We start from the raw sequence: 72,089 nt of genomic DNA, 5'->3' as shown, positions 1-72,089 counted from the left end.
ACATCTACACCAAGCGAGAAAAAATAAAATTATCAATAGAGCCATTATCAAACAAAACTGCAACCTCTTGGTCATTTATAGCCCAGTGACCTTTAAAAGGTCATACGAGCTACAAACTATTTTATTAGTGAAACTTTTGTTGTTATTATTAGCATTAGCAAAACAAGCTTCCATAAAATTCCAAACAATATACCTAGAGCTTCTAGAGTATTTATTAAAGTTTTAGAAGTAGACTTCGTCTTTTTTGTTCTAGGAATACTCTCGAAGCAAAGCAACGACTCTTTGAGTTCCTTACTGCAAGTCATCTTATGCTTACTATCCTTCTTTTTATGCAACAAGCTGCTATTGGGATAGCTGATTTCTTTGACTTAAAGGCAAAGACAACTCAATAGGAATCATAGTAACCATGAAACACAAAACATGTTTCACTAATGAAACGTTTTAGTGTACAACGTTTCACATATCTATTTTATTCAAGGAAAAAAAGTAATTTCTATCAAAAACTTGCTAAATATATGTACTTTCAATGTGTTATTTTGTTGTTTCATGGTGCATTTCACTTAGCATCTACCCAAGGGTGAAATGTTTCATGCTGAAATGCAACGTTTCGGACATGAAACATTTCAAGGGTGAAACCTTTCATGGTTACCTTGATAAAAACCCCCCATTGATTGGTCATACAACAATCTCTTACTAGTAGTGTCCCATGTCAATCTTAACAAGATAAATGCGTGTCTATCAAGTGTGAACCATCACAGTTCCATGACCAAAAGAGGTTCTACGCACATCATCAAATCTCCCATCCAATTGCAAGTTGACACTCTCATACCAATGACACATCTCGCTAAGACCCAACCAGCACATGAGACAACACACAAGCCAAGCTCACAATAAAAGGGACTAGGCACTAGAGTCATTTCACAACCATATAGAGCCAAACACGCTCACCTCCAAGCCTATGAACTAGCAACATTGTGATTCACAACCACATCCCAAGGGTTAGTGTCCCATATCACCATCCAAGTGTACAGAGACCAAGAGTCCAAGAGTGGTGATCACACAATGAATGTGCACAATAAAGCCATGAGTCTTATAAAAAACTCAATTGCCCTAAACCTAAAGTACTCTTAGTGCATACGCACTTAGTCACTTCATGACTATTGTGATCAATGCTACTAGTGCCCATCTGGTATCTAGGGACATAACACCAAAAGCTATTAGATCAAGGCACCAACAAACATGCACCTGCTCTTCACAACAAAAGTTTGCATTTTCTCTCTCCTCAACATTCTCTCATCGCCCAACCTATTCTCATACTTCCTTAGCAGTTTCCGATAAATTCAGTGATTAAAGGTGGAGCATCTGACGAACCGCTGCTGCAAACCCTAATTTATGGGGTTTGACAACTACATTGAGAAGTATGCTCAAATTTTAGGGCCTAGAGACTTAAATTTCAACTGAAATGGGGGATTTCAAGAGATTCAAGTGATCATTAAAAGCAAATCTCTGAGTAAACCAAGGGCAAATTGGTTTGAAGACTTGGTCCTTTATGAGAGCAAGAGGAAGTTGAATCAATGGAAAAGATTAAAGAATCTCAATGTATTCCATCCATTTGCAATAAAAGATACAGCAATACCACAAGGGGTACCAATTTTGGGACCAACAACCTACAACAAGCTATCCATTGTCCAAGATTAGTCTGATCTTGGAACAAGCTTACAACATGGACAGCAAGAAGAAAATATGGTTGTTAACCACAAGCAAGTCCTTCCAAGCCACATGATGTGGATGACCAGCAAGGAGGTGAAGCATATGATGACCAGTTTAGTAGCTGACATCTTTGCTCAATTGGCCAAAGATCCACAATTTGAGAGATTTTTGAACTATCCTAAAACGAACAACAAGAGTAAGAAGATGTCATCTTCAGAGGTATTGGGACAGCAAGAAGCTCCCAAAGGACAGCCATCGCAACCTAAAGATGCACCAAAGATTGATGATAAGCAAAGCAATTGGTACTAGTGAAATTGGATACACAAATGCAAGGCCATCTTGGTAGTGCCAATCCAATGGCTTTTGAATAGCTAGACATGCATGCCAATCCAATGGCTTTTGGATGGCCAAACATGCATGCAAGTACAAGGTAACTAGGATATGGTCATGGAACCATTTTTCATGCTATGGTGGGCCTAGGACGATGGTAGTATGCATAACCCCATGTATAGCAACCATAGTTTTAGAACAAGAATGAAAACGGGAATGGAGAAAAGAATGAGAATGGAATTTTTCAAACAAAGTGAAACAGGAACAATAATGCCACGTCATCAAGGGAAAATGAGGATTACATGATATCCTAGTTAATAAGGTTTAAAGACTTATACTTAAAAAAGTTTAATTTATCATATTCAATAACTTATAGTTATAAGTTGGAATATGTAAATGAAGCTGTAAGATGGAAGGAGTTAGAAGTTTGGGTTTTTTTTTGGGGAGAGAGAGAGAGAGAGAGAGAGAGAGAGAGAGAGATCAAATTCTCTGTTGATTATAATTAATGGTCATAAGTATTGGTCTTGATTGATGGATTATAGTTAGAACTAGATCGTGGCCTCGATTCTTATTTTAGTCGTTTGTGTATAATATTTGAATGTGGAAGAATCACAATTTTGCTTTTATGAAAAATCATGATTGAAAGGGTGGATCCCTTTTCGCTTGTAAAAGGTTGTGATTGAAAGGGCTGATCCGATTTTATGTGATTGACTCTAAACAACACATTTGTGGCCAAAAATAGATTATGTTTTCTTAAAAGGACACTAACCTACCATTTTTAACCATAAACATTGCATCATATTTCCTACAGCCGTTTTATATTGTGGAACATTTTTTGAAGCGTTTCAAGTTCAACCTCGAATGCCACATGGCACCATTTTGGGATAATGTAATGTTTTGGTTCAAGACGCGCATTTCAAGAGATTTTGACCGTATTTCAACGTTTCCCCCTTCTCAAGTGCTATTTTAGGTAGTTTCACATAACTATGACAACAACATTGGCATGATACCTAGGACATAAGTGGCATGTATGCTAATGCTTCTACACCCCCTAATCGGTATACAGCTCAAGGAATGAGTGTCAATCATGCAAATGCTTCTTATGGTGCTAGTCATGATACAAATACAGCAAATGCACCCTTTTTACAACAGCCATTGTATAAACTTAACTTCCAAACGGGTAACAAAGGACTATGATGAGGGTGGAAAAGGGGTGAAGTTTGAGGCCTTCAATGGGGCACAAGATAGCCTGAAAGCTTTCACTTTTATTCAACGATTTGAAGAGCCTATTCGGGAGGCAACAACTTCACCAAGTTCTCAAAGATTTAAAAGGCAAACACTTTCTTAAAGGGAAATGCATCACAGTGGTGGTCCACACTCAAAATGCAACAATTTTGGAGCCAAAAAGCTATCCATTCTCTAAGATTAAGTGATTAATTGTGCATTTCAATTTATGGGTTTTACTTGCTATAATTATTTGATTAATCAAGTTGTTACCACCCTCTCCAAGGAGGAAGGCTGGTTTCATTCATATGTATCTTCAATTTCCAAACTATGACTGCTGCGTGTTCTATAGACTTTACAAGATCAAGTATGGTAAATCATACATGTTCGCACATTTGATGCTATTTGTAGTACATTACTCATACCAACTATTGTCTGGTATTCTATAAGATAAAGCAATCTCAAATGGCAATGAAGCATAGGAAACAAGTTGCAAAATTTTCCTTGGAATGAACAATCGAGAAAGTTTATTACCATGTTCAAGACTACTCAATGTTACATACTTGGATATCTTGGGTGAACACACACAGCATTGGCCATTGACAACTAAGCAGTTGGTCACTAAGTGAGCATATCCTAAAAGTTAGAATAGTTCAAGGATCTTGTAGTCATAATTGCTACAGGTTTCAACATCAGCAATTTACATACACCATGTTCCACCACCCATCATTCATATATAGTTAGCCTTAAATATAAAAGAAGCATAATTCACATCCATCTCCTTACTTGCACACTCAATGCCATCAACCTCATCCTCACAACTAGTGCACTCCTAAAAGACTCACCAACCAAAGTTTTTTGGATGGACCTTTTCTTGAAGCAACCTAATCAAGTTATTTTGAATATTTAATTGAAGTGTTTCATACCTTTATGGAATGTTTGCAATCGCTTCAAATATTTCTTATAAGTAACAAACACATTTCTTCACAACAATGCCTATGGTGTAAAACACCCTAGCTTACTAGAGTGGTTTAGGAGTTCTATAAATAAGACTTCAACAAATGACTTTCTTAGATCTGGCAACACAAGCACAAAATATGAAGCCATCTTTTCCTTTAACTTCTCAAATGCTAAAATTTCCACTGCTGTCCACTTAAAAGACACACCCTTTTTTTGCAAAGCATACAATGGAGATGCAATTTCCACAAAACTGAGTACATACTTCCTATAATAGGAGAATAGACCCAAAAAGTTGTGAATCTCATATACATTCCTCAAAGGTCTCCATGGAAGTATTACCTCAACCTTTGCAAGGTCCATACGAATACCATCAACCAACACACTGTGCCCTAAAAAGTGGATCGCATGCCTAATAATTTCACTTCTCTTGTCATTGGTGACCAACCTATGCTTACGCAACTCATTGAACACAATGTCCAAATGCTTAATATGCTCTGCCTCATTCTTCGAATAGACAATCATGTCATCAAAGAAGGTGCCCTCAAATCCCCTATACGGCCTAAAAATGCAATCCATCATCTCATTAAAAGTTGCAAGGGCATTCATAAGTCTAAAGGCATGACAAGAAACTCACATCCCAAAAGATGACCTAAGAGCTATCTTAGATACAACCTCCGATCTAATGCAAAACTAATGATACCCACTTTTTAAAATTCAAATCTATACAACTGAATATGATTACCCCTTGCAATTTATCCATAACATCGTCAATTCAAGGAATTGGAAACCGATCCTTTATCGTGATTTTATCAAAGCACGATGGTCAATGCATATATGCCATGAACCATCCTTATTCTACACGAAAAGCACTAGAGAACGAAAGGCAGATAAGTTAGATCAAATCAACCCTTTATTTAAGAGCTCATTCACATGAATCATTCTCTCCTGTTAGGTTGCACTTACCTTGTAGAGTATTGGGGGACTCAACTAAGAGTAACAAAAGTTCGAGGAGTGAGCGTAAGAGTGTGACAGTTGGAGAGAGAGAGAGAGTAGAGTCAAGTACGATTCGATAAGAGTGTACCAACCATGTGTTGGTACACAAAGAATAAGATGAATTTATACTTAGGGCATGTAAGGCTACATTCACATGTACAATGTGCGTGTACTATACACGGGGGGTTAAACCAAGCCTTTATCCCAATAACCTCCCACTTAAAGGTCTGATGTGAACCTCTAACTAACCAACTCCCACTAGTCATATGCAATGCTCGTGCTAAGCTTTGCTTTAGACTTTTATTAAGAACATCTGCAAGGTTGTCTTGTGTTTTGATCTTGGTCAATGTAAGTTGACCATCTTCCAGAATCTGTCTAATGAAGCGATATCCCGCATCTATATGCTTTGTGCGTGAATGATACATGGCATTCTTAGCCAAATACACAACACTCTGGCTATTACATCCCAAAACTGCATAGCCCATAGGCATGCCGAGATCTTCTGCAAGTCTGCTCAACCATATAGCTTCCTTAGAAGCTTCAATAGCTGATATGTATTCAGCTTCAGTGGTACTCAGTGCAACGATGTTTTGCAACCTGGAACACCAAGAAACAACTCCACCAGCAACTGTGAAGACATACCCGCTGATGGACCTACAAGAGTCCAAGTCACCTGCCATGTCTGCATCACAATAACCCTCCAAACTAAGTGCACCCTGCCATAGCAAATACACTTTCTTTGTGTACCCTTAAGATATCAAAAAATACACTTGACAAATTCCCAATGTGTTTTGCTAGGATTTGACATAAATTTGCTAACAACTTCCACTGCATGAGCAATGTCTGGACGAGTAGCAACCATAGCATACATAAGAGAGCTACAAGCTAATGCATAAGGGACTCCCTTCATAGCATTTGCTTCCACGTCATCTTTTGGGCTATTGGCTTTACTAAGCTTAAGATAAGGAGGTAAGAATATCCCAAAAGGCTTATGGTAAATCTATCCAATACCTTTTCAATGTACTTTTCTTGAGATAAAAACAGCAATTTCTGCATTCTATCTCTACAAATCCTCATGCCCAAAATATGCTCTGCATTCCCCAAATCTTTCATGGAGAAGACTGATTTTAGCTGATTTTTGAGAGCATCCAAGCTAGTCTTTCTTTTCCCAGCTAGCAACATATCATCCACATACAAAACAAGTATGATGGGACTGCCATCTGTATCCTTTTTCTTATACAAGTAATGATCTGCATGGTTGCGTGTAAACTCATGAGATAGCGTAAAGGTGTCAAACTTTTTGTACCACTGCCGTGGTGCTTGCTTCAGCCCATACAGGCTGCGTTTTAGTTTACACACCATTTGCTCTTTTCCAGGAACTACAAAGCCCTCGGGCTGTTTCATGTAGATTTCCTCATCAATGTCACCATGCAAGAAAGCAGTTTTTACATCCATTTGATACAGCTATAAGTCCAATACGACAGTGAGCAAAAAGCACACGTAGAGTGGTCATCTTCACAACAAGTGAGAAGACTTATTGGAAGTCAATCCCTTCCTTTTGTGCATACCCTTTGGCAACTAGTCTTGCCTTGTACTTGGGTTTCCCATCAACTGTCTTTACTTTATACACCCATTTGTTTGGAAGTAGCTTCCTTCCCTTGGGTAGTGGCACAAGATCCCAAGTACCATTTGCATATAGAGATTTAATTTCTTCTTGCATAGCAAGCTCCCACTTAGCTGAATTCACATGACTTGGCCTCTTTGTATATAAGAGGCTCACCCTCATCAGTATGCATCACATAATGCAAGAAAGGATAAAACCTATGTGGTTGCCTTCTTACACATGTAGACCTGCGCGTACCCAATGATCAACATTTTCAAGAATTGGGTCTACATCTGGAGGTATATTATTTTCAGCATTTATTGGATGTTGTAAGCCATTTTCAGCATGTTGTTCATGTTGTACAACACCTTCATTTTCATTACCAGCACCTACATTTTCATAATCAACAAGCCTATCTTGTTGTCCATGACCTCCTTGTGCTCCTATTTGCTGTCCATCATCATCTGACTCATATATAACCGGTTGATCATCAGTTTCAACCTGTGATACATCACCATGAGGCTCATTTTCTGAAGTGATAGGTGGCTGCAAGCTCTGAAATTTCACCTTTTTCATATCTTCATTAGAGGCTAAAGTACCTTTTTGCAATTTTGCCTCATTAAACACAACATTACGGCTGCGAAATAATTTTCCTAGACCGAGGTAACCACACTCTGTAGCCAAATTCGCCCTCGTCACCATAACCCATGAAAATGCCTTTGGTGGATTTTGGGTCAAGTTTGTTCCTCAACTCATCCCTAACATGCACAAAAGCATCACAGCCAAATATGCGTAAATGGTCATATGAGGCCAATTTACCAGACCAAACTCCTCAAGGATGCCATTATTTAAGGACCTGTTTGGAGAGTGGGTGCAAATGTGAACTGTGGTTTTGAGTGCCTCTCCCCAAAATTCATGAGGGAGATTAGCAGTGGACAGCATGCATCGCACTCTTTCACATAAAGTCATGTTATATCTTTCAGCCACCCCATTTGAAGAAGGGCTATAAGGAGTTGTAAGAAGTAAGATAAATATAATATCCACTTCAAAATTCAACAAATGTTTTTTTCACTCCAAATATTGTTACTTGTATAAGCTTTATTGAAAAAGTTTAATCATCTACGATGTAATGTTATTCCCTTTCATTTGATAATAGCATTCTTAATGTTGGATGCTAATAAATATATCTAAATTCATTATTATACGAATTCGTTAATCTTTCCATCCAAATTACCTAGCAAAATTTTATTGTCTCGTAGTACATTAGATCATAGCATAGAAAATTTGCATATAGCCATCATGTCTCTCGACAATCTCATAGGTCCAAACCAAGAGAGAAAAACAAGCTAGCTAGACAGTTGCATAACTATCTTGCAAAGGGATTTATTGAACCTAGAAAGTCTCCGTAGGACACAGAATTGTCCTTTTCACTAAAAAGGAAGTGGCACAATGTGCTTCTATGTTCACCATAAAGGTGTCAATAAGGTATCCATCACAAACAAATATCCATTGCCTCAAATGGATGACCTTATTTGTTGCCTTTGTGGTGCAAGGTATTTCACCCGATGACAAACTCGCCTATATTGGCAAACCATTCGTATATAGAAAACAGCAAGCAATCTAACTACTCATGTGCACCAACCTTAAACAATCTTTGAAAATACCAAAATGATTTTAACTATTCATCATACTATTGATGATCCATGTTACAAACAATCCTTCTTTGCAGCATTTGTAAGCAACGTGCTTCTTACTTGTGATATTCTATGTAGCGTGTGAAACAATGCCTTGCTTGATTGGTTGTAGGAAAGCGGAAGTCCGTGGGTGCAGTCCTTATATCAGCCTCCTGGGAAAAACAAAATTCCAATCAATAATGAGAAAATAACATTTTGGGGGACTATAACAATCATATATTTGCAAACATACCAAGCAGGAAATGCCATTCATTCCTGCTGTACCACAAATAAACAAGCTTGTGTACTTGATATATAAGAAACATGAGAGTAATCGAACTGCCACCCAATTACTTCAAAGAGTAACATCCATGTCTACATTTAGAGAAACCAATGTTCTGATTTTCAAAAATCGGCAATGTAATGGAGAAGAGTGAGTATACTTGAATATCTGTTCATAAACTTCACTGATAATAATGGGCTGGTAAATAGATGATACATGAGACAAACAACATCAGTAAGGTCAGACATATCCATAGCACCATTGAATGAGCCGGTTTTTCAGGAAAACCTAATGAGAATGTGTATCAAATGTACTAGCTGTAAACGTTGAAATGTGTCACTTCATGTACAACTTAGGTATTACCTTTAACAGTACCTCCTTTATATCAGTTCCATTTATTCTCCAGAGCCAAACATAATCAGTTCAATTCTCTCTCCAGAACCAAACTTAAGCATAACATGTAACAGTTCCTCCTTTATCTCAGTTCCCTTCTCACCCAGAACAAAACAGAGCCACTTTGCTTTCTGAGTTCCCTCATTTTCCCAGAAGAAATAACTTAACAATGTCAAATCTTAAGAACTCAATGACAAGTGTCCCTTTATTAAAGGAACATCCTTCAACACCAAAAGGTCTGAGAGGATTTTCCATCCCTTTGAAGTATATTTTTCAGTACCTTTTCATTATCTTGTTGCATCCAACCAACCGTTTCATCTCTGAGTTTACTGGCACTCGAGCCTTACCGTAAACCTGCGGGGCTTTTCTTCTTCTTCCTCCTCCTTTTCCTCCTCTACATCACCGCCAGCAGACACCTCTTCCTCCCCCTCATCTTTAACGTCTTCCTCTGCTTGCTCTTGTGTGTCCTGCAAAGTACAAGCACCGATAGCTGCACTCTGATTGTCTGCACTGTATGCATTCTAATTGCAATTGCAAAATCCACAGAAATGAACATCACACAGACAATCTGACATGCACATTACAACAAGCATATGAGCATCAGCATGTACATTCGCAACATTGCACGCAGCTGTCAACCTGACATGTAATATGTACTATGTTTCGATACATGTGCCTGTTCCTCTTTGAGCTAAAGACCAATGCGCATTTTATGTACCTGCCTGACTAACCACAAATGCAAGCCATCAGCCCAACATGGTGACCAACATGTTGCTGCACCCGATGCAAGTTAGGGTTTATTCACAACTGTTCCTGTTTGCCTTTAAGCTAAAGGCCATTGAGCATTCATGCCTGCCTGACTAACCACAAATGCAAGCCATCAGCAACCGACATGCTGTATTCCAATGCAAGTTAGGATTTAATCAGAACTGCTAAATTACTAGATGTTGAAACAAGATGCAGTACCTCGTGCACGGTTTGAGCCTCTAAAACTTTGGACACCTCCTCACCTTCTTCCACAGCTCCTTCCTGGGATTCATTTTTCTGCTCGTTCTCAACCACAGGGCTGCTCTCGTCTGAAGCCTGCAAATCCAATGAGATCCAGACAAAAAATGTCAAAATTCGGTAGATGAAACAGGCGCAGATCAGGAAACTTTCTGCTAGAAACACAGCCTATGCTTCAGTTTTCCGATGAATGACGAACAGAGTGAAAGGGGAAAAACCCAAAATGTGAGAAGAGGAAGGAGATGGTGTGATATACCATGCCGGGTTAAGGTTCTTCTGTGCTCGATGTTTACCACGTTCTTCTATCTTGCAAGGCTTACACACTACAGGGAGTCCTGTTCCGCTTCCCCCACGCTGCTTTGGTTCCCTTTGTTTCGTCAGGTTTTAGGTCTGATTCATACCAGTATCACTGCATTTTGCCACGAGGGCTGCAGCCAGTGCCCACCTCATTCAAACCAAGAGCACGTCCTACTCCCTTAGAGGGCTTTAGAGGCCCCTCACACCTTAAGTTTGTGAACTTGTAGATGCTACCCTAGCAAGATCAAGAGCTGCAAACACGTGTCAGTAATGGCTTCATGTGGAGTTGAAGGTTAGAGAGGAGAGAGAAACGGCAATGTGCATTCTGAGAAGCCAAAGAGTATGCACCACCTCACCTCCACTCTCATAAGTTGATGGAGTTCCTCTAAATATGGAGGTACTCCGAGATGTGATGGTGGTGGGCCTTCCAAGTTCTCCAAGTCATTGACATCACGATCATGCTCAAAAAACTAGCTACTCTATATACTTGCAGAAGCCAGTATACTTAAGCATGGCATAGCTCTTACCACAAGGAGTTTCGAAACTCCCCCCAAATGACAAAACTAAGGCTAATTACCTTCACATGCGAGAAGACCTTCACACGAATTGTTCCTCCATTAATGCTCAAGTGTCTTGACCATTCTTGCAATGCATTAAGGCAGAGTTAGTAAACTTTTCCTCCATAGGCAAGGTTGGTTTTTCCAAAGCACCATTTTGAATAAGGCCACTAACTACCAACTTTTGCCCCATGTGTGAACCCCCTCCAACTGAATCTACCTGCTTTAACTTGCAATTGCACATCATCCTACATGCAAAGCATGATGTATGCAAGGTTTAAATAATATTTGACCTAGAGCAAGGACTCACAATCTATGAAACTTGGGACAAGCTTTGTTTGAAAGCAAAAGTTTCTAAAAAGGAACATCTCCTCCTATTTTTGCAACTAACTACTACTAGTATAACTGTGAATTTTGCCACATGGACTAGTGGTTGCAAATTGCAACCCACCTCACTTACACCAAAGAAAAGTCCTTCTCCCTTAAGACATCAAAATGATGTTTGATGTGTTTTATTATGGTTATCATTGGCTCGTAGCAATTGTGGTGGAACATTTGAACCCATCAAAGCAAAATTATTCAAGGTGCCAAGGGGATTAGCTTAACATTCAAGTCTTATATCATGATAAAACTTGTTAGGCTAGACCTAATACCAATTCCCTTACCTATTGAACATATATTTATGTAAATTGAATACAAATAAATGTTCTCAAAACAATATACTAGAAATCATTTTTAACAACTTGGAGAGGGAGGTGTATGTATGGATACACATATATACACATACATAAGCGTGTATGTATCGATATGCATAGATACACACACATGCATTTGACTTATCTTGCATACATGTAGGCAAAAAGTCGTCCAATAATGAGATAGAACTTGTCGAGCAACAAAAGCCACATTAGAGGATGGAATACTAAAAGTGGAGATAAACACCAATCAATCTAAGATCATTGAAGCTAAAGGAAAGGAACTTCTTAAAAATGGTCACAATAAAAGGGTGCTTCTTGTGCATGTTGCTTTCCCATTAATGTGTGGCAAAGAGTTCCTTTGAATTCTTATTAATGTGTGTGGCCAAGAGTTCCTTTGAGTTCTCAACTTCAAGTGTTTTATGGTGAGACAGTTTTTTAGAAATTGCAAACTAAAAGTTAATCATTAGAATAAAGATTGATTATAAGAGGCTTCTTCCATATTTTGGTGGCTTTATTGTTTGAGACAAACGAAATTACATATCTACTTTGCCATGGAGTGTAAGCTTTGAACCTAAAAAAGTGTAAAAGTGCATTAAAATAAATTTTGTAATGTGACATCACCAATGCCACTTATTACATGTAAACACTATTGGCGATAGGGAAAGTATACATTTAAAGTGCGTGTACATTTGACAAAGGCAAGAGTCCCCTTAGTTAATAGTCTTTTCATTGCTTGCATGTACTAGCAAATTGCACAGTGCAAGAACCATACGTTCTAAAGATGCCAAGAACAATGATTCATTGCAAGTGAAGTGAAGCTACCGTGCTAGTAACAAATAATAGCTTCACTTCATTCATAGTGATCCCTTGTTAAAGTTCTACACATAAATAGACCCCCAAGTCAATGGAGTTCGATTAGTGCCCTAAAACTGCAGTATTATAAGCACCAATCAAATGGTCATGCATACATCAAATAAATGGCAATTTGCGCCTCTTCTTGAACTTGGCATCGATGCTCAGTAGTGCACCAATGCATCAACTTATACCAAATAGAGAATCCAAACACCAATACAAACAACCATGACCTCAACAAAGATTATGCACATGCTTAATTAATAGTCAATATTACAACAAAGAAATTGCAACACTAAGATTTCCAAGAAATCTAGAGAATACAATGACTATCATCCTTCGTGCATCATAAGCTAAATGCCAAAATGCTAAGTTTCAAGAGATACAAAAGTGGTTGCATGTCTCGTGACATTTGAAGACACTTCACACCTACTGAGTTACTAGGTAATCCAAGCCTTATCAACCAAATCTCTACAAAAATATATCAACATACTTCATTTCACACTAAGCAACGTACTCATCACATAATGCATAAACAAAAGGCAAAAATAATGATGAGATGGGCCTAAATCTCACGTGTCAAAATCCAAATTCAAATTAACCTTAAATTTAGCATTATATATCCCATTAGGACCAATGACATCATGTCATTGTAGAAACCACAATGGTCAAAGGCACATCACTCCCATGTCTAATAAACAAGGTACTCTTGATTGGACTTTTTTGAAACCCACATGCAATCTAGTATATATAAGGTGCTTACTTTAGGCCATACAATGCCTTTTTCAATTAGCATACTTTGTTTTTCTACCCTTTTTGAACAAAACCACAAGATTAAAATACATATACTTTCTTATGCAGACTCATTTAACATTACATTTTACCAAAATACACTTGATTTGTGAATAATACATCTAGTAACCTTTGCTCTCAGAAGTGTAATTAACAAATATACATTTCATAACCTTATCAACATAAATAATAGCATACAAGCTAGGCAACCAAAAATATGCAATGTAGTAACACGTGGCTTTTTGTCATACCAAGCCTTGTGTGGAGTGACAAACTACAATGCTTTGGCAAACACATGTTTAATAGACAAACTACACACATAACAATCTCAAGGTAGAAACCATGTGACAAAGTTTGACATTTAATCATACATCATTATCTTTATGAGAAAACTATTCTTTCTCTCAGCTACACCATTTTGTCGAGGTATGTATGATCCAAGTTCATCCTAAAATGCAATAAACTTTTTAGATATATACATGTTGCCCCCTAAAAGGTGGAGCAGGAGTGAGGGCACAAGCAAAAGCAAGAGGAAGAAATAGCTCTAGAGGTTCAAGCAAGAGAGAGCAAGATGGTATGTGGGAACTCCAACAATCACAATGTGTGACTTGTCTTCCCTTATTTTATTTTCGTAGAAATAATAAAGAATAAAGCTAGGCATATGCAGCCTTTAACCCCCAACAACTCCCACTTAAAGGCAAATGTGTCCAAGTGTGGAACAAGAAAAACGTGACAAAGTACAATCTGTACATATAAGTACAACAAGACGAGGAATAGATGTCATCTCATCCTATGCCTATCAACTTCTTAAGGAAGGCATAATGTTCCATAAGGAGACTTTTAGTAAGCAAATTTATAGGATTCTCATCAGTCCAGATATTAACAAGCTCTATCCATTTGTCCTTGATCACCTCTCTAATGAAGTAATAATAGACCTCAATGTGCTTGGTCTTCGCATGGAAGACCAAATTATGTGCCAACTGGATAGAACTCACAAAGTTTAAATGTAACGTAGGAGTTGTATTCATACCAAGGTCTACATTTAGATGGCATAACCATAGATTTGCAAACCTCTGTGGTGGTTGCAATGTATTCAGCCTTGGTAGTGGACAAGGTCATGTTTTTTTGCACCTTGGACATCCAAGCAACAACACCTCTAGCAAAGGTGAAGATGTAGCCAGAGGTGGACTTCTTATTGTTTACATATCCTGCACAATCTCAGCATGTGTAGACCACAACTCCATTTTTATGGCTACCATAACAGATACACATATTTGCAGTGCCCTTAAGGTATTGCATGATACTCTTCACAACGTCCTAGTGCCACTAGCTAGGTGTCACTATGTACGATGACACAACTCCAACTATAAATGCTATGTCAGGTCTAGTGGCTATTATAGCATACATCAAGCTACCCACTATGGATGCAAATGGGATCTTGGCCATCTCGGCCTTCTCATCATCTAGCTAGGGTCAAACTGGTTGACTGGCCTTCATATGAGAAGGTAACATGGATATTTAATAGGCTTACCATTGTGCATATAGAATCACTCAACTACTTTATGAATGTACTCCTTCTGGGATTGTAGTTAAAACCAGGAACTTGAAGATAAGAGGATAATGTGCACAATAAGAGATAGAGATAGAGACAATATAGAAAAGATAGTGAACTGCAGTTGAGCATTTCATTGCTAGTGGTTGTATATATACAAGGTACATTAAATGAGGTAGGTGAGCCTTATCTCTAAATATCTAAGATATTGACAAAGTAGATATTTATGAGATCCTTTTGTCCACATACTGACTTGTCCTTATCTTATCCAAATTTTATCCTTATCCACAACTTTATCTTAACATCCCCCCTCAAAAGGATTCCATAGGTATCTGTAGAGAAATAAAAAAATATTACATTCAATTCATCAATTCAGCTAAATGTTTTCCCCTCCCGATCAGATCATGCAAAGGATTTGCATAGCAATTTTGTGCTTCAAGTGAGGAACTAATTTGGTGAGGAAATCAGTAGCATTGTCACATGATGGAACATATTGAAGGATGATATGGAAACTTTCAACTAATTCTCGTACAAAATGATATCTCATATCAATATGGCGGAGTTTGATGCTCAATTTTGGTCCTTGAATGACAGAGATTGATGCTTTATTGTCGGTGAAGATTCAAATTTCCTGAGGCCGATACCCAAAACTGATGTCTTCCAAGAGTTTCTTCATATAAATTATTTCCTGGGCGGCCATGCTACATGCCACATATTTGGCTTCAATAGTAGAAAGTGCAACGGAGTGTTGCTGTTTGGTACTCCAAGAGATGGGACCTCCTGCTAAAGTAATGATAAAACTAGTGAGAGATTTTCGGGTAGCAAGATCACCACCCCAATCTGCATCAGAATAGGCTCGTAAGAGAAAATCATTGCTGTCTTTTGTAAAACAAATTCCCACATTTTATGTTGCTTTTAGATATCGTAAGACCCATTTGAGCTGCTTCCAATGTTCATAAGTGGGTTGATGCATGGCCTTGGAGAGAATGTGTCCTGCATAAGATAAATCTGGACGAGTACAAGTAATTAGATATCGGAGATATCCAAGTGCTTCCATGTAACGAATGGTCTCCATTTCACGAGTCTGATCAGTAGAAAGAGAATGGGAGGAGGATGGATTCAATTGTAGATTTTGGGCAAGTGGAGTGACCATGGGATTACATTTTAGCATGGAATAACGGGAGAGAATAGACATAATGTAGGTATGTTGATGCATGTTGATGGATGTGGTTGATTGTTCAATTTCGATGCCAAGATAGTAATGCATAGGACCATAGTCTATTATAGCAAACTGTGAAGATATGATAGATTTGGCTTTAAACATTGCATGAGGAGTGTTGGCAAGAATAGGAATGTCATCAACATAGAGACCTAAGATAATGACAATGTTGCCTTGAAGAAGAGTATAAATGTTATGATCTATTTCGAGCCTCCGAAATCCATGGTGTAGTAAGTGAGAATGAATACGAGTGTACCACTGCCTAGGTGCCTGTTTTAGACCGTAAAGAGCTTTATGGAGTAGACAAACGTGTGTAGGATATTTGGGATCAACAAAGTTTGGTGGTTGAGACATATATATTTTTTCTTCTAAGTGGCCATGCAGGACAAAGAAAGTATAGGAGAGAATGTACTTCCGTAATGGAGACCTTCAATTTCTTCAAAACCACGAGCCACAAGTCCTGAGCTTTGTACTTGTCGATGGAGCCATCTGGTTGCAAAGTACCCATTTGCAACTTATTGTAGACTCTCCATGAGGAAGGGGTACCAATTTCCAAGTGTTATTGTGAAGTACAGCTTTGTATTCTTCAAGTATTGCAGCTTGCCATTGAGATGCTTCAATACTTTGAAGTGCTTGAGTAACAGTAGGACAAATTGGAGCTTCGGGAATAGTGATTGGAGGTGAGTTTCGAGCTTGACCAAGAGCAATGTTGGCTTGAAGATGAAGATCATGCAAGTTCTTGAAGCACGGAATTGATTGTAATTGTACCTCTTCAGTGTCGGAGTCGGATGTACTGAATAGAGTAATCGGCATTGATGGAGAAGCTGGAGATGGAGGTCGTAGAGTCGTAACAACGAGAGCCATAGGAGAAGTATTGCTTGATGTCGACGACATTGCAACTATGCGAGTAGACCTTCGAGCTTTGTGTTCATTAGTGGATGGAGCTAAGTTGTGAGTAGAGGCATGGAGAGGAGGCAAGTGTCCATGAGGAAATGAGATTTGTTGAATGGAAGCTTGACCATTATATAGATGGTCTTGGGAACTTTCAACTTGTGGATGATTGAGAGTATCAGATTGAGATCTGATTTTGGCAATGATAGCAGCTTGTTTGCTTGCCAAAGGATTGTTAGAGTGGACTGATTGCACACAATGCTGTTGTTTGTATTGTAATAATGGCACCTGCTGCCTGTCATCTAGTGGCATGGGACTGTTGTGTAGTGAAGACGTCAATTGTGGATCCTTCAGCTCTTGTTGCTGTGTGGCGCCGTTTGCAGGTGCATTATTTGCCAGCTGTGCCGTGGAGTATTTGCTACTGTGTGGCGTCATGTGCAGCAGGCGTGAAATGTGTTGAGTGACAGCCTGCAGCAGTAGTAGCCGTGAAGTACGCTGATTAACGGCCTATAAACTTTGTCTGTTGTGTGGCACCGTTGTCGGAGTGGTTTTTGTCGAAAGGTCGAATCCAATGGGGATCAGAAGTAGAAGGAAGTAGAGATAGGAGATGGAAGAGAAGATAGAGAATACCCAAGTGGTAAACACGACAAAAACAAATCATAATGAATTGAATCAATATGTATTGAAAGAACCTGGAATCTTTGCTCTACTCAGAAGCAATCTCCAGGCATTAGTTCTCCTGGAGCTCCTTCGTAGACCCAAAACGTGGATCAGAAAAATCAACTCTTTCTCTACTGTTCGGAACCCAAGTCTAATGGCTCCGATGGCTCCGAAAGGGGGGTAAAACCCTAGGACACCTGTTCATGGATCTCCCAAATCAATCCTTCTTCTTCTTTCAATTCCATCTGCAGTTTTCAGCCTGTTTACAGCGATCACGACGCGCGCGATTTCATCAATCTGTCCTTCTTGTGAAAATCTCCTAACTGGCTGAAAAAGCAACTAGCTTTTTGCATCCCATCCTAATCTAGAAGCTTTTTCTAACTTTTTTCACTTTTTACAATAAATAATATAAAAAATATACTAAAATTATCCAAAAATCTAGTATTTTCGAATAATCCATGCAACTCACACTAGTACTAATGGCTCAGATCACATTGACTCTCTAGATCAATAGAGAAGTCGGATGATGATGCATTCCATACTTTTTCACACCATGTCCTCATAACATCATGACATCCACCCCCTCTAAACCTGTGCATCCTCCGGTATGCGCCACAAAATAGTCCTCCTGGATCGAAGGGCCATAACATTATCTTCCAAAGTAACTATCGCATAGACAAAGAACCTCCAGGATAAAAAAATCCAATGCTCTTCCATCCAACATAGGAACATCTCACCATCCAAACTCGCCCCTCCTGGATCATAAGGTTTTATCAACGTATTCAAGCCACATAGCTTCACTTTTGAAGACCCTCTAGATACCATAAACATGCTCACAATGTGCCCATCTTCATAGACATAACAACACCCTTGCTCCTTATGAATCCATTGCTTTGGAAGCAACCCATGTTGATACTTTACTTGATTTTCACATCCAAGATCTTCAGAACATCATCCATATCCAAGCCATCCATAGCATCATGAGCATCCAGAAATAAGGTATCCTGGCAAAGCATCAAATGACATCCTACATTCATTACCAAGGTCTTCTGACTGCGTAAGAGCCATAGGCATGGTTAATTGAAGCACATTCTCCTCGGCATCCCCTGGCTTTGATACTTCCTTTTCCAAAGCATCTTTTCCTGTGTTACCTATAACACATAAAGCATCAAGAACTGACTGCTCAATAGCAAACAATGATTTTGCCTCTTGCACATCAAGAAAAGTATTCATAATTTCTTGTGCGTCCTCATCATCCCTTACCACGCCATCCTCCAATGCATTTGTCCAATCATCTAGTGCATCCTTCTCATCTTGTTGACTACCTTGCTCTAAATATTGTGGAACCTCTTGAGCACAAGCCTCATCCATAACAACAGTATCAAAGTCATCACCTACATTAGAAATCAAGTGAGTCTCACATGAACCACACATGGATCCCTTTACCTCTTCATAAAATACCTCAATGTTGCCAACATGCTCTTTGTCATCTGCATGCAAACAAGTAGCCAGAGAGTCTGATGTTTCTTGCATAGTCCTTTGGTCTAACACTTCTGTCTCTTCCTTGTGGATCTCTATATCTTCAGTCGTCTCTTGTAAACCTGTCATAGAATCACAAGCTGCATTCACTTTCACTTCTGGAGCAAACAATTCAACCACCAACTTTGAATAGACAACCTCGACTATAGCTTCATCAGAAGCCTTCCACAGGGTAACATCTTATTGCAAACACTCATCAACCAGAGCCTCAAGTAAGGAATGTGCCTCATGCACATGGTCATTCACCTGTAAAGAAGTATCACTGGATAAACTCCCAGTATCATCTACATCAACATAAACTACAGTAGAGACATCTCCATCACTGCTATCATGCACATGTGTATCAACACTGTCAGATGCAGGGAATTCTTCTTTCAAGGCATCCTTGAACCCTTTCCAAGTTGCACCATGCCTTCGCTGTATACCCTCAATTCATCCTTAAGATTTTGCTGCACCAACTGGAGAAAATAGACGACCCTTTTACCTCAGCCACATCGCGCCTTTGCATCGCTATGTCAAAATAGTTGAGATATGTTGCTGCATATGACCCATCAAAGAAACCCAATTCTTGTGTCATCCACTGAAAATAATCCCTGATCAAATCCTCTTTTTCAATCTTCACCTCTTCCAGCATGCTTTGTCCTTGCTGTTCTATCTACTTCTGTTGCTCATACAACTGTCTACATGTGTCCAATAAAAACTGTTTGAAACCAATATCTGCATCTCCAAATTCAATTATCCAAGAACACCTGTCAATAAACTGCTTCAAATCCGCCATAGAACTCACAGCTGGAACTATGCCTCGTGATAAGTCACCCATGTCTACCCGCCTTCTGTCGACTTTCACGTCGGGTTTACCAATGTCGGAGGGGTTTTTGTCGAAAGGTCGAATCCACCGGGGATCAAAAGTAGAAGGAAGTAGAGGTAGGAGATGGAAGAGAAGATAGAGAATACCCAAGTGGTAAACACGACAAAAACAAATCACAATGAATTGAATCAATATGTATTGAAAGAACCTGGAATCTTTGCTCTACTCAAAAGCAATCTCCAGGCATTAGTTCTCCTGGAGCTCCTTCGTAGACCCAAAACGTGGATTAGAAAAATCAGCTCTTTCTCTATTATCCAGAACCCAAATTTGATGGCTCCGTTGGCTTCGAAAGGGGGGTAAAACTCCAAGACGCCTGCCAGGACACCTGGTCACGGATCTCCCAGATCACTCCTTCTTCTTCTTTCAGTTCAATCTGCAGTTTTCAGCCTGTTTACAGCGATCGCGACGCGCGCGATTTCGTCAATCTGTCCTTCTTGTGAAAATCCCCTAACTGGTTGAAAAAGCAACTAGCTTTTTGCATGCCATCCTAATCTAGAAGCTTTTTCTAACTTTTTCCGATTTTTACAATAAATAATATAAAAATAGACTAAAATTATCCAAAAATCTAGTATTTTCGGATAATCTATGCAACTCACACTAGTACTAATGGCTTAGATCACATTGACTCTCTAGATCAATAGAGAAGTCGGATGATGGTGCATTCCATACTTTTTCACACTATGTCCTCATAACATCACGACACCATGTGTAGACATTTTAGTGGCATGGTTAGCAACCATATATTGCGTTGATTGACGACCCATAATCTTTTTTGAATGACTGCCTGTAACCTTTAAAGGTTTAATGAAGGCTCTAAGGTTTGAATGCCTTGTAGATAAGGGGTGTTCACATGTGTTAAGAGAATTGCATCTTGTATGAGAAGTATAGGCCGATGAAGGAGGTGAAGAGTGATTGTGACTAGAACTGGACGGAGGGGAGTTTGTCGAAGTGAAGTTTGGATTTATATGGGGCATATCTAATGTCAGGGATTCTACGACTGGAATAAGTGTGAGAGATGGACATGTTGTGGTGTTGGACGGAACAAGATTATCTTCATAAACAATGGCACTACGGCCATAAATAAAGACTTTATTAGTTGGATCATAGAAGTGATAGGCCTTGTGACCATGTGGCTCTCCATATCCTGTAAAGATCAATTGCTTGGCTCTAGGGGAAAACTTGGATTTGTGATTTTGATTGACAAAAAATGCAGTGCATCCAAAGACTTTAAGATGTGATAAGTCAGGAGAGTGACCAAACCACAACCCGTAAGGAGTGTTATTTTATAGGGAGTTGGAATACAACCTGTTTTGAAGATATGTTGCAGTAGCAATTGCTTCCTCCCAGTAGTCTTTTCCCAGACGAGCTAGTGATAGCATAGCTCTCATAGCATTGAGTAGTGTACGATTCTTTCTTTCAGCAACTCCATTTTGCTGTGGGTGATGTGGTATGGTAAGCTCATGTTGAATGCCAAAGGCCTTGCAATAATCTTCAAATTCATTTGAGGTACATTCTCCTCCGTTGTCGGTACGAAAAGCTTTGAGTCGTAACTCGTGTTTATTTTCAATTGCTTCCTTATATTCTTGAAACTTGGAGAAGACTTGTGACTTCCTCATGAGAAAATATACAACAGTATATCTTGAATAATCATCAATAAGTACCATAAAGTATTTTGCTCCAGTGAGAGATACATGATTTATTGGACCATAAATGTCTAAGTGTACCAATTGAAGTGGTTGAGTCGTAATGGAGTAAGATTTGGGATAAGGAAGATTTGTGGCTTTACTGAGAGCACAAGCTTGCAAAATGGAAGTTGAGAGAGGGAAGGTGGAATGCCGCGGACAAGCTTTTTGTGAATAAGTTGTTGGAGAACATTCCAAGAGGCATGACCAAGCCTAGAGTGCCATAGGAGAGCGTTCTGCGGTAGACTTGTGAGTGAAGTGGAGTTAGCTGAAGCATTTGAAGAAGGTTGTAGTAGTGAATACCCAAGTGTATAAAGCCGACCTTCTTTGGGGTAGGTAAGTTTGAGAGAAGGTGAGAGTAGCTGTAAGATGCAGTGGTCTTTATAGAAGTGAGCAGTGAGAGAGGATTGAGAAGTGAGCTCACTGATACTTAATAGATTTTTCTTGAGATTGGGAACATAATAGACTCTATGTACCTTGATGATGTGATTAGAGGGAAGCTCCACTTGAATTGTGCTATAGCCCTGAGCTTGTTGAATGCTGTTAACCCCCATGGCAATACGGAGTGGAGTAGAGATCTCTTTGAAGTCGACTAGCCATTCCTTATGAAAAGTCATATGATGAGTAGCTCCAAAATCTAAAAACCATGTATATTCTTCTTTGGAGTTTGATGAAGGTGCCTAAACACTGGTGGCTAGGCTGATGATTGTTTCTGGTTCCTCTTCTATGTCATAATTGCCGATGTTAACAAAGTGAGCTTGACCTTTTGATTGATATTTGTTGAATCTATTTTTTTGACGACAATCCTTTTCAATATGACCTTGTCTTTTGCAAACATTACATATGAGATGATAATGAGGGTTTCTTGTTAAGGATAGGGATTGAGAAGACTGGTAAGAGTTGGGCTTATGTTGTGGATTACCAAGAATCCCTTTGAAGTTAGACCGAGAAGAAAACTTAGGATTTTGTTGAAAGTGTTGACCTCTTTTGTGAAAATGTTTTGGGTTGTAAGCAGTTACAGCTAGAGCCTTAGATTCTTGATTTGAAGAAGTAGAAAGGGGTATCTCTCATGACTTGCTCTTGCTTGATTCTATTAATCAGTGGTGGCTGAAGCTTGAGTTTATCAGTGGAAGTTTGAGTAGTAATAAAGGCTCTCCAAGATAGAGGCAAAGAAGAGAATAGAAACATGGCTTATAATTCTTCTGAGATGACTAGACCAGATATTATGGTGTCATCTAGCAAAGATTGCCACTGTTCTAAGAACTTAGTGGCAGATTGATCTTCATGCATAGTAGTAGCAGATAGTTTTCTAAATAGGGTCATTTGATAAACAATATATGTATGTTCATATGTATTGTTGAAGAATTCCCAAATACCTTTTGTGGAGGGTATTGTTCTTACTAGTTGTACTTGCCAATCTCCACAATGGACAAGTATTTCCATCCTCATAGTTGCATCTCTTTGCATTCAATCTTCCTTATCTGCTCCTTCTTGTTTAGGGCATTCTTTCTTGCCATTGATAATATTCCATAGATTTTCTTGAGATAGGTAAAGTTCCATCCTTAGCTTCCACACTTGATAGTTGTTGCCATTGAGTTTGTCGATCTTGCTGTGTCGGTTGTAGGAAGTGATGGCATTAACGAGAGCCATTGGAAGAATGAGAGTAAAGGAGGATGAGTAGTTTGTGAATTTGAGGAGAATATGATAAGGTAGAAAGATAGGACTTGGTGCTCTGATACCATGTAGTTAAAACTAGGAACTTGAAGATAAGAGGATAATGTGCACAATAAGAGATAGAGAAAGAGACAATATAGAAAAGATAGTGAACTTCCGTTGAGCATTTCATTGCTAGTGGTTGTATATATACAAGGTACATTAAATGAGGTAGGTGAGCCTTATCTCTAAATATCTAAGATATTGACAAAGTGGATATCTATGAAATCCTTTTGTCCACATACTGACTTGTCCTTATCTTATCCAAACTTTATCCTTATCCACAACTTTATCTTGATAGGGATAAGTAAAGAAGTCCCTTAGAGTGATTATCTATAATGCGCATACCAAGTATATGAGAGGCATACCCCATATCCTTCATCTCAAATATTTTCTTGATTAGTCTTCAAAGCATCCAACTCAATATGAGTACTCCCAACAAAATCAAGATATCATCAACATATAGTACCAAAATGATAAGGCTGATATTAAGGGCCTTCTTTTATAAAGATACAAATCCATAGCACTATGAGAATAATCCTACGAATACATAAAAGCATCAAACTTGTGATACCATTCCATATCTATCTGCTTAAGTCTATAGAGACCCTTTCTTAGCTCCCGCATTAGGTGTTCCTTGCCTCTTTTCATAAGCCCTTAGGCTACTATATATAGATATCCTCATACATGTCCCCATGTAAGAAAGCCATCTTAATATCCATTTGATAAAGCTCCAAATCTAAATGTGTAACCAAGGCTAAAATCAAGTGTAGAGTAGTCATCTTGAACATAAGGAAGAATATCTCATCAATGTCAACTCCCTTTTCTAGTTTAAAATCCTTTGTAACCAAATGAGCCTTGTATGCTGGCTCAGGGGAACCAAGGGTGCTCTTCAACTTATATATCCACTTGCATGACAATGTGTGTTTACCATTTGGCAAGGAATGTTAGGGGTAAAGGCGCATCCGCCTAGTCGCCCGTATATTACTACACAGTAATCCTCATACATGCATTGATCCTCCTGCATGTTTGCCCAGTCCTCACACTCTCTTGGCAGAGTTTGTATAGCCCTCCTTTCCATCTGTCCATACATGAATTTGACTTGCAAAGTCACCATTACAAATCTTGAATGGATTGACAAGATAGCACCACAGACATGGTACTAAAGAAGGATATTGTGAACTACCTGTATAGAAGCCTCCATGCTGCCAACTTTGTTGACTTTTGTGATTCTATATCTTCGTTTGGCTTGAAATCATGGAAGACAGTGCAAAACATTTGCTCTCTATGCTTTCTCTTTATCTCCTTGGTGTATTGGAAGAACAAGTCGTGTTGCACTCGAATGTTATAGTAGTCCTCCCAACTCAAAAGTAATCTCTTTTCGCCATCTTGCAACATGGCCCAAAAGGTCTCTTATCTTACCCAACTTCGAAAGAGTGCATTTCCATCTGCTCTAATCAAAGATATGTTGTTTAATACCAATTCGTCAAACTTATGATACACATAATTTAGATGAACAAGAATAACCTACATTCAGGCATGCCCATCAATGTTTGAATTTTCCAGTCAGAACTCTCCATGGCCTTCAATATCCTTACACGATCTGCCTCGTTTAGCTTTGAGGATGCCAATGTGTATACTCTCTCCTCGTTCAATACACCCACCGTCTTGGAGTCCCACTCCAAGCATGAGACAGTTCTACATTGACAAAAACATTGTTACTTTGGCAAATGTAGTATAAGTACATATAGATGGCAGATACAAAGAGGTAGCAACTTACTAATACCACTTTTCTCCGAGACTGGGGTATGCAACTCTTAGCAAACATCAAGTTTTCTTAACAAACTTTTCATTGACACTATAGTACATCTCGCCCCGCTTGGTTCTAAACTCAGAGTCGAAGAGCTGTGTCTGTTTCTATTTAATCGACTGCAATGCCATATCATACTCATCCTGCACTTGGTAATTAGGGACAACATCATTGCATTAGGAAAAAATGCATCAAGAAAAACCTTGTTAAGATAGCTTGAAGAACTACCTACCTTCCACATAACATGGGCCAATGCAATCAATGGTGCCTTGTACCATGCGGGAATGGGTGCCAGCTTTCTATGCACTTGTACCATGCGGGAATGGGTGCCAGCTTTCTATGCACTTGCACCTTGTCTCGTCAGTTAGCTTGTCAAAAATAGTTGTGTGGTCAACCTGCCCTAGGATCCTTGCTTCACAAACAAGGTCTAGATATGAGGTATGGACATCCCTCTTTTGTGCTAGCCTATGTACATTCTATATTAGGATCTCATGCATATTAGGATCTCATGAATATGGTTCATTGCATACCAGTTTGTACGAGGTAGTAAAGTCACTATTCTATTGAATGAGACAACATGGAACGCTCAAATGATAAAGGACCTCCAAGTGCTCTCCTAGGTTCTCTCTTGCTCTTAGATGTTCAGGGATCTTTCTTGCACCCTTTAGGCTTGCTCATAGTGGAATCAATATTGCCAAATTGATGCCATTAGAGCCCTATATATTGCTTCTAAAATCCCTATCTCATGAATCTCGATTTGGTTTACCAATGCTAAGATTATGTTATCTTTTGTATCAAACCATTAGAATATTTTATGCAACAAAGAAGTAATATATGTGTGTCTTTACCTATAATTTCAATTTTACTAATACCAAACAAATATTTGAGAGACTCTCACATAGAGACTTATTCCAATTTCTTCCTTGGAAAGGGGGAACAATACCTTCCCAATGCATGCATAGTATACTTATTATGAAGAAAATGAAAGGTGGAGTGGAATGGAAAGCACGAGGGGAAGTAAAAAGGGAGTTAGAGCTATGGAGATTCAAATAAGAAAAAAGAGAGACCGGTGTGTGGAAACTCCAATAGTTACAATGTGTGACCTACCTTCCCTTATTCTATTGCCTTTAAAAGAATAAATAATAAAGTGATAGTGATGGGTGCATGCCACCTGTAGTCTATGGGTGTGTAGGTATAGTATACAAGTAAATATAGGGGGCTAGGCAGATGCAACCTTTAACCCCCAACAATCTCCCACTCAAAGGCAAATGTGCCTAAGTGAGATGTAAAATAAAAAAAGAGAAAAGTACAACATGTATGTAGAGTTCAAGAGGATCAGAAAATGCGTTTTCTCATCTTACGCCCATCATCTTCCCACAACGAAGGCACATCGTTTCACTGGGAGACTTTTAGTGAGCAGATATGGAAGATTTGTATCCATAGGGATCTTAACAAGTTCAACGGACTTATCCTCTACCACCTCTCTTATGAAGTGATAGTGCACCTCAATGCTCTTTGTCTTCTCATGGAGGATTGGAGTATGGGCCAACTAAATGGCACTCATCAAATTTGAATGTAGTGTAGGAGTACAGTCATGCCAGGTTCTATAGCTAGATAGCCTATCCATAGGGCCTCCTTACAATTCTTAGTGTGGCTGCAATGCCTCACTACTAGTAGATAAGGTTGTGCATTTCTGCACCCTAGATATCTAAGAGATAACACCTCCAACAAAGGTAAAGACATACCTAAAGGTGGACTTTTTACTTTGTGCATGTCTCACATAATCTGACTTAGTGTAACCCAAGACTCTTGTATCTTGGTTACCATAGTAAATGCACATATTTGTAGTGCCTTTAAGGTATCTCATGATACCCTTTAGGGCATCCCAATGTTGCCTCCCAAGTGTATGCATATAACACGCCACAACTTTCTCAATAGATGCTACATCAAGGCAAATGGCTATCATGCCATTCATCAAACTGCCTTTTTTTTGCAAATAAAGTGTGGCTAATTATATTACTTCAGAAAAATCTTGAATAATACATCAAACTACCTACTATAGATGCATATGGAATATTGGCCATCTTGGCCCTCTCATTATCTAAATAGGGATAATTTTTCTGACTAAGCTTCACATGAGAAGGTAATGGACAACCAATAGATTTACCATCTTGCATATGGAATCGCTCAAGTACTTTATGGATGTACTCCTTCTAGGACAAATAGAGAAGTCCCTTAAAGTGATTGCATGTAATATGCATATTGAGTATGTGTGAGGCCTATCCCATATCCTTTATCTCATAGCTCTTCTTTAGCTAAGTCTTTAGAACATCCAGCTTAGCATGAGCACTCCCAACAATAATTATGTCATCAACATAAAGTACCAAGATGATAAGGCTACCATTGTAGGTCTTTTTCATGTATAGATATATATCCATATCATTGTGGCAATATCCATGTGAATGCATGAAAGCATCACACTTATGGTACCATTCCCTAAGTGCCTGCTTAAGCTCATAAAGACTCTTCTTTAATTTGTACACTAGATATCCCTTGCCTCTTTTCACAAAGTCCTTAGAATGCTTTATATAAATGTCCTCACACAGGTCCCCATGTAAAAAAGTTATTTTAATATCCATTTGATAAAGATCCAAATCCAACTAAGCAACCAAGGCCAAGACTAAGCATAGGGTAGTCAACTTCACCAAGAAAGAAGATCTCATCAAAATCAACTCCCTTTTCCTACTTAAAACCCATAGTAACCGATCTGGCATTATATGATGGCTCGGGGTGACCATGGGTACTATTTAACTTGTACACCCACTTGCATGGCAATGCACTCTTTCCATTAGGCAAGAAAACTAAGTCCCATATATGGTTCTTTTGTAATGAATCAAACTCAAAAAACATAGCCCTTTCCTAATAATGAGAATCACCTCTATGCATAGCCTCCTCATAGGTAAGTGGCTTAGCAGAGTTTGTCACCATGACATAACCCATAAAGGGCTCGTAGTGATCAAGAGAATGTGAAGCTCTAGCAGAGCATCTCAAAACTAGTTGTGGGGCTTGTATGATATGTTCTCTTTGTCCAACATTATGATCCTGTACAATAGATACCCAAGAAAGATGTATTTTACCAACTTAAGATCCAACTTATTGTGTTTGTTATTGGATACATGGTAGAAAGCTTCACATCCAATGGCTCTAAGATGTGCATATAAGAGATGTTTTCCTGACTGTACCTCCTTTGTAACCTAACAAAACAATAGTAGTGCATGGGGATATGTTTATCAAATGTACAATAGTAGTAATTGCCTCAGCACAAAAATGCCACGGTAAGCCTACTTGGCTAATCATATTGCAGACTGTTTCTTGAATGGTCATGCTCATGAATTCGACAACACTATTCTAGGGTGGGGTATATGGGGTGGTTAACCAACAATTAATATCCCTCCCATCAAAAACTACTCAAATGCTTTAGAAATGTAATGAGTTCCATTGTTTTACCTTAAGTATTTCAGCTTATACCTAGATTAGTTCTCAACAAGAGCAAGCCAATGTTGAAAGGTAGATAAACCATCTAATTTTTGCTTAATAGGATATAACTAGACCTTATGCGAGTAATCATCAATGAACATAACAAAGTACTTTGTGCCACTAAATGATTAACAAGGCATGGGGGCACATATATTAGAATGTATAAGAGTTAGAGGCTCACCCATGTGCGTAATGTTAGACTTCTTATGAGAATTTCTTGTCTACTTGCCATAAAGACAATTGTCACAAGAATCAAAATATATATAATCAAGAGGTAGAAGATACTGCAAACGAATAAGCATTTTCATTTCCTTTAAGGATATGTGCCCAAGGTGACGATGCCATAAAGATACATGTGGTATGTCAACCACAACCAAAATATGGTCAAGAGACCCAAATACAAATAAAAGATAGAGGTTGCTAGCCTTGGTAGCTTGAGTAAAGACAAGATTCCCATAGCTAATCTTCCATGCTGAATCATTAAAAGATACATAATAGCTTGTATCATCCAATTGTCCAGCAACAAATAGAAGGCTTTTGATCAAAGCTGGTACTACATGACGTATATTATGCATAGTAAAAAGAGCTGCTTGAAGGAAACTGTAACTATACATCCCCAATGGCAACAATATCCAATGCCAATTCACTTTTCAGTCTCACAGAAACTATCATGCTACATTAGGACTGAAATCAATCAACTATCAAATATATAGAAGGCTTTTGGTTAAAGCTAGAAAATGACATATATTATGTAGAGTAAAAGATTTGCTTAAAGGACTATAGCGTATATCCCCAATACCAACAATATCTAGTATCAAGTCATTTTTTAGTCTCACAAAACTTTTCATATTGTGATAGGACTAAAATCAATCATTATGTGAGGTAACATGAAAATATGCCCTCAAATCAAGTAGCCAACGCTAAGAATATATAAACAAAATATCAATTAACTTAGAAGCATCAAGAGAGGAAGTTGCCAAGATATACTCATCATCAGACTTTGACTACATTGCATTTATCTCTTCAATCTTCACACTGGACTTACAAGGGACAATGCTATGATCATCAGGCTTTTCTTGCACTTTTCCCTTGCCTTTCTCTTTGCACTTGTCATCATGCATCTTATGGCACTATGAATAAATATGACCCCACTGCAATGACATGTTAAAGAGGACTTATGACCATGGGACTTACTATGAAAGTGGCCATGAGACTGAGACCTTTGTGAGTCTCTACTATGATGGTCATTACCACTCTTATCATCATGTTTGCACCTAACAGTCAATGTATGAGAAGTGTGGGTTGTATCCACATTTTGGTAGATCTCCTTTATGAGTAAAGCACCATTAACATCCAGCAGTTTCAAGCCATCCTTAGGCATATTAGTACACATGGTTGTATGGAAAGCATTTCCTAACTCGAAAAGTGTCATAAGTAAGAATAAGGGAAATGCATTATCTTTGAACTCAATGCCTTGCAAAATCAATTGGCTAAAAATCAAATGAAAATCCTTCACATGCATGGATACACTAGTCCCTTCCTTCATGTAAAGGTCAATAAGTTATTTCAACCAATGTGATGCAAGACTTTGCTTGTCATAAAGATTACATATCTTTTTCTACCATAACTTCCAAACATTATTCTTGGATGTATTTCTACCATAAAGCTTGTAAGTACTCAAAAAGGCTCAGTTAGCCTTGGCTAGCTTCTCAACAAGCTAGGAGAAGGAAATACTCAATGCATATATGGGGAGAAAAAAACAAAGGCTGCCATAAAACCTTGGGTTGAAGATTTGAATCCATGTTGAAGCAAAGGATGAATAAGCTCCTCAAATGCTTGCTTTGATATGAGTTGAGAGCTAGAGCTCAAGTGGGAGCACACAAGTGGAAGTAAGAGGAAAGCAAGAGTTATGGTAGAGAGAGAGAGAGAGAGAGAGAGAGAGAGAGAGAGAGAGAGAGAGAGAGAGAGAGAGAGAGAGAGAGAGAGAGAGAGAGCTCCAATAGTCACAATGTGTAACTGGCCTTCCCTTATTCAATACTAGTTATTGAAAGAATAAAGGATAAAGTGATAGTGATGGGCACTTGCCACTTGCAGCGTACATGTATGTGATTATGGTGTGTATAATAAATACAAGGCAGTGTAGGCACATGCACCTTTATCCCCAATACCAATGTCTCTAAAGAACTAAGCTCTGCAAAGAAAAATACAAGTGTCTCCCACTGAAAATGAATCCTAGGATATCCAAGATCTAAGAAAATCTCAATACATAAAGGTCATAACATCTGGACAATCAAGATACATGATAAGTATATTCAGGAGTATATACATCTAGTATGTCTTCAACCCATAAGTGAAGAGTCATTGAAGCAAATGTCCAAAGCCTAAACACACTCAACAAAGCTCAAATATGAAGCAAAAAGTTTATCATAAGCATATCCAGGCTCATATATTAATGCCAAGTATCCATATACGCATGTAGAATACCCAAAGCGCTTGTAGGCATTCAAAGCATAAAGCTTCACTCTTGTATGCTTGCAATGGGGCTAAAGCAAGTGATGATGAAGCTCCTTAGGTTCTCACTTTGACACTAGTTCAGAAAATGGAAACATGAGCAGAAGCAAGAAGGGAGTAAGAGCTATGGAGGTTCAAGCAAGAAGAGAGAGACTGGTGTGTGGGAACTCCAACTATCATAATGCACGACTTGCCTTTCCTTATTCTATTGCATTAATGACCTTAGGACTTCCTTCCTATTGCTTAGGTAGTGATATAAATTGTTGATCAAGTTACTAAAAAGGACATGTATTTAAAGGGAGATGTGCGACTAAATGAACCAAATCCCTAATGATGGAAGAAAGAAGATATATAGCTAGATCTAAAATGCTAAAGATGTGCAACTAAAAGGCTTAAATCCCTAATGATGGAAGAAAGAATTCATATAACTAGATCTAAAATGCTATAGATGAAAAGGAAAACTTGGGAAAATACAATCAAACTAGAACAAAATGAAACCTTCTAAACTCAAGGCACCCATATCTGGACTTACCTAGAGGGTGGAAAACTTGCAAACCTAAGGTTTGCTTCTAGATCATTATTAGATTAAAGTATTAGTCGATATACAAACCACCACTTGTAAATGTGCCTTCAAGGGCAAGGACTATAAGTATCCTTAAAGTTTTAAATATTGAGTTTCCTAAAAGTTATTGCATTTCTAAGTTGAGAATCATGCTGTGAAATATCTCTTATGGAATGCATGCCAGTTGGATTGTCATGTATCACTTTGTATTTAATTGCATTCTTTGGAGGAATATGTGATAAGTTGGTTGTTCCTTGTGGAATACTCAAAGAGATTACTTTGATTGCTAAAATGCTTCAAAGGATATTATGCTTGACTTGGGAAAGGAATGATTTCCTATTTGAGATAGGTTTTTTATCTTTCTTTTGATTGAACTTTGAGAATTCCCTAAGGGAGAGAACTATACTTGTTATGAGGGATTGTTGAGCATGGGTTCAATGCACGGTTGGGTCACCTCCACGATTGCACTACAAAAAAGATGCCGATAATGCCAAGAGATCTAGGAGGGCACTGCTTGATACACTCACCAAAGGTCGATTAGTAGTGAGAAGGACACCACAAAAGGCAAGGTTCACTCCTATGACAACGTGTGCCCCCCATCCTAGGCCTACAATGGAGATAGAAAATCTCCATAGGTATAAGATCTCTAGACTTGGGAAGGCCCTATTTAAAATAAAGGGTGAATTATGTAGATTGTGTCCATGAAAGTTCAACGTGGGGATACATATGCTTTAGATACAAGTTCTAGTGTAAGGGCCAGAATGCCAAATTGGCATGGGACCTTGGAGAAGGTATGGCTATGTATATTATTTTCTATTATTTTTTGAAAGCTTGTTTGATATTATCTTTGTGTTTATGGCCTAAAATTATGTAAGGAAACTTGAGTTAATGGGTCTAATTAAGGAAGTTATTTGCATGTGTTGAAGTGATATGGTTGAATCAGTTAAAAAACTAAATCTATAGGGGAAGTGGGTAAATCGATCCCTGATAGATTCATCCTATAATAGGGTGGTCTTGATTAGATTCATAAGTTGAAGTAATATGGTAGAATTAATTAGAAAACTAGATATATAGGGGATCGATTCCCAATAGATTCATCCTATGTTAGGGTGGTCTCTTGACTAACTGGGAGGCTTTCCAAAAAATACATTAGATAAGGAAGTCCTAGGAAGAGCCGATATCCTAGAGTGTCATTTTTAGAGTCTAACACCGTGATGCATGGAACTTGGTATGGACTTTTCTATGGACACAAATTTTTCTTTTTTTCTTCTCTCTTTCTTTTAAATTTTATCTTTTTTTTCTCTCTCTCTCTCTCCCCCTCTCCTTCTTCTCTCTACCTTCCCCCCTCTCTCAAAACATATTTAAATAAAAAAAAGACTTTTCCCTTTCCTCTTTTTCCCCATCTCTCTTTCTCTTTTCCTTATTCTTATTCTTATTCTTATTCTTATTCTTCTCTCTCTCTCTCTCTCTCTCTCTCTCTCTCTCTCTCTCTCTCTCTCTCTCTCTCTCTCTCTCTCTCTCTCTCTCTCTCTCCTCCTCTTTTTTCCTTTGTTTCTTATTGTCTCTCTTCATTCTTTTTGTAATTTTCTTTTCTTTTCTCTTTCTTTTACATTTTATAGTTCCACTCTCTTCTTCTTCTTCTTCCTCTCTCTCTCTCTCTCTCTCTCTCTCTCTCTCTCTCCCTTTTCTTCTCTCTATCTCTCCCCCCTTTTCTTCTCCCCTCTCTTTCCTCTCTTTATCTTTTTTCTCTCTCTTTTTTTCTCTTGCTCTCTTTTCTCTCTATTTTTCTCATTTCTCTCTTTCCCTTTCTCTCCGCCTATTCTTCTCTCTCTCTCTCTCTCTCTCTCTCTCTCTCTCTCTCTGTGAGTCAAAAACTATATAAAAATGTAAGAAGTTGGGAAGAATAGGGATTTAGTGTGTATTGCCATGTCACACTGACATTGGTATAAAAGGAGAGGACATGTAATTTTTTCTATTGTCTTTTTGACACATTAATACATTACTGTCCTCTCCCATATTGCTCACAACTTCTATGGCTTCTTTCTCTTTCATGTCTTTCTCTCTCCAATTCTAGTCTTTCTCTCTCCTCGTCACTCTCTTTCTCTCTCTTCCTATAGTCTTTCTCTCTCTTCTGCACTCGCCAGGAAGAATAGGGATTTAGTGTATTGCCATGTCACACTGACATTGGTATAAAAGGAGAGGACATGTAATTTTTCCTATTATCTTTTTGACACATTAATACATTACTACCCTTCTCTCCCATCCTGCTCACAGCTTCTATGGCTTCTTTCTCTTTCATGTCTTTCTCTCTCCAATTCTAGTCTTTCTCTCTCCTCATCACTCTCTTTCTCTCTCTTCCTGCAGTCTTTCTCTCTCTTTTGCACACACACTCTCTTCTTGTTCTCTCTCTCCAGTCCACTTCATGACAAGTGGTATCAGAGCTTAGGTCTTTGGTCCATTTTTCCTTCTATTTCCAGTCCTATTTTCCTCCATCAAAATCAATTTCAGACAAGTATTGGACAAGATAGTGACTAGTGGAGTGTTGCAGACCATCTACACTTAGTAAGAGACTACATATGGAGATCTCCAAGGTTAGATATGGGCAGAAGGCTAAAGTAGTAGGTCATCATCAAAATTTCATGCAATTTGGAGGTAACTAGGGTAAAGGAGAGTTAACTGGGCTTAGTTTGGTAACAAATTGTGGTTACTTTTCAAAAGAGGTCTTCCTTTCCTCTTCTTTCAAGCTTTGGCAAAGCTTCCATGGAGTTTTTCAGCAGATATCTTCTCTTTCTTCACTGATCTTTGCTTCTCTTCAGTAATGGTATGCATAATAGCCTTCCAGGCATCAAATCCAACAAGTAGAGCACCATTTCCATTACAGTATGAACAGCCATGTGTGCAGGACAGTAGCCCAAATTTTGTGCTGATTTTTCCAGCCCTGTTCTTCATCAATCTTCAGCAAATATTCAGCACTGATGCTTCTCAGTGATCTTTGGCATTGTTCACTTCAACTCTCTGATGTGTAGACTCTCAAATGAGGCTATATTCTTCATCCTTTCACTCTTTTGAAACCCTAGGTGAACAGTCCATGGGTAGCCATGAAAGCTTTAGCCCAAGCTTTCATTCTTCAACAATTTCTTGAGGATTCTTCATCAATTCAGCCTGTAGGACCATTTTAGTGAGGATTCTTCAAAAAAAATTGCAAAGATTTCAGCTCATGGAGGACATTGGAGCTCATATTGAAGCTTTATTTTGGGGCTTTCCTTCGAGAGGCTTGAATCTTTGGTATTCAAGTGTTCAAGCAAGCTCGGGGTATTGATTCTTCACGGATTTGATCATATTAGAGCTCATATGGACCGATTTCATGGATAATTCAAGCTTTATGGTAGATTCATGGTGGATTATGGGAAATTCTTCCATTAATGGGATTGAAGCTGACATCTACCATCCTCTTCAAGCTTAATCAAGGTTATGGGAATCATATATGATTTGGAATATGAATGGGGATCATGAAAATATGATCTATTGACTTGGTCTATGACTTGGATGACTTGGATCAATAATGCACATGTTTCTTGAAGCAAATGTTACATGGGTACTTGACAATGCAGTTGGAAGATAATGTATTATCTTGGCTACAACATATTGGTCACATGTATGCTTAAACCATGTATATGACTTTGGATACTAGTGCATATGTATGTATCTTGGCACATGAATGAATGGGAAAAAGTGTAATGCAGTGGGGTTGACAGGACATAAATGTTCATTGGCATTCTTATGGACAATGAGTATCATTAGCAGTGAATTTTGACTTGGTTTCATATTGCCTATCTCTTTGGTTTTCACACAAGCAAGAATTGCTTCAATCTTGGATATTGCAAGGGATGTTTCCACCTACTTCAACATTCTACAGATGCTTTTCACTCACTGAAGTGACTTGGTATTGGGTATTAACTCAAAGTGGATAAGAAGTATCAAAAACATTTGCAAGAGGGCATAAACAGGGTGCAGTCCAAATAGGGACAGATTTGGAAAAATTGCTACATAAATTAGTAGCATCATTCTAATGACAAATGGACAATTGGACTTGAGATTAGTCATCACAAGATTGGATTGGAGCTAACAAATGCTTCATTTGGATACATATTTCTCAAGTTAGAGCCTATTTTGTTCCAATAGTTCATTAACAGTTTACTGCGGACAGTTTGAAATTCATACAGTGATTGTAGGACAATACTCCCTCATTGCAGTCACTAAAATGGATGGTATGGGACTTTGTTTATCATGAATTGATGTCTTGGTACCCTACAGAGTGCCCTCGGTTCTATTTGTGAGTATTCAAGGTTCAACAAGGTCAAAGTTGGATCTATAGACCTCTTACAGACTCATTCAAAACAGGACAGGTTGTAGACAATTTCAGTCAGCCAACTTTGGGCTATCATATCTTTTTCTGAACTACTCTGAAATTTATTGTTAAGTGCTCTGCTCAAAGAGAAAAGTGTTAGCTTCAATTTGAATCATAAAGTTTGTCAATCAAAGCTTTCAGTCAAAAAGTTATGGTTGATTTAGAACCTATAGGTACTGTAGGACTGCACTTTCCATAGATAGGGAAACAAAGCATTATGGGTCTAATTAGAGATGTTGTTTCTAAGAGGTTGGATATTCCTTTCGTAGACATTATGAGTACTTTGGCACATGATTTTATGGCTTATGATGACTCTCAAATGGCATTGGAAGTGATAGATGTGAGTCTGGTTGAGCAAGTACTTATCCATAAGTTGCAACCACATACCTCTCGATTGGTTCAGTAAGGTGTAATGCATGCTCTTATCAATATCTATGATAATAGTATCTTACAAGAATGTATATGCAATGTTGAAGCTAAATGTATGTTGTTGGGATTACTAACCATGGAGACAGTGGAGCCTCAAGCTGATTTGTGGGCATCAATGAAGTATTTTTGTAGCAGCGGTACTACTCTTTTGCAGTCTTTTCAAGGCAAGGATGTATTACATTAGTTGATATCATTGCTTAATCAATCGTCTTATTAATAATTAGAATATGCATTGGTATTGTTTTCTACTCTCTTTGTTGAGATTGATGACAATGAGTGGGCTATGATAGTTCATACGCCTCCTTTGGTTAGTAAGAGATTATGGAATTCATTAGAAAGACAGCTAGCATGGGAAATGTTGGATGTTGATACGAATTCATTGGTCAAACTTCTTGGGAAATGTTCTACCAAGTTAAAGGAATATGTTGCTTTCATCTTGATTTGTATCTCTATTTACTAGGAAGGAATTTGTGATTGTGTAAAGATGGCCATTAATCTTTTGCTAAAAAATGCTTAATGGAAAAAGAAAATGCTTACATCAATTGCTACTTGGTGCATTGACTCAAGGATCGTGTTCCGCCTACTCTACAATAGGTGATTCTTTCTTTTGAATACTTTGATGCTGCTTTTATGTCTAAATTTGCAGAAGTAAATCTTGGACATCAAGTATACTTTGCACAAAGCCAGAATGAAGAGGATTATTGCATAGATCTTGGACAGCAAATCAATGAAAATCAACCAATTGCAGTATTGAACTCTTTGTCTCTTCAAGGTAATGACGATGCTAAAGTGGATAATGGGTTTTATGATGGGAAAGAGAAAGAACATGAAGAGGTTAATGACCAAGATGAAGATCATGAAGGTCAACCATATGAAGAAGACCAAGCTAATCAGCAAGTTGATGTTGTAGTTGAAGCCAATGTATATGAAGATCACTTGGTAAGTGATCGGCCTTTTGGACCATCTAAGGAGGAATATACACATGCTGAAAATGAAGACTTTATAGTTCTTGATCATGCTTATGATGGATTAGTTGAGGATATGCATTAGTTCACACTCAATCAGGAACTACATCAACTAGAAGAGGAGTTGGATGCATATGATCATGGTTATGACAACTTGGATAATGATTTTGATGATTGGTATGTTGATAATGAGGATGTACATGAGATTCATGATGGTTATAATATGATGGATGATGGATATGCTTATGGTGATGATTATGGGGATCTTTCTTCCTACCCATTTGATCTGGGTGGTCAAGATTATGAGTTTGATGACAAATCTTCTCCTCTTGATCATTATTATGATGATATACCTTTTGATCTAGGAGGTTTTGAGCAGGATTTTGCACCTTTATTAGGCCAACATCCATATTGGGGTTCAAAATCTTCATCTTTTAGAGGTTTATTTGGCTGAAAAGTAGTCATTTTATCTCTTGTTCTACTACAGACAATTTCTGGATAGTTTATTGTTTACAGAAGAGGAATACCTATATGGACTACAAGTATATGTGATGAGCTTTCTTTTGACTCATAGCACACTTGATTTGGATGTGCCCATCACAAGATATTTCAATTTTACTATAACAGGTTCTGTGGTAGACAACAAGTTGCCTATTGTTTGCAGGTGTCATTTCTTGGAGTTATGGTGGTTTAGTTTTCACTTTTCTCATTTCAAATGGATGTCCATGTGGTCTATTAACTTTTCCACTTTCGATCCCATCCATTAATTAGTACAAATTAGTGTTCTTTCTATTTTTGTAGCCCTTGTACCAGAGTAGTACTCTGTTCTATCCATGCTTTTCCAGTCTTTATAGTTTGTTTTTGAGGACAAAAATCTTTGGGATGGGATGGATTGTAAGAAGCTGGGAAGAATAGGGATTTAGTGTGTATTGCCATGTCACACTGACATTGGTATAAAAGGAGAGGACATGTAATTTTTTCTATTATCTTTTTGACACATTAATACATTACTGTCCTTCTCTCCCATCTTGCTCACAGCTTCTATGGCTTCTTTCTCTTTCCTGTATGTCTCTCTCCGATTCTAGTCTTTCTCTCTCCTCATCACTCTCTTTCTCTCTCTTCCTGCAGTCTTTATCTCTCTCTCTCACCTCTTTCTCTCTCTCTCTCCAGTCGACTTCATGACAAAAAAAGGTTTAATTTAAAAATGACTATTCTATTTTCTTTTTCCCCCCTTTCTCTGCCTCTTTCTCTTTCTTTTTCTTCTTCTTCTTCTTTTTATCCTTCTCCTTCTTCTTCATCTATTTTCCTCTCAAAGTGTGTGAAAAACTATGTCTAAAAAACTTTCAAGTATTTTTTTTAAAAATATTTAATTAAAAAGTTTAGAGAGAGAGAGAGAGAGAGAGAGAGAGAGAGAGAGAGAGAGAGAGAGAGAGAGAGAGAGAGAGAGAGAACCTAGGCCCTACACATGAGAGAGAGAGGGGGGAGGGAGGAATAATTTAATTAAAAAGGGGAGGGGGAAAAGAAAGAGAGAGATTATAAGTGAGAGAGAGGGGGAGGGGTTTTAATTTTTGAGAGAGAGAGAGAGAGAGAGAGAGAGCCTAGGTCCTACAATGAGAGAGAGAAAAGAGAGTTTTGACCAAAGAGAAAGTTAGAGGAGAAAAAGAAAAGCATTCTATGTTGACATCGAAGCTAGAGAACAAAAATAGCTCTATTGACTAATTTTTCTTGTTTATTTATTCCATATGGAAGACAAGTTGATTCGTTTGAGGTCGAGGGATCACTATTCATTTGCCACATAGTTTTTTTAAATATTTAATTAAAAAGTTTAATCATAGAGAGAGAGAGAGAGAGAGAGAGAGAGAGAGAGAGAGAGAGAGAGAGAGAGAGAGAGAAGAGAGTTTTGACCAAAGAGAAAGCCAGAGGAGAAAAAGAAAAGCATGCTATGTTGACATGGAAGCTAGAGAACAAAAATAGCTCTATTGACTAATTTTTCTTGTTTATTTATTCCCTATGGAAGACGAGTTGATTGGTTTGAGGTCGAGGGATCACTATTCATTTGCCACATAGGTTTGGTGTGAGGGCAAGAAAATCCTTCAATTTTAGTATAGTATAGATTTAATAAGAAAGTATCTCTCTAGTTTCAATATTTTTCAATTGAAATCATGTAGCGTTTACTATAGTTGCCAAATTTAGAAGTATTTAATAGTGTATCCGAAAATCCATAAACATGTAGGCATCCATGTAGGTCTAGTCCTAGGTTCGTGAAATCTATCAATTATAACATAGCATATAGATTGGAGTAATTCTAGTTATGCCATGCAAGTTCGGTCCTAGGGTTCTTGAAATCCATCAATTATAACAGACTAGTATAGAAGTATAGAATTGTAAAGATTTGGGCCACCCAATTGAACATGGAAGACGTGCACATTGAACACATGAGCACAGTTAACTAGCTTGAGATGAATAATACATGTATGCACAATTTGAGCTTGAAAATAGTTTGTGAAGCCAAGCAAATAATGTGAGAAGCACTTCCAATGAAGTGTGATGGACTTTTAACACAAGGGAAGGGCAAGAAACATCCAAAGGATATAGCCAAGGTACATAGACTACATTGATTCAAATAACCTTAGTTAAAATTAAAATGACCGAATTTAGAGCAAGAAGGTGAGGAGCCTAACCTAACAATGGTGACTAGGCAAGTTGGCGTGGATAAAGGGGAGAACACGTGGTAAGGCACCATCAAAGGGAATAAGGTCATGTAATAAATAAATAAATTCTTTAAAAAATGGAAGTTCAACGCGTAAACGTGGCGGGTGGGACGTCGTGGGGACTCGGGAGGGGCTGGAAAGGGAGTGCACGTTCTCTCTCTCTCTCTCCTCTTCTCTTCTCTCTCCTACGTCATGCCTTTGAGACCGTTCAACACGGATCCATATTGTCGCCTTGCCATGAGATTGGTCATAACAATTATCATCATTTAACGGGTCAAATTTCCATTTATTAACTTTCCGGGATCGCAAGTTTCCCTCACAAACCACACCAACAAATTAATCCCCCCGCCCCCTTCTCTCTCTCTCTCTCTCTCTCTCTGTCTTTCTCAGAGAATCAGCCTCAGTCAGTCTCGCATATCGTCTTGTCGGCCATGAGAGAGCCCCGGCTATGGCAGAAGCTCGCGCCCTCTCATATCACCACCATCGTCTTCTTCTTCTTGAGCTGTTTCTTGTTGCATCAGCATGCTAGTATCACTGCAGCATCTGCATATCCAGATTCAAGCAGCAGCAGCAGCCGCCATAGCCATGGATCCCTGCAGCTCAAGATAGTGTACCGATACTCGGACGAGTTCAGGAGCTTGCTGAGAGAGAGGGAGATGGAGCACCTGCTGCGCGACGACCCCGCGCCCGGGACGCCCGAATTCTACCAGAGCCTCGCGAAGCAAGACCGCCTCCGCCATTCCAGAGCCAGAAACCTCGCCTCCCCCTCCTTCTCCAATGCGTACTTCTCTCCCACCGACGACATCTCCGATTACGGTGGTAATTTAGGCGGGTAAGCACATCATTTTTTTTTTGACCTTAATCGTTAGGCTTTCTCATCCCTCCTTAGTGAGATTTTAAGGGCTCCCAAAGGAATCTTATTTCTTTATTTATTAAATAAATTTGGAGTAGATCATATGCCCTTTTTTAAAATTTTAACTCATACATAGCATCGCATTCATTCATTCAAATTATACATTAGAAACTCATACATGGAACATGATATTCGAATCCTTATAATTAGTCTAATGAGTCTTTTAAACAAATAATCTATTTGTTCTAAATTGTAGCCTGTCTTTTTTCATAGTATAGTTGGAACTCATACATGGTATCCAATTCAAATCAAACAACAAAGCCATGTTACATGCTATCACATTCAAGCCTTCAAATTTTGAAAAAATCTCTCTTTTTTTTCGTAAATGAAAAAAAAAATCTCTCTCTCTCTCTCTCTCTCTATATATATATATATATATATATATATATATATATATATATATGGTTGTAAATTGAGGTTTCACGAAAAGAGTGACACACCATAGTCAAACAACCCGACAATAATACATTGGAAGTTCGCCTATTGAAATGAGGGGCCAATTCATTATCAATAAGGTACATATTGTTTGAAGGTTTCTCAAAAACCAAAGTACATGGCTCCATTGCTTCACACACGTTAAAATTCATTATCTAGGAACTTGTGTCATAATTCAACTAGCTTTACTCGGACACATTTTGTAAAACAGAACTCTCCCTAAGTAGAGGCCCCTTTACCCTAATGTAACATCAATTTACAAATAGTTTTTACACATAAGGGGCTCCGAGCATTTTGAAATGATTTACATTGTGTAAAATAATCTTATTTCTTAATTGCCACAATTCCCGTTACACATCACAAGGGCATAAAACTAGTCTATGTGGTGTTCCACGATACCAATTGCTTCAATAAACAAATACATGGAATCACTTCAATAAACAAATACCTAGAATCGACCAAAGCCCCAAAGGTTATTTCTTTATTTTACATGGTAATCTCAATCTCTAGAAGATGACACCAAGATTTAACACTTTACATGGATTGAGTATTTTTAATCGTCATTTTCAAGTTTGCACAAAAGAATGGTCTAATGGTCTATCCGACCATCATACTATTTTTAAAACTCAATCATATCTTTTGCATCCCATTTAGCACATTATTTTAAATTGACACATATTTTAAGTTGACATAATCAAAGTGTGAACAATGAAGTTCACAATGTTTTTTATTTCTACTATTTTCATATTCTTGAACCAATGCTAATTGTTTTTTGTAATAGTACTCATAATCACATTGCCTAAGGACACTTTCAATAATTTCCAAAAAGCAACCCTTTTGAACCCTTGATTATAAGAGTGCATAATATGATACTAGTAGTAGCAAAATGATATGTAGGGAGCCACATGGTTATAACTCACTTGTAATAGCATCAAGAGCTATCGATTTTATGCTAAGTTCATCCATATACTTTACACTAAGTTCATCCACATATGTTAGCTTTCTTATGTATCCTAGTTAAACGGTTATAAGGGTTAGGGCTCCATTCTAAACATGTATCACTTTTTACAGGTTGCATTATGCTCAATTGCAAATTGGGACGCCTAGCTCTACATTTTTGGTTGCGTTAGACACAGGTAGTGATCTTTTATGGGTCCCATGCGATTGTCAACAATGTGCTTCTACATCACTCCTAAAATATGATCTACAAGCTAATGGCCAGGTATTTTACCCTTTTAGCTCCAAACTAACTACTTAATCATATCTATCTACATATGCATAATTGCTTTGGCATATAGGCTTGTGTCTTGTATGCATTTGCATTGATAGGAATATGTATATATGTATGTAAATAGATCTTGTTTTATGAAGGTACATAGACATTTCTTTTGATGCAAGTTGTGTAGCCACATTTGAGTTAAGCAAATCTATTGGTATCTTTGATACTTGGTTTATATACATACACCAAAGTTGCACTCAATGATACTTGCATTCATTATTAGGATGTGTTGCTTTATCAATATAGTAACATGACTCACATCTAGTGGATGCACATTTATTGAACTCGTCTAGTTTTCAAGCATTAGACGAATCATATGTAGCACAAGTATGCAAAGGTTGCCTATTGAGTAGAAACTTACTAATAAATATTATTGATTTGTTGAACATTTTGTCTTTAAAGCATTTTAAGTATATGATAATCAATGTGATTTATGCCATCTTGCACATAAAAGGTATATGAAGGTAGAGATTAGGGACGGAGGTTTTCTGGAGCATGCACTGCACAAAAAATAAATGCAATCTTTACAAAAACCGATTCCAAAACTTCCATTGCAAGAGTTGTTGGAAATTGAATACTCAGTGGACTTGAACATCCATGAGCAATCAAGAAAAAATCATGTATCAATGTAAAGCACTTATGTGTGCATGTGCATGCACGTACACACATAAACACTGAGAAATGTAGAGCTAGCATGAGGTTGTAGACACAACCACTTTGAAAGTGAAACATGTATATATGTAAGGGAGAATCGTCTACTTTACAATCAAGGCATTCATTGTACTTATCTAGCATCCTGTTGCCAATGGTATCAAATGGAGAAGATGGTGGGCTTATTGATGTAAGGAGTTTTTGTTACAATCTATGTATGAGAATGATATAGAAGATGTGGTTATAGCAATTGTTGCTAGGAGAGGATGATGCACCATAATTATATCCCAAAGACCTCATGCAATCAATATTTGAAAATGTCTAAGAAGTTTGAAGACAGATGATCTTGAGTCAAATGAAACATGTACTATCAAGCTAGTGAAAGCATGAAATTGTATAAGCTGTAAGATAAGATTGCAAGATAACAATGATGCCAAATGTGATGGACAAGATGGATCTATGACAAGACAAGATGTACACTTAAATGAGCTTTTCGCTAGCTCTAAGATGTATGGGATGAAATTCTAGGCAAAGGATAAGATTTGAGCATTGGAAAAAATATGTAAGATGGTTGGACTTGTATATTATGATGTGGCCAATTCAAATCACACTTGAGATGCTATGATGGTGGTAGATATTGAGTTGATTTATGTAACGTGTCCACTTCTATCTTCAGGACACGCCTTAGCAGTCCATTGGAAAGAATGTCTAGAAAGCTCTACCCGGCACTCTCATGGAATGATACGAGATTTGCGATTTAGGGCTTTTCGTATCTGCCACGTAGCGGAAGCATTCCGGTCGTTACCACTTAGGATCGACCTGAATCAGGGTTTTCCTTTTTGGTCATTTCCTAATGGCAACTAGCATCGAATCCAAGCGAACTACTTTACGCAGAAACTCCAGGTCCGAAGCGGATTCACGTTGCACTTGGTTCAAGGAGAATGGGAAACGAGAGGGATGCAAAGCTCAACCTCTCTGCCATAAGGCATAGTCCCATTCCGTTCCCCTAAAACAACGTAAATCGGGTTCAATCATAACTCTAGGTCAACGCTTTTGTTGTTCGTGTTCTTTGACGATCTTCCTGCTGTCCATCGTGATTTGAGAAAAGTTCCCGGCCAACTGGGACCACCCATCCGTAGGATGGACCTATGGCCCATCCTCTGCACTTTCCTCTGATTGTTTTAGTTATTTAATTACCTAACACATTAGTTGGACATGTAGCAATCAGCTTCTTTAATTAACCCGTTAAGCACTGATTCTTTCACGTAATCTTATCACTTGACATAGAAAAACAATATCAGACAAGTTCCTTATTAACAGGTTATCATATTTATCTTTGAAATACAAAAAATCCAGCCCGTAGGCTTATCCACAATCCACTCGAAGGATATCTAGCAATCCACAGGGATTACCAATCAAAGTTTCCGCCTGTAGACTAGTATGCGGGCCTCGAGATCCAATCCCGAGTCACGTTAGCCTCTTGTGCAGGGCCCGAAAGGCGAGGGATTTATGGCTAGAGCCCCCCCTGGCACCCAAGCGTCCTCCTGGTCCAAGTAGCGCTCAACGGAGAGACCTCTTGCAGCGGGTTCGGTCCACTTGCTCGGTGCGGTTAACAACCCCTTGGTTAGGGTCAGGTAGGCAGTCGGGGGTAATTGAAGCTGCTCTCCCTTCAGGCCTTCAACCTGAAGTATAGATATCCATTTATCTTTTAATTCATTGATCAAACAAAGCCAAACAGTGCTCTAGAATCTGTAGCAAGCACAACATTTCCATTGATCGTTTTTGTTGGCAAACTGCTAAGGAATGAATCCTTTCTTTCGAATGCGTCCAGCACTCGATCCGGGATGACTTGCAACTTGGCAAGGTTCCCTATATCCTGGGTTAAGGTGTACCCTATTAACCCGACTTGATCAAACCTTAAGTTGATTGGTTATTTCAGTTTATCGGTTGGTCATTAGTTTCCAATCAATCTTCTTTACTCAAGAAAGATACTAAATTAGGATGATTATTTATCCTTTTGCAAGATAACTTGCGTAAGGACCTGCCATCCTCATTGCGAGAATTTGGCCTTCCCCTTGTGATCCAATCACAAGATCATATGACTCCACACTTGTTGCACAAGTGTCGCATTGAATGGAGTCACGAAACAATCTGTTCTTGATTACATTAGGCTAACGTCGTTAGACCTAGGGTTTCCAAGTTTCATCTTGTAGATTCTTAGGGACAACCCTAGCTCACTTTCAAAATATGTTTCACTGTCCTTACGTTTCGGTGAAAGTGGACAAGTATTTAGGGTACAGGAGTTTCAATTTTAGCAATACGTAGCGATTAGGTTACGTATTAATTCCTAGTGAATTTATTGGAATTTAACCCATTCTAAATGAATATTCCGCGGTTTTTAGGTTTATGCCAATTTGTTTAACTCTAGAAGATAGCTACGTTATCATTTCATAAACACATGACTTGTTGTCTACGCGTAAATTGCTCTTTCAACCCTAACTTGTCGATTTAAGGTCAGGCATAGATTAGGTTAATTCCAACTAATCTTTCTATAACTTGCGAATAAAATTCATGCTAAACAAGCAACCTTTTTCTTGATAGTTTATGTAGTTGACAACGATAATTTGCCTAGAGTTATGCATCGTAAGAATCATTCCATGACTTCCACTTTCCATGATGATTCATTGCGAAGAGGATATGGGTTAATAGTGCGATATGCAGTTTATACTTCTAGGCTTGAACGAAGTATACTATTTTAATGGACAATAATCTAGTTTATAATTCATTTCAATGCATAAAGCTATTTGCTAGAAATGCATTTATGCTTCCTTTATTTTGCATGTTTTATTGAAAGTATTAATGACTAAGTTTCTTCGTCGTGAGCATTTAGGACAAAAATTTATTTGCTATTTCTAACAATTAACCTTGCATGATTGAATTATAACAATATCAAATAAAAATTAGGAAGGAGAACCTAGGCTTGGGGTGAGATATCCACATGGATGCTGAGAGACGACCCTCGCGCGGCTGCGCCTTGGACTTTCTTCGGAGGCATTTCTGCCGTGGAAGCAGCTTTACAACTTCTTTTTGATATTCCACCGTGGCTCTCTTTTGCAATAACTTGCACCCTCCGTCGAAAGCAGTTTTAGAAGGCTTCCTCCTTGGAGTCGGAAATTCGAAAGGGGTATTTCAGAATCTTTCACGACTAAGACCCATTAAGCCATGGGGAAGGCTTAATGGCCTTTGTAAACTCGCACGAACGGGGAATAGAAAGGTGTGGAATTCCTTATGAGGGTTTTTGAGTGGGAAAGGGAGGTATTAAAAGACCCTCGACACTCTCTTTTCTTTTACGAGTGGGAAAAAAAACACAGCTCCAAGGGTATTTTGCATGGGGAAAGAAAAGGGCTAAGGGCAAATTTTCTTGGGGAAAAAAGGGCTTTATAGAATCCTAAGGGAGGAACTCCAAGGGGGGAAAAAGTAGCCTTAAAGGCTGTTGGAAAAGGGGCCTAAGGAGGCCTTAGGGGAATATGTAAGGGGGGTAGTCCCGAAGGTTATAAGAACAAGGGCCCTAAGGAGGATTAAAAAAAAAAAATTGGGGGGGGGGGGATAAGACCTTTAAGGTCAAAATCCCTTTATGGGGGGGGGGGAGGGAGGGGAGGGAAGAAAGTCTCCAAGGCCACTGGAAGGGGCCCTAAGGGGGGGATTTTTTTAAAGAGACGGGGGGGGGGGGGGGGGTGGTTCCAACAACCATGGGAAAGGGGGCTTAAGGGGGTTAAAACACGGGGGGGAAAGGGGGTTTCAGGCCCAAAGGAAAGGGGGCTAAGAAGGCCCCCCCCTTGGAAGCTTATGTGGGGGGGGGGGGGGGGAATGATTTTCCCAATGGTGTGTTGGTTAGGCGGCGAGGCTTTCGGCTGGCGGCGGCGCTAGGAGGACAGGTAGGCGGACGACAGCTCAATGGCGGTGGATCACGACTCCGCCAGGGCGGCGGGAGCTCATCGATGTCCCTCTCTCTCCCTCACAACCTCCAAGGTCTTAGTCTCCTTGTCCTTCTGCTCTTTTTTTCCCCTCATCACCACATGAGGCATGGTTTATATAGGGGGAGGGGATAGGATCCTCCCCCTCCTACAGGGCAGCACGCATGAGCTCTAGCGTGCTTCCTTCCGTGGCTTCCCTCCTTCCCCTTCAGCGCGACGTCGGCTAGGGGAGGAGGGGATAAAAAAATTTTAAAATTTTTTCCCTTATCCTTATTAAATTTTCAAAAATGCTACACCATTATCCCCACTACCTTAAAAGGGGGTTCATGCGTGATTTGCAGTGTTTGGTATATTATATTCTCTCCCCCTTAGAGGAATCGAGATGTCCTCATCTCGAGATAAGCTAGGGATATTGATGGTTGAGAGTGCCTTCATCTATCCAAGTGGCATCCTCTTCGGGATAATCTTTCCACTGGACGAGGCATTCTCTCAAGGTTGTGGATCGTAATTGTCTCTCCCTAACATCTAAGATCCTATTAGGCCTTAGTTCAAGGACTCCTTGACTAGGCATTACAATTTGTTGATCGTCAAGTACATGGTTAGGATTAGGTACATATTTCTTCAATAGGCTGATATAGAATACATTGTGAACCTTTAGGTTCTCAAGGAGTTGCAATCTGTAAGCATTAGGTCCTAGGCATTTGAGGATCTTGTACGATCCACAATACCTTGGACTTAGCTTCTTGCAATCTCCTAAGGATAGGGAACTCTTCTTTGGGCGTACGCGAATGATGACCATGTCTCCTTCTTTGAAGATTCTAACTTGACGCTTCAAATCCGCGTATGCCTTCTGTCTATCCTTGGCCGCTTGGATGTTTTCTCTTATTGACTTTATTTGGTCATCCATCTCTTCCAACATCTGCCTTGAAGCTTCAACCCTTAAGGTTGGATATGAGAAGTTTAGGGGACTTCTGCAGCCATGACCATACAATGCTTGAAAAGGGGTCATCTGAATGCTTTGTTGGTAAGAAGCATTGTAGGCAAATTCAACCAAAGGCAGATATTGAATCCACCTCTTCGGCTCCCGACAACAGTATGCCCTAAGTATATCCTCGATGACTTGATTTACTCACTCTGTTTGGCCATCTGTTTGGGGATGGTAAGCTGTGCTAAAACAGAGTTGAGTCCCAATAGCTTCAAAGACAGCTCTCCAGAAGTGTGACGTGAAGAGAGAATCACGATCACTAATGATTCTTCTGGGTAAACCATGTAGCTTGAATATCTCCTTGATAAACAATCTTGCAATGTCTGAGGCTTTATAGTTTGTCTTTACTGGAATAAGGTGTGTAACCTTAGTAAGCATGTCAACCACAACCATGATGGAGTTGTATCCTCCCTGGACTTGGGGTAGGCCTACAACAAAATCCATACTAATGAATTCACATTTCATTTGGGGAATGTCAAGCGGTTGCAGTTTCCTTGGCATCATGACATGTTCGGCTTTGATACGTTGACAAGACAAACACTCGGTGACATATTTGAGAATGTCACCTTTGAGCCTCTCCCAATGGTAGCTTTTCCTAGCTGTATTAAGAGTCTTGGCATTGCCAGGATGTCCTGAGAAAGGGGAATCATTAGCTTCCCACAATATCTTCTGCTTAAGTTACTGACTTGCTGGTACACACAGCCTTGTTCTATAGTAGACAAGTCCACTATTGATAGAAAATTCATGATACTTAGCCTGCAACTTTTGGTTCTGATCCTTGATAGAGATCTCCCTTAGCATTGTTTGGTAGGCCCGATCATGGCATGCATCCTCTCTAGCTAACTCAAGTATTGGATTGTTTGGCATAGATACTTTTGTAGCTAGAGATCTAGCTATTGATGGATTCTGCAGGATTAGAGAATTAAGGAATGCCTTGCGACTGAGTGCATCGGCAACTACATTCTCTTTTCCTTGTCAGTACTTGATTTCAAAGTCATATTCCTCCAACACTTCAATCCACCGCATTGCCTCATGTTGAGCTCATTCTGAGTAAAGATCCATTTGAGACTCTTATGGTCAGTTACTAGAGTAAACTTGTTACCCAACAGGTAGTGTCTCCAAAGCTTTAGAGCATGGATGACATCTAGCAATTCCAGATCATGCGTAGCATAATTCTTTTCATGACTCTTCAATTTCCTTGAAGAGTATGCTACTGGATGACCTTCGTGCATGAGCACACATCCCAAGGCAAGTATGCTAGCATTAGTTACTACCTCGAACTCTTTATTGAGGTCTGGAAGTTTTAAAATAGGTGCTGATACCAAACTTTGCTTCAATCTGTCGAAGCTATTTTGTTCGGGAGTTGACCATGAAATGGAAGTTTGCTTCTTCAGTAAGTCTGTCAGAGGTGCTGCAATCAAAGCATAGTTTTTGATGAAGACCCTATACCATCCTGTTAATCCAAGAAAGCTGCGTATTTCTCTGACAGATGTTGGTATTGGCCATTCTAGTACATCTCTGACCTTGGTTGGGTCTACTGAGATTCCATCTGCTGATACTATGAATCCCAGATATTCAATCTGACGTTTGAAGAATGCACACTTCTTCATCTTAGCATACAACTTATGCGACCTCATTGTCTCAAGGACAATCCGAAGTTGGGGTTCATGATCTTCTTCCTGTTTGGAATAGACTAAAGTATCGTCGAAGAAGACAAGCACGAAATCATCAAGATATGGCCTAAAGATATCCTGCATTAACCTGTTGAAGGTGGCATGTGCGTTCGTAAGTCCAAATGACATAACTAGGAACTCAAAGTGCCCATATCTTGTATTGAAGGCCGTCTTGGGGATATCTCCTTCCTTGATCCTAATCTGATTGTAACCTGACCCGAGATCAATTTTGGAGAAGATCTTTGCACCCTGAAGACGATCAAGAAGCTCATCTATTCTAGGAATAGGGTAATTCTTCTTGATAGTTGATTGATTCAATCCATGGTAATTAATACATAGTCGAAGTGTTCCATCTTTCTTTTTCTGGAACAATACTGAAGCTTCCCATGGTGAACTGCTAGACCGGATGTAGCCTTGATCTAGTAATTGCTTGAGTTGTTCTTTCAGCTCAATTTCTTCTGGTATGGACATTCTATAAGGTCTCTTTGCAATTGCCGCAGCTCCTGGTACTAACTTAATCTCATGATCCACTTCTCTTTGAGGCGGGAGTTCTGTCAACTCTTCAGGGAATACATCCATGTATTCCTTTAGCCACGAGGTCCTTCACTAGACTCTTGCTTCTGATCTAACTTGTTGAGTTTGATCAAGTAGACATGTAATCCTTTTCTGACTCCTTTTACGATCCGAGATACTTTGGCCAATTGGATTCTCGGCACTCCAGCCTCACCTTGGGTTGTGACTAATTCCCTTTCAGAATTTCGAAAGGAAACTTGGCCCTTTCCACAATGAATGTGGGCATCATTAGGCTTAAGCCAATCCATTCCGAGTAGACACTCGTGGATACCTAAATTCATGACACCTCCATCTACATATGTCTTTGATACTCTCTGCCCATTGATTTCGGCTTCCACTGAATTTGACCGAAGTCTTCTTTTCTCCCAGAAAGAATTCCACCTTAGTAGTTTTCTTGGTACAAGTAACCTCACGACCATTTTCCAATTCCATAAGCAAGGTAGGTGCTTCTACTGTGGCTATTCCTAATCTTTTTGCACAAGCTGGTGAGGTAAAGGAATGTGTACTGCCACAATCAATCAAGGTCTTGAAACTTTTACCTTGATAGTCCGTTGGTGTCTGAATCACCGAGAATTGGCGATTCGGGCCTTTCTTGTGAAGAGCGGCATGGACTGTCGCCCTTTTGAACTCTGCTTCCATGGTTGGATCTTCTTCTTCTTCTTCTTCTTCGCACATTTGCCTATTGACAAGGCAGGCGGTTCTTCCTCTGTCTCGGGTAGTGGCTCCTTGACCACGGCCCGCTCCTTGGAAATGTGCTTGGCGATGTCCTCCACCAAGCCTGGGACATTGCCTCTTAAAGTGACCGGGTTCGTTGCAGTGAAAACAACGGAGGTTTTGGCCATTACTTTGAGTAGGAACAAAGTTGTTGACGTTATTAGTCCTTGCTTTCTTTCTTTATCCCTGATTATAACCTTGAATTCTCTTCTTCTGAGGTCTGAATGCTCCTCTGTTCGGGTCATTATAAGACCAAGCTTTGTTACCCCTTGGGCTAGACTGCATCTCCTGAATTATAGGCACAGCTCGAATGAGTGCATCCTGAAGATCTGATGGACGCATAGATTCGAGACAGGTATTTACTGGTGGATTTAAACCCGCACAAAATTTGGACACCTGCTGTGTCATGTCCATCTGTGGCACATACTTTAAAAGTGAGACGAATTTAGGTTAGTATGCGTCAAGAGTGAGCCCCAGCTGTTTTAGCTCGTAGAACTCATTCATTTTCTGCGTGCGATATGCAGGTGGCAAGTATCTTCCCTGCACGGCTTTCTTCAGCTTCTTCCAAGTAACGGATCCCTCCGCAATCCCTTGATCCCTGCACCATTGCTTCCACCAAAGCTTGGCTTCGCCGGTAAGTTTTAGCTTGGCGAGCATAGCCTGATTGGCGGGTGCAGTACCGGCTGTTTCGAAGTAATCCTCCATGGATTCAATCCAAATTTCAGCGTCAGCTTGAACGGACCTGCCTCTCTCGTCAAACTCGGGCGGCTTAATCTACTTGAGAAGAAATTTCTTCTCCTGGATTACAGCAGTACTTGATATAGGAGGCGAACTAGGAACTTGTACCTGGGGTTGTGCTTGGATAAAGGTTTCTTAACGTTATTATACGATAATCGTTATTGATTTATATTACATCTTCAATTCTGCTATCACGTAAGCAATGTAGCTACTTAACTTTTTATCAATTCTCATGCACAATCAGACATTGATAGAAAAAAAGTCTTATATGGGCATAGCCCTTTTGGAATACAACATTTCTTGCGATGATAAGCCAACTGTTACATTTAGTTTGGGGAGAACAACGTTGTATTACATTTATCTACATGAACTGTATAATAGTATGGTTTCGGATCATGGATCTTCAGGAATCGGTAAATCATTGGAAGTTCAGGGTATCCTTTCCGTTGGAATCCATTCTTCTCATGGCGGCCTAACACTTTAATCGTGTCGGTGGGGATTACACGTGTTACTTCCTCATATACATATGAGTTCATCTCAACCCTTCGACCTCGAATATGTAATGTTGAGTTTACATGAGCTTCCACAAAAATGAACAGCTTCACGACTTTCAGGTCTTTCAACCACTTGATCCTCTTTAGGTTGGTTTGTAGATAAGCAAACCGGTGGGTGGCTATATAGTAGATTCCTGAAGCACCCGTCCATCTTTGTTCCATGTACAAGGGTGATGGATTATAGATTTGCTCCAGGATGTTCATCATCTCAACCCTTTGTCTATAATGCGGAGAATGCATTGCAGTCATAAACATGACTCGAAATAGCAAGAACTTGTTCCACGCTTCGTAATTCTGTAAGACAACATTGAAGGTAAGGAAATGTTTGGAACATCAACATTTGCTTTACTTCTTCTTATTAAGATTTCATAAAAACAATTCCATTGTTGGTCGGCTCTGATACCAACTGTAACGTGTCCACTTGTATCTTCAGGATACGTCTTAGTAGTCCATCGGAAAGCATGTCTAGAAAGCTCCGCCCGGCACTCCCATGGAATGATACGAGGTTTGCGATCTAGGGCTTTCCGTGTCTGCCACGTAGCGGAAGCATTCCGGATGTTACCACTTAGGATAGACCTGAATTAGGGTTTTCCTTTTTGGTCATTTCCTAATGGCAACTGGCGTCGGACCCAAGCGATCTACTTTACGCAGAAACGCCAGGTCCGAAGCGGATTCACGCTGCACTTGGTTCAAGGAGAATGGGAAACGAGAGGGATGCAAAGCTCAACCTCTCTGCCATAAGGCACAGTTCCATTCCGTTCCCCTAAAACAACGTAAATCAAGTTCAATCATAACTCTAGGTCAACGCTTTTGTTGTTCGTGTTCTTTGACGATCTTCCTGTTGTCCATCGTGATTTGAGAAAAGTTCCCGGCCAACCGGGACCACCCATTCGTAGGACAGACCTATGGCCCATCCTTCGCACTTTCCTCCGGTTGTTTTAGTTATTTAATTACTTAACACATTAGTTGGACATGTAGCAATCAGCTTCTTTAATTAACCAGTTAGGCACTGGTTCTTTCATGTAATCTTATCACTTGACATAGAAAAACAATATCAGACAAGTTCCTTATTAACAGGTTATCATATTCATCTTTGAAATATAAAAAGTCCAGCCCATAGGCTTATCCACAATCCGCCCGAAGGCTATCTAGCAATCCACAGGGATTACCAATCCAAGTTTTTGCCCGTAGACTAGTATGCGGGCCTCGAGATCCAATCCCGAGTCACGTTAGCCTCTTGTGCAGGGCCCGAAAGGCGAGGGATTTATGGCTAGAGCTCCCCCTGGCACCCAAGCGTCTTCCTGGTCCAAGTAGCGCTCAACGGAGAGACCTCTTGCATGGGGTTCGGTCCACTTGCCCGGTGCGGTTAACAACCCCCTTGGTTAGGGTCGGTAGGGAGTCGGGGGTAACTGAAGCTGCCTCTCCCTTCAGGCCTTCAACCTGAAGTATAGATATCCATTTATCTTTTAATTCATTGATCAAACAAAGCCAAACAGTGCTCTAGAATCTGTAGCAAGCACAAACATTTCCATTGATCGTTTTTGTTGGCAAACTGCTAAGGAATGAATCCTTCCTTTCGAATGCGTCTAGCACTCGATCCGGGATGACTTGCAACTTGACAAGGTTCCCTATATCCTGGGTTAAGGTGTACCCTATTAACCCGACTTGATCAAACCTTAAGTTGATTGGTTATTTCAGTTTATCGGTTGGTCATTAGTTTCCAATCAATCTTCTTTACTCAAGAAAGATACTAAATTAGGATGATTATTTATCCTTTTGCAAGATAACTTGCGTAAGGACCTGCCATCCTCCTTGCGAGAATTTGGCCATTCCCTTGTGATCCAATCACAAGATCATATGACTCCACACTTGTTGCACAAGTGTCGCATTGAATGGAGTCACGAAACAATCTGTTCCTGATTACATTAGGCTAACGTCGTTAGACCTAGGGTTTCCAAGTTCCATCTTGTAGATTCTTAGGGACAATCCTAGCTCACTTTCAAAATATGTTTCACTGTTCTTACGTTTTGGTGAAAGTGGACAAGTATTTAGGGTATAGGAGTTTCAATTTTAGCAATACGCAGCGATTAGGTTACGTATTAATTCCTAGTGAATTTATTGGAATTTAACCCATTCTAAATGAATACTCCGCGGTTTTTAGGTTTATGCCAATTTGTTTAACTCTAGAAGATAGCTACGTTATCATTTCATAAACACATGACTCGTTGTCTACGCGTAAATTGCTCTTTCAACCCTAACTTATCGATTTAAGGTCAGACATAGATTAGGTTAATTCCAACTAATCTTCCTATAACTTGCGAATAAAATTCATGCTAAACAAGCAACCTTTTTCTTGATAGTTTATGTAGTTGACAACGATAATTTGCCTAGAGTTATGCATCGTAAGAATCATTCCATGACTTGCACTTTCCATGATGATTCATTGCGAAGAGGATATGGGCTAATAGTGCGATATGCAGTTTATACTTCTAGGCTTAAACGAAGTATACTATTTTAATGGACAATAATCTAGTTTATAATTCATTTCAATGCATAAAGCTATTTGCTCGAAATGCATTTATGCTTCCTTTATTTTGCATGTTTTATTGAAAGTATTAATGACTAAGTTCCTTCGTCGTGAGCATTTAGGACAAAAATTATATCCTATTTCTAACAATTAACCTTGCATGATTGAATTATAACAATATCAAATAAAAATTAGAAAGGAAAACCTGGGCTTGGGGTGTGATATCCATGTGGATGCTGGGAGACGACCCTCCCGCCGCTGCGCCTTGGACTTTCTTAGGAGGCATTTCTGCCGTGGAAGCAGCTTTACAACTCCTTTTTGATATTCCACCGTGGCTCTCTTTTGCAATAACTTGCACCGTCCGTCGAAAGCAATTTTAGAAGGCTTCCTCCTTGGAGTCGGGAATTCGAAAGGTGTGTTTCAGAATCTTTCACGACTAGGACCCATTAAGCCATGGGGAAGGCTTAATGGCCTTCGTAAACTCGCAGGAATGGGGAATAGAAAGGTGTGGAATCCCTTACGAGGGTTTTTGAGTGGGAAAGGGAGGTGTTAAAAGACCCTCGACACTCTCTTTTCTTTTACGAGTGGGAAAAAAAAACACAGCTCCAAGGGTATTTTGCATGGGGAAAGAAAAGGGCTAAGGGCAAATTATCTTGGGGAAAAAAGGGCCTTATAGAATCCTAAGGGAGGAACTCCAAGGGGGGAAAAAGTAGCCTTAAAGGCTATTGGAAAAGGGGCCTAAGGAGGCCTTAGGGGAATATATAAGGGGGGTAGTCCCGAAGGTTATAAGAACAAGGGCCCTAAGGAGGATTTAAAAAAAAACCGGGGGGGATAAGACCTTTAAGGTCAAAATCCCTTTATGTGGGGGGGGGGGGAAGTCTCTAAGGCCACTGGAAGGGGCCCTAAGGGTTTTTTTTCTTAAAGACACCGGGGGGGAGGGGGGGGGGAGGTGGTTCCAACAACCATGGGAAAGGGGGCTTAAGGGGGTTAAAACACGGGGGGGAAAGGGGGTTAAAACACGGGGGGGAAAGGGGGTTTCAGGCCCAAAGGAAAGTGGGCTAAGAAGGCCCCCCCCTTGGAAGCTTCTAAGCTTCCAGAAGCTTACGTGGGGGGTGGGGGGAAATGATTTTCCCAATGGCGTGTTGGTCAAGCGGCGAGGTCTGCGGCTGCAGGCAGCGGCGTTTGGAGGACAGGCAGGCGGACGGTAGCTGAATGGCGCTGGCTCACGACTCCCCCAGGGTGGCGGGAGCACATTGATGTCCCTCTCTCTCCCTCACAACCTCCAAGGTCTGAGCCTCCTCGTCCTTCTCCTCTTTCTTCCCCCTCATCACCACATGAGGCATGGTTTATATAGGGGGAGGGGATAGGATCCTCCCCCTCCTACACGGCAGCACGCATGAGCTCGAGCGTGCTGCCTTCCGTGGCTTCCCTCCTTCCCCATGTATTTGTGTAGGAGGTTCTTCATTCGGTGTTGATAATGGGAAACCTATATTACCACACCTCCCTCCTCTTTAAAAAAACATGCATACACACATGTATTTATGTATTTGTGAGCTACTTCAATCAATGTAGAGATACAATGGGAAACCTATATTACCACACCTCCCTCCTCTTTAAAAAAACATGCATACACACATGTATTTATGTATTTGTGTAGGAGGTTCTTCATTCGGTGTTGATAATGGGAAACCTATATTACCACACCTCCCTCCTCTTTAAAAAAACATGCATACACACATGTATTTATGTATTTGTGAGCTACTTCAATCAATGTAGAGATACAATGGGAAACCTATATTACCACACCTCCCTCCTCTTTAAAAAAACATGCATACACACATGTATTTATGTATTTGTGTAGGAGGTTCTTCATTCGGTGTTGATAAGTTTGGAAGCACTAGTATAATCATTAAGAGTCTTTGGCAAATACCTATTTGAGAATTTTGGATGACTACATGATGGAATTGTAACTAAAGTTGCATCAATGTCCATATGAATATTGTAGATATCCTAGAGTAGATTTTGTACACGATAGGTTTGGAGATGCATGGATACCCGATGATCTTGCCATCACATACTCCAAACTTTTCATTGTTTTGAGACGTTATAATTGTCACAAGAATTTTGCAATTAAAAGAGCACAAAGTTGGCCTTTGCACAAAAAAATACCGACTATTAAGGTATTTGAGCTACTACATTGTTCATGTAGAAAATGTGTGCTAGTCTATACAAAACAAATAGTAGCATCCCCGAAATTTTAGCTTAACATATAAAGGTAAGTGGCAGATCTTGATCCTTCGAGATTCAAGTCAATTTGTGTAAATCCCATTCCATGAAACTCAAGGTAATCCAAGTGATGAATAGTACTTGTAGTGTATGAATGCATGAGGTATTGTAAAGTTCGCATGAGGCATTGCAAGTTATGTGGCTTATGGAGGGGAAAATATACAAGTTTGGGCAATAAACAAGTGATTAATATGCCATGTGCATATCCATGCTCAATGATCTTATGCATCAAAACAAGCCAAGGTCCTATGAGAAATGCACAAAGAAACAAGGTTGGAAAAGTTTGACAATACTCCCAACTTAATTGAGATTGTTGTTAAGGCTCTTCCTCTGAAACATAGTGTTAGGCTATTAATGCATGCACTCACATGAGAACACTCCTCTAATGAAGGACAACCTATAGGTAGTCTATTGGAGAGCAAAGGCTAGTCTAAGGCTCTTCCTCTGAATCACAATGTCAGGCTATTAATGCATGCACTCGCATGAGAACACTCCTCTAAGGAAGGACAACCTATAGGTAGTTTATTGGAGAGCAAAGGCTAGTCATGCTTCATATTGACGTATGGCGGCATTATTTTTCTATTTCCTTTCAAGGGCTCCTTCTTACTATCCACAAATATATATTTATTGGTAAGGGATTTAATTTCGCTCTGTTGGCTTTCATGTAGAGTTGAAAGAAGGTTATGTGGTTAATAACATTGTTGTATTTAAAAAATATTAGGTTTGTACCTTGCCAATGATTAACCAATTTCAACCAGGAGGATATTATCTTGTATGAATGTCTAACGTGGATTGCATTTCCAAATCTCCCTAACGGGATGGAGGGAGAAGTTGGAGATGATGCAAAAACATTTTCCACAATAGTATGCATTTCCAAGGAATGTGGGAAGTTCAATGTATGCTGATAAAGGGCATGCATATTATGGGATAGAAGACATGCGGAAGACAAGAACCTCATGAAATCTTGGAACAAGGAGTTTTGGTATGCTCCTTTCTCAGATTGTTGCTACATTTGTGGAGAGTCTAGACATTTTGCTACATATTGTCCCAAGAAAAATCTTAAGTGATAAGAAAGTGGAGAAGTCAATTGATTTGGATACATCAAGAAGGTGAAATTGTAAAGGATTCATTGTAGACTCCTTAGAATGTTGTTTGAATGAGTCGAACGCTATGCTTAAGATGTCAAGGGTCAATTTTAAATCTTATAAGATTATGCATAAGTCACTTGCTAAATTAGTGTAAGTCAAGTATAAGATTATGCATAAGTCACTTGCTAAATTAGTGTAAGTCAAGTTATTAGTTATGGCATTTTGTTTAATGGAGGGCTTTAAATATTGGATATATTTTCTATTTTTCCTCTAACAATTGTAAACATTCATGAATTGGGGATGATTCAAATTGAACATGTTACAAGCTCGGATTCATGTTTGAAATCCACCAATGACAATCTCAATGAATAACTTTTATATAATATCTCTTAATTTCATTATAAAGATTGCGTCAATGATCCAACATGTTTGCTCAAAACCATGTTGTGCATGACGCATATTAAGTTTTAAATCTAGTAATGATCAAATTATACATCAAGTTTTCAGAATATTTCCCATTTAGGAACCAAATTAGAAATTGTAAATGATTCGGACATGGTTTCTCAAAACCATGTTGTTCATAATGCAAATCGAATCTAAATCTATTGATTCTTCATGAACAGAGTGTACTTTAATAGAATCATTTTTATGGACATGCAACTACTACGATTTTAGAATATTTTCTATTTACGAGAACCAAATTTGGACGTGCCATCTTCCATTGCCATAATAACTACTCAAAAGCAAGAGGTCTTTTAATAAAACTAGAAATCATCGAAAGTATTTCTTGATGGTTAGTATATCCAAAAGTCTCAAGGTTTTTGGAAGATTTTATTTAATTTTTAAATATGATTAGAAGGATATATCCTCAACTTTGTTATTTCGATGTAAAGAAGATTAGTGTATTGTACTATAATGTTTCATTTTTTGAGTGGATGAGCTCCATTTTGGGTGGATGTCACGCTAACCTTGTTGATAATTGCAGACCAATTTTCCTATCTACAGCCCTTCAAAGTCCAAGACAAGCAAGACAATCTCATGTAGTGACCCTTTGTGTGAATCAAAATCATTCACAAGCAATTGTACAGTATCCAATAAATCGAGCAGCAACACTTGTAACTATACAGTTACATACTTGAGCGCAAACACCTCAACATCAGGCTTGATTGTTGAAGATGTGATCTACTTGGATGTTGTAGGCTCAAATAGTTCTACAAGTTCATCTGTTTATTTTGGGTAAGTACTTTATAATCCTCTTCTATTCATCATAGATTATTTTATAACTGGTTGAATGCACATCTCAAGTTGTAAGAATCACTTGGAGGTTTTTCACCATTTCTCTCTTGTGGGTGTGGTTACTAGTCCTTCTAAATCAAGAGTTTCCTTTTTGATAGATAGGGGAAATGATTTTTACCTTGGGGACCTACATTTAAGTTTAGTTATTTATAGTTCTTTAGAGGGCATATTGATATTTGTATGGGTACTCCTCCTTGTTGATGGTCTATTAATGAATGCATGCAAGGTTGAGAGCCGCAAATCTCTAAGCTTTTCAAGGTTTTGAGAAGTTTTGACATTGAACAAAATCTATTGGTTTCTAAGGTTTTTTGCGTAGGTGTGGAAAGGTACAAACGGGAAATCTACTTGAATCTGTTGCTCCAAATGGACTATTGGGTTTAGGCCCAGATCAAATCTCAGTTCCAAGCACTTTAGCAAGGAATGGCATCTTGTCAAATTCTTTCTCAATGTGCTTTTCATCAAATGATAGCTCAGGTAGACTTGTCTTTGGAAGCATGGAAAAAGCAGGATTTCAAAATACATCACTTGTGCGTACAAGCCCTAAGTAAGCATTTTCATTCAAGAAGTCTTATTTCCTTGTTCCTATGTGTCACAATGGAAGTCCAAGTATAATCATTTTTGGTTTAGAGGTTTAGTTTCTAATTATAGTTAATGTGTGATCGGCAGTGTATATTATATGATTGCATCTACTAGTATGGTTGTTGGAGATACAGAATTGAAGATGTCCCAATACTTGATTTTTGACACTGGAACGGCTTTAACACGCCTCTCTAGTTCTGCTTACCAATCGATCGGCACCATTGTGTGTATAAACTTACAATGACCTTTTGCTTTTACATCTAAGAAGAGATTAGTTCCTTGTTCATTATGATTGCATGTGACAAAAATGAGTATTTTTGTGTAGTTCAATGAAAAAATCAAGCTTCCACAATTTCAACTTACTGGAATATTTGACTATTGTTGGAACATAAGGTATATTGGCGTGTACAATTTTTTGATTCATATTACACCTTTCCATTTGAGTTTTAGAATTTAAACTATTTTTCATTGATGCATACATGCAGCAATAATAACATTAGTCCACTCATAACGGATTTTAGTATAACGTTTGTTGGGGGGAGTCAAATGGCTATTCAAACTCCATACTTTGGGTTTGTTGACTCAACGGTAAGAGAAGTTTTCATTTCCATTAGTTCCATTTAGCATCTTGCATGAAGCCTAATAATTTGCTTAAGTATTGCATACCTTCATTTACATAATATGTTTCTACATTTATTTTTGATGGAGTCCCATTGTTTTACTGCGAATGCACTTATTATAATGCTTTCATAACCTAATTGCCTTCTGCGTATGTACAAGTCTAAACTTGTGAAATGCAAATTTGGTTTGTTGTAGAAAATAGTCACTTGATTTTTTGGAAATCCTTTTTATGTTTACTCTTGGTGTCACAAAATGCCACTTTGTAGAGTGAATTTATGATTACATACAAAAACAAAATCAGAAAAATCAACATTCAATTTCTATAAGGTTGATAGAACCATGATTTCTTCATGAAATATTAGGAGTTCTAAAGTTGCATGCTATTATTGTTGTAGTGTGTGTAATGTTAACATAAATGTGTATTGTCAACACAATCTAAATTTCATGTACACTACTAACAATGCTAGTTGGAAGATATAGAAATTTGTATGGTTGGTGTATGTGAAAACCTATCTTAACACAATAAGAAGTATTTTAGATATTTAGGATTGCCTATTGCTTTTGGCAGTGTGAGTTGAAGAGTATGAAACAATGTTTGGTTGGGCCCCTTATCTAAGATGATTTTAGGCATCTAGGATTGTATAGTACTCTTACAAAAAATGCTATTTCAACGTAGTGGCTAGGTTGTATGTACCAATAATAAAGTCTAACAAGTGACACAAGTCAAATGAAGTGTGTATAATGCATGTGAATCTACAGGGCACAACATTACTTGCAGTTTGTTTGGCCATCATAGAAACAAATGAGGACTTTGGCATAATTGGCAGTGAGTCTCTCTCTCTCTCTCTCTCTCTCTCTCTCTCTCTCTCTCTCTCTCTCTCTCTCTCTCTCTCTCTCTCTCTCTCTCTCTCTCTCTCTCTCTCTCTCTCTCTCTCTCTCTCTCTCTCTCTCTATGTGTGTGTGTGTGTGTGTGTGTGTGTGTGTGTGTGTGTTGGTTGTAGGGGGGGGGGGGGGGGCATGCACATGTGTGTACGTAGCTTTTAGTCCTTTAACTTACAAAAACTTGCAAATATTTTTTAAAGTATACATGAACAAAAATAGCTAGATTAGTTTGATTTGGAAAGTGGAAAATTTTTGCACGAGGTTTTGTACGTTATCATCCTGAGTTTTCCTTAAATATTCAAACATGCAGATAACTTTATGAGAGGGACAGAGTTTATATTTGATCAAGATTCCAATACCCTAAGTTGGGCTCCATCAGATTGTAAGTATAACTAATATATAGGCTATGTTTTCAACACCAAAATGATATTTTTATAATGGTAGTGATGTGTATTTGGAAGGTAATACTACAACGGGGAGTAAAGCATTGGCTCCAATGGAGTCTCCACTTGTTAGCATAGAGCCAACTCCATCACCTTCATCTCCAAAGTCTCCAACATCTCCAAAGCCATCTCCAAGGCCAAATCCAACATTATCACCTAGTCCACCTACCATTAATTCAGCATGGTTTATAAATAGAACCATTTATTACACATTGTTTTTACCTCTTGTGACATTGATAATGTCAACGATTTTATAATTGTTATATGATATTAGTCATCATGAAAGTCACTTGTAACCATGAATTCTCATTTTTAATAAAATATTCATTTTCCATTCACAATCTTCCTAAACATTTCTTTTAGTCAACATATTTAATGTATGAAAGGGAGAACTTTGAGTTTTACGTAGGTGACAAAGTATTGTTCACAAAATATAAGCATTGAGAGAGAGCATGCATCTCAAGGAGCTTCCTACTAAAGAACTATGCCCATTATCTGCATATTCATAACTAATAATGATGTCCCTTATATACTTTCTTGGCTTAATTTTATTATGCCTAATCTAGAAAGTACAAGATTAGTTAAAGGGTCTCATTATTACTCTTATGTGTATTTGTAGGTTGCATAAATAAAACTATATAATTAGTTAACTTACTTAATAGGTTACATCTACGAAAATTACCTCAAGGCATTGTTTTTAAGCTAAATGAGCATTCTTTTAATGATTGTGTGTATGCACGCACATTTGAGCGCATACATAGTTTCTATTGTCGAATCAAATACTTTTTTCTTAAATAATGTGAGGTCTCAAAAATTGAAGGAGCCTAAAAAGCAAGGAAATGGGCAATTCATTAAGGAGGCACTATGATACTAGGATTTCACAAGCCTAAACAAAGAGCTAGTTCAGGAATAGTTGTACCATTAGACACATGCAAGGCACACCCAGAGTGAAATGTAACAAATTCTTTACTTGCTTGTTATATAATTTCATTACTAGACGCTCTGTGCCTAGACTCAGCCCGGTGCTACGTGCCAACTTTCTCCCGGCGCTTCGCGCCGAGATGTGAAGCACAAATGTTTTAATTTGTTCACACATTCTTCCCCCTAGTAATGAATTAAATAGTCTTGCAAATTTTAAACTTCATTATAAAATCTAACAATTCAATACAATAACATTGATTATCTTAACCATAATAATTGGAAAAGATAACTGAAGCAAAAATGATTTTTAAATATCACTGAAAGAATTCCAACTATAACAACAGGTAAATGGAAAAGAAAGTATATAATGTTTTCAAAAAGATAGTCGTACTGTAGAAAATCAACTATCGAAAAGAAAGCTTTCTCTTCTTAGACGAATTATCAATAGTGGATCTAGCACGGGGAACATGTGTGGGCGAAGCTGTGACACGCCCCACCCCAGATTGTGCTGCAGCATCTAAAAATGAAAAAAAAAGACTTTAGAAATAACAATATTAAATTTATAAAGCAAAACATTAATGAAAATGGTGAGTAAGTATTACCTGGGGATGTGATATGATTGGCTCTAATATTAGTAGAGCAGTCGGCGGAATTTGGATGAAACTGATGCAAAGTTACAAAACATGATAAATCTTGAAACTCCCATTTACTCCAGTCATTCGGTATGTGTCTAGTGTGAGACCGAGATATGAAGTACTCAACGTGTGTTTGTCCAACATAGTAGCATTGGATCCATCCAAAATATAAAATTTCTACATATAGAGTGTTTCCATTAGTAAATCCATCATTGGGTAATCTTTCGATTACCCTAGCCAAAGTTCTATGGATAATATCATCCGTAGCAATAGTTCGCAATGCTTCTTGAAGTCTCATTTGATAAGGAGAGGCACGATAATATTCGAATACTGTTTGGGCCATCTATTAATAAAATTTGAAAAACATAAAAATTAGTAATATTGATCAAAATTTTTAAAAAGGAAAAAAAAAGACTTTACAATATTGAAATTAGAAGACCAATTTAGAAGAGAAAAAGAGTTTGTAATGCATATTGTATAAAAGAACTTTATACATGATAATTTCTCAAAACTTACTTTTGTATAAATGCAAACAAAATTTCATAGAAAATAAGTCAAACATGATTTTATTGAAGGAATATAATATTTCAAAAGAGCATGAGAGATTAAAACATTTCATTTTTTGTTAAAGGAAAAAAGTTGAACTTACTTTTCTTTGAAAACCTTAATACTTAAAAAGAATAGGAGACACTAAAATAGTTCATTTCTTGAAAATATATGATTAAAAAAGAATAAATAAACTTTGATGATATTGCACCAAAAATTTTATGCAAATATAATATGAGACAAAAAACATCACAGTTATGATAGAAAGTTCAAATAACTTTTTATGGTAGAAATAAATTAAACACAATGTTCTCATATAGTAAAACAAACATACGTTTAACTCCACATAAAATCATGAATATCTATCCATACATGAGAGATATGATTAAAACATTAAAGTATTAAATCAGAGAAAATAAGTGAAACTTGCTTTTCATCGACGAAGAACTCACTACTGAAAAAGAGCATAAGAAAGTACAACACTACATTTTATAGATATGTGAACAAAGAAGAAAAAAAGGCTTTGATTGTATTGAAATAAAAATATTATGCAAATATAATATGAGAGAACAAAGATTACACTTTTGAAAAAATAGAGGTTACAATACTTTCTGTAAAACTTCATTATATACAATATTGATGGTACCATTTACCATGTCCTCTTTCTCATTAATCAAGACTTTCAATCTATCCAGAGACTTTACTCTTGAGAAAGCAACATAGAGTTGATCATGAGTAAAGACTGGGGTTTTTAGATATATCCCCAAACATGATAAAGTTTGGCCTTGAGATTTGTTGATTGTCATTGCAAATGCCAAACGGACTAGGAATTGCAAGCGTTTCATTGAGAAAGGAAGTTCCAGTGTAGTTGGGATGAAAGTTATCATCGGGATAAAAACTCTGTTACCAATATTGGTCCCTGTAATTATCTCTGCATCAATGACATTGTTATTGAAAGCCTTGCATACCAGCCTAGTACCATTGCATAAACCTTTAGAAGGATTCAAGTTCCTGAGCAATATTATTGGAGCATTTACTTTGAGCAGCAAGATATGAGGAGGAATACCTCCACCGAGGTCACGGGAATTTAGATATTCCACAGAATAGAGGAATGAGTTCTCCTCGGTTCTATCCACAGAATCAACACTGTAGTATTGTTTAACCTCTCCCGCCATCAGCTGCAATGCATGATTGTTTATCATTTCCACATCATTGTTTCGAGGTGCAAGAATGGCACGTCCACTAAAGAACGTTTTGTAATCAATTACACAATTCATTTCACAATAGACAAAATTGATTAAGTCTTGCATAGATCCTCCCTTTAACAACAATGCAGGTGGAATTTGCAATATATTATTAGTATGTGTCAAATCTTTTCCATCTTCAATGTCTTGCAACCATGCAACAAACTGATCCTGATTTGATGCGACCCGCATATTCTGTGTAAGTTTCAAAACATTGAAATAGTGCCACAAATTGGAACAACATATAGCAGTACCGACAATATCCTCACGGGTACCCTTTGGTACAACAGGTAATATTTGCCTAAAATCTCCACCTAGTAGAATAACTTTACCACCAAATGGCATATCACACTGCATTATATCCTTTAAAGTTCTGTCCAGTGCCTCAAAGGTATTACAATGCAACATAGGAGCTTCATCCCACACAATATGACTTGCCTCTTTTAACAGTGCTGCAAGGTGACTTTGAACATGTATATTGCATGTAGAATTATTATTTTCTTGCAATGGAATTTTGAACTTTGAATGGGCAGTACGACCATGTGGCAAAAGTAATGCAATAATACCAGAGGATGCTGTAGCTATTGCAATGCAACCTTGACTGCGAAGCTTTGCAAGCAAACATTTGTATAGGAATGTTTTTCCAGAACCGCCTGGGCCATCTAAGAAAAATGGTTTACCCAAACCACTATCAATAGCATTCATTATTGACATAAAACAATTTCTTTGTCCATCATTCAACAAAGCTTGCATTGTTAAGAAGGTATTCTCTTGTTCTACCTTATCATATAGTTGTTCATCAAGGATCAAAGGATTTGTGTACTCTTGCATTGTCACCTCAGGCAATCCATGATACTCTGCCAAATTGCGTCCATGTTGATCTAAAAGTTTTTGAATATGCATCAATGCATGATTATTGGCCTCATCTTGCATATCAACATTTCGCCTATTTTGCAAGGAGAGTCAATGTTTTATATCCTATGTCAGCGGAACTAAGAACTCTTCCCATAGAGCCCCAGGTCGGGCAGGCGAACAAAATACCAAGATGGATTCAAACAAATTTCGTAATTGAGCACCGGTTTGCATCAATGCAGCTTCACGTAAACACATTTGCCATTCATCATCTGTTTCCAACATTCCTTTTGCAATGCAAGCCTCCTTAAAAGTTGAATATACCACATTATCAACCGTATGCAATGCCTCAAAGGATGTGCACCCCTTGCATACAGTGAGTAGTAGGCGCAAATAGTATTTTTCTCCACATGTAGGTGAAACAAAGTATATTCGACCACATGTGTTTCCTTGCTTTCTCTTTGTCCACATTTTTTTGCGTGCATTCCAAACCCAAAACATTGGAAAGTCTTGATAGAGAACTGTGTTAGCGTCAGGGTGCAAATGATTGCATGTAAATCATTCTGTGAGAGTTGTTTTTTGAGCATTTTCATTTTGCACCACATCACAAATGTTATCAGAGTCACAAAAGGAAACAATATTCTCTCCAAGTAAATGTATTTGCAATCGTTGAATATCGGGTTTCTCATCATGAAGTTTGAATTCAAATATTCACCAACATGCTTCAGAAGCTGAAATATATCGTGCATCTAAGTACCTCTCAATCTCATCAATATTTTGTGCATCAATATTTTCTGTGTCAATATCATTGGATCTGGAACCATGCATACTTGTAAACCGAATGGTTGCTCGATCATGGCCCTTATATACATATTTATACAAATATTTGACAGCTGCAATTGTCGAGCAAACCTCAACATTTATGTGAGCACTATACTTGGAACTCAAATAAGGATTGTAAGGCACTATCCATCGGTTATCCAAGAGATTACCATTAGCATTATGAGTCCTTCCATCCTCTCGATGTATGTATAAAGGATAACCAGTTTTATCAACTGTAGTTGTATGTATAAACTTTTTTGGATAATCCTTTATACACTTTCCGTCCACCATGCAAGCACCTTTTGGATTGAACTCACCACACGGGCCATGTATGCTACATTTAGTAATAATTCGATACAAATCCAAAAACCTTTCCTTATCAGGTAGCTCAGCGCACACCAGTCTATCATAATGATGTGCTTCTAGTGGCTTAAAGCGTGGTTCTAATATCAAGAGCGTATGTGAATGAGGCAAGCCTCTCTTTTGGAATTCTATGACGGACACATATCTAGCAACTTTACCAAACAACTCCTTTTTCACTATCGACTGCATCATGTCCTTATGTTTCAAATGAAAAACTCTAGCAGTTAAATCTGGTCGATCATGTGCAGTTTGACCAGGCAACAAAGCATCTGTAATTTCAGACCACTTAGGATTGCATGTCATGGTGATAAACAAATTAGGTTTGCCTTTGCTATGCACAATTGCCATAGCATCTTGATATAATTGGTACATGAATCTTGGTCCACCTGTAAAGCTAGATGGCAATACTATTCTCCTACCCACACCAATCCCAGCGATATTAGTATCAACCGCATCTGAACCATTGACCATATCAGCCAATCCCCTATACATTTCAACTCGCAATGTTGCTTGATTACGACGACACCAAGCCAATCTACATTGTTCAATGCTACAATAAGCATCGACAATATATTGTTGTAGCAAGCGACCACCACGCAAAAGACATGCATTAGTATCATCTCGAATTTAAAGTCGAAAAGCGTAATACTGCATTTGAGTGACACAATCTTTATTTGCAAGATTATTGGCATTAATATGAGCATCCATAAATGCATATGGAACTTTAGTATGCCATCCATCCTCTCCATTTGGAAAAAGAAGAACATATAACAGTGGCATATATACCTTGTGTAAGTTAGAAATATAAATCAAATGGCCTTGTTGTGTGCAAACTTGAATGCTACGATAATCAAGTGTATCATCATCACCTTGTCCAGGCATGATCGCAGCAACCTCACTTGCAGTGGGAACTGAATATCGTCTAGAGGTGGATCGATTTTGAAAAATGGACATTCTTATTTCTACTGATGGATGGCGTTGCAAGCTTGCACCAATTGCTATAAAGGCCTGTGCGTAAGCATTGTGATCATGCATCATTTGTTGAAGCTCTTGTAGTAAATCTGGCAAAAGCCCAGGTAAAACCCCCATGCAATTCAGTAACTCATGATCAGTGTCATAAATATAAAGTTGTGCAAACTTTGGTATTCGTTGTCCATCATCACTTGGCAATAGGGAACCTATTCGGTGATATATTGATCCATGAACTTGAAAAGTATAACCATTTCCATTTTGAGGCAAAAGCTCATCAATTTTTGCACCCATTGAAACAAAAGCTAATGCGCTATTATAAGCACGTATATATTTTTTGAACTCTCTACTTTGTGGATGTGTGCCATCAAGAAAATTACATAGAGATTGTGGTGGCTGCTGTAGAGGTGGTAAAATTACTTTCCCTTCTCTACAGCAATGCTTTCCAATCAAAGTTGTACGCATTGTTTTAGTTTCGCCGTGCCACAACTTAGCCATGCAATGGTGACAAACCTTGCAAAGGGTACCAATTGCATGCAAATTTGGTTTTTGGAAGAGCAAAATTGTTACTGATGGATGAACATCCAAATTAGGTGGCATGTCATGGAGAATCGAACAAAATCCACCAGAAGTATAGGAGCTTGAATCCTGAACTGGTCATGTACCATCTCAGTACTTGCACCTGCATTATGGATAGCTTCATTCTCTTCTTGAATAATGCGAGGCAATTGAACATCTAAGGATAGTAATGGTGCACTAGGCATTTGAGCACTTATATCAATTTTATTTGTTGTAATGTGATGCAATTGTTGTAATTGCGTTCTTGCTCTTGCCCTGTGTCTACGTTCAGCTCTAGTAGCATCAAGCATTTTCCTACAATTGCATAATCCACCATCTGGATTATTTGTGTTCCCATTTCTTTATCGACTTGTGCTACGTACCCTCACTTCGAAGGGTAGCAAATCATGGCTATCCAACATCTCAACATCTATATTGTGGATAGTTGCATTGTCTCCTTGACGAATAGGAGGTGGTTGAACTTCCAACGGCAACAATGGTGCAACTGGAATTTGGACACTTGTAGCTTGGATGCCATTGTATCTATCTCTATCTATGGTAGCATGATGCAGTTGTTGTAATTCTGTTCTAACTCTTGCCATCTGCATATGTTCAGCTCTCGTAACATTAAGCATTTGCCTACGCACACTCAAGCCACCATTAGGATTGTATTGTCGAGTTGTGGTAGACATCTGAGCTTGAAAGGATACCAAATCATGAGCAGCAGAGCAAGATGCAGTGCAAAATTGATTGGTTTGATATAGCTGATTTGGGATTTGAACATCCATATTGTTTCCATTTGCATGATGTTGTTCATACATATCTCTTGCATGGTCACGAACATGTAATTCAGTCCTAACTCTTGCAACGTGCCTATGTTTATGTCTAGTAATTTTGAGCATTTCCCTACGTGCACGTAATACACGATCTCTAGGCACAAAATGTGTTGGAAGTACTATTATCGAGAAAAACCTGAGATAAAAAGAAAAATGTACTTTGATATTAGTATTTACAAATGCGAAGTTTTTTGAAACGTTATTATAGTCTATAATATGATAAAGATTATAATTTCACATAGGGAACAATGTAATCTCACATAGGCAAGAACATAAATTGAAATAGCATATTACGTCATTGTCGTGAGGGATACATAAGTCCAAATCACATGAAATTTCTCAAACCCAGCAATAGAATGACATATCTATTGGAGGATTTGTCCAAAAAGTCTTGAAGGAATTAGATATGTTAAGAGAACTATGCATTGGACGATGAACTCGTATGATGATTCACACCAAAGTTCTGGCAGAAGGAGATTGAAGCTCTTTGGAGTTTGATTAAACTCTTCATTTGCTTCTTAACTGTATCCAACCGATGCATGAGCTTTAGGGATACAACACAATTGTTGTGACATTTGACATGTTTGAGGGCACATCAAACTAACTTCGTCCTTGCCATGACTTAGATTTTACGGACATTCATCCGTGCGTTGAGAACGCACGAAATGATGTCTGGTATAGGAACATTGTTTCTTGCATCAGATATTTCAGCACACTCCATATGGTCATCGTTATACAATGTATTTTGAGAGAGAGAGAGAGAGAGAGAGAGAGAGAGAGAGAGAGAGAGAGAGAGAGAGAGAGAGAGAGAGAGAGAGAGAGAGAGAGAGAGAGAGAGAGAGAGAGAGAGAGAGAGAGAGAGAGAGAGAGAGAGAGAGAGAGAGAGAGAGAGAGAGAGAGAGAGAGAGAGAGAGAGAGAACATTCTTTAAAAGTAATTGCATACTTTTATGGCCTAGGCGTACTAAAATTTCTTCCTATCTCTTAGGGAAGACTTTAGCAAAGATATACCTCAAGATAAATTTGTTCTAAACACTATTTCAATATAAAATTTGAAGATTATAACATCGCATAAGCAACAATATAATCTTACATATGCAAGAATATAAATTGAAAGAGCATATATGTCATTATCATGGGGGATACAAAAGTCCAAATCACATGAAAATTCTCAAACGCAACAATAGAATGACATATCTATCAGAGGATCCGACAAAAAGTTATTGAAATCCTTAGATATGCTAAGAGAACTATGCATTGGACGATGAACTCATGCGATGATTCAATAGGTTCAACATTGCAAAGAACCTATTGAGGCAAACTTTTAGAGATGTGACATGCACATCGAGGCAAATGCTCTCAGGTGCAAGCACGCTTGAATTCTTTTGAGCTAGTAATTCACACACTCGATCCTCTATACGATCATTGCTCTTAGCAAGGTCTCATAGCTTTTTTGCATGGTCTTCCAAAGCACACCGTGGCCAGTGCTTGCGAACCAACTCATAGATTTCTCTTATATAGCCCTTTATTTCATCTATCTCATCTTGCAAAATTATCCCATCAGCCAAGCCTCCTTCATATTTTTCTGCCAGGATTTTTTCGATCCTTTGAAGGCGATCACCAAATTTTTGACAGAAGGAGTTCGAAGCTCTTTGATGTTTGTTTAAACTCTTGATTTACTTCTCAATTGCATCCAACCGATGCATG

The 72,089-nt window shown here is 38.5% G+C and overlaps 3 protein-coding genes across 5 annotated transcripts in view; 1 reads left to right on the top strand and 2 right to left on the bottom strand.

Moving 5' to 3' along the window:
* LOC148031894 (cytochrome c oxidase subunit 6b-3-like) overlaps positions 1–10,655 on the bottom strand; it is a 17,814-nt gene extending 7,159 nt beyond the window's left edge. Inside the window, exons 1-4 of one of the 3 annotated variants that reach the window (XM_087682466.1) lie at positions 10,431–10,655; positions 10,180–10,252; positions 9,517–9,659; positions 8,575–8,666 (exon numbers count right to left, since the gene is read on the bottom strand). In XM_087682466.1, coding sequence (XP_087538592.1) covers positions 8,575–8,666; positions 9,517–9,659; positions 10,180–10,252; positions 10,431–10,433 — 311 coding nt within the window. In that variant the 5' untranslated portion in view covers positions 10,434–10,655. Of the gene's footprint in view, positions 1–8,574; positions 8,667–9,516; positions 9,660–10,135; positions 10,253–10,430 lie in introns of all 3 variants that reach the window. The other 2 variants (XM_087682467.1, XM_087682465.1) reach the window with 2 other exon arrangements.
* Positions 10,656–40,744: 30,089 nt separating this feature from the next.
* LOC148031893 (aspartic proteinase-like protein 1) lies at positions 40,745–62,972 on the top strand. Its single transcript, XM_087682463.1, has 10 exons — positions 40,745–41,259; positions 42,847–42,997; positions 59,803–60,053; positions 60,430–60,657; positions 60,780–60,915; positions 61,018–61,085; positions 61,178–61,280; positions 62,073–62,139; positions 62,506–62,577; positions 62,657–62,972. The coding sequence occupies exons 1-10, from the start codon at positions 40,859–40,861 to the stop codon at positions 62,893–62,895; spliced, it is 1,716 nt and encodes a 571-aa protein (XP_087538589.1). The 5' UTR covers positions 40,745–40,858; the 3' UTR covers positions 62,896–62,972.
* Positions 62,973–63,963: 991 nt separating this feature from the next.
* On the bottom strand, positions 63,964–68,492 carry LOC148031892 (uncharacterized). Its single transcript, XM_087683860.1, has 4 exons — positions 67,594–68,492; positions 65,394–66,930; positions 64,162–64,222; positions 63,964–64,076 (listed from the first exon to the last, which is right to left on the bottom strand). Exons 1-4 carry the CDS (start codon positions 68,490–68,492, stop codon positions 63,964–63,966), a joined length of 2,610 nt encoding a protein of 869 aa, XP_087539986.1.
* Positions 68,493–72,089: the final 3,597 nt, after the last annotated feature.

This window comes from Lygodium microphyllum, chromosome 8 (assembly GCF_053477565.2).
Source record: "Lygodium microphyllum isolate KBCC chromosome 8, Lygodium_microphyllum_v1.1.10, whole genome shotgun sequence".
Lineage (NCBI taxonomy): Eukaryota > Viridiplantae > Streptophyta > Polypodiopsida > Schizaeales > Lygodiaceae > Lygodium > Lygodium microphyllum.
This window is presented reverse-complemented; position numbering and strand designations above follow the sequence as displayed.

What these genes read in the sequence shown, in the direction of transcription:
- LOC148031893 (XM_087682463.1), top strand. Translation starts at nt 40,859, where the DNA reads ATGAGAGAGCCCCGGCTATGGCAGAAGCTCGCGCCCTCTCATATCACC. An exon ending in CTTGTGCGTACAAGCCCTAA is followed by an intron (nt 60,658 to 60,779) that starts GTAAGCATTTTC and finishes TGTGATCGGCAG; the next exon opens with TGTATATTATATGATTGCAT. An exon ending in AAGTTGGGCTCCATCAGATT is followed by an intron (nt 62,578 to 62,656) that starts GTAAGTATAACT and finishes TGTATTTGGAAG; the next exon opens with GTAATACTACAACGGGGAGT.
- LOC148031892 (XM_087683860.1), bottom strand. Translation starts at nt 68,492, where the DNA reads ATGGTCAATGGTTCAGATGCGGTTGATACTAATATCGCTGGGATTGGT. An exon ending in TTAATGAGAAAGAGGACATG is followed by an intron (nt 64,223 to 65,393) that starts GTAAATGGTACC and finishes ACTTTGCATCAG; the next exon opens with TTTCATCCAAATTCCGCCGA. An exon ending in CAATCATATCACATCCCCAG is followed by an intron (nt 64,077 to 64,161) that starts GTAATACTTACT and finishes TTTCATTTTTAG; the next exon opens with ATGCTGCAGCACAATCTGGG.